The following is a 64,434-nucleotide window of genomic DNA, read 5'->3' as shown; positions in this document are numbered from 1 at the left end:
TACAATAAGGAATACATAGGGTGTAACCACACTTTACCCCCCCCCCCCCCCACTTTTTTTCACCCCGGAAGTGGCACCAGAAAAAAAATAGAATGTAGTTATCTTATGCTTTTTTTTTCTTGTCAGCTGAAGAAACCCGGAAGTGGAATAAGAAAATTGCACTGCATTGTTTGTTTGTTTGTTTGTTTGTTTGTTTGCTCGTTAGCTGATAAAACCTGGAAGTATAACAGCAGAAGCTGAGGGCCAAGGTGGAAGGCTGAAATGGCACCAGAAATATAAAGTGTGCCCCCCCCCCCCACCCCCACAATGTTGAACATATTCTTACCCGTTTTAAAGAGAAGTATATTCCTGCCATTTGTCCTGCATACGACCATGTGTGTCTCTTATGATGTATTATATATATTGTATGTGTATGAGTGCGTGTGTGTGTGTGTTTGAACAGGTAGGGAGGGTTTGTGGCAGCTACGTGTAAGTCTATGTGTTGAATGTGTTTTGGGTCACACACCGATTGATTGATTTTTTTTTTTTTTTTTGTCAAACATTGCTGATTGTACATTGTGTTTGAACATTCAAGATGAATATTTTTGTCATGTGAAATTATAGAAATTAAATAAAGATTACTGAAAAAAGAAGAAGAACAACAACAAAAAGAACATATTACATTATGAAAATTGTCATCGCCTCTATATAGTTCTTAGTCGCAAATCATACCCCATAGTTCTGAGGACCTGTTTACGCCACTGGTAAGGATACATGTGGCCATGGCCTATTCAGAAGCTTGAATGGAGCTGTCTATTATTGATGATCTAGTTTACAAGGATATTCACATTCTATAGATTAGAGATGACAGAGCCATACATGCAGTACATACAGTATAGGCCACCCTTGAATGTAATGTCAATCACCATTTGGGATAAAAGGGAAACGTGCGCGTGTGTGACGTATATCATCGGTATGTTTATTGGATACTATATAATGGAGAACGTGAAAGGTTAAGTGCCAGTGTTTGGTATGGGATCCGAACATACTCGGGGTACTGGCTCGTAGTGAAGAAATGTCTACATGTGCATAATTCAGTGACCGTAAGATTACATGATCTTAGAAGCCGCCGCAATACACTTTAAAGTCTTCTTAGACTAGTGACGAAGTTGCAGCTATAGTCAAGCACATAATCATATTACGCCTTTGAATGTTGGTGTTATGTAACTCTTCTTCTAGTCTCACTCTTCTTCTCTTCTTTTTCTCTTTCTTCTTTTTCTTCTCCTTCTTCTTCATCTCCTTCATCATCATCATCATCATCACCTTCATCATCATCACCATCATCCACTGTTTGTTTATACTTTATCAAAATTGGTCTTTAAAGAATTTAATGAATTTCAAAGGTTTCAATTACTTTCAAGAAAAGTATACGATGGTAACAACAACTATACTCCAAGACGCAAATTTAAATGAGTCTGAGTTAATTTTGTTTCGACATGGTCACTCGCGTCAGCCAAAGGCTGCTCTTATAGTGAATCCGTGAAGGGGTAAAAACAAAACAAATAACATAATACAACGTTTTAGATATAATTTACTTGACACGAGAAAAACACAGGATGTATAGAATCAGCTTTATGTTCAATGATAAGTAACAACTCTGGTACACATTATTGATTTCATTTCTATACGATGAAATCGAACAAACATACTATCATTCATACTGAAATAATTCCAGGCACAATTACGGGTAAAAAAAAAAAAAACTCATAGAAAACTTATATGTGAAACAAAATAAGATGAAAACTAGAACCATTCAAACATAAAACTAACGGCACGAAAGCAAACAACATAAGATTATAATTATGATCATGATTATGATTATAATTATGATTATCTTAAAATATTAGCTTTGTATAAACTATTGCAACTTAAAGGGGATGGCTAGTAACCGATCAGTGGGAATCAGTGGGAATGCTGAGGGATGATTGTTCCAATCCTTGTGGGATTCATTCAAGAGTACATTATATATCTACTGTTGTGTGAAAATTATTTGCTTCAGAACGGTCTCATATTCAAGTAATGTGCAGATTAATGCCCCGTCACTGACCAGGGACGCTTACCTGGAAACATTAAACTGCACATTACTTGAATAGGAGATAGTAGGGGCTACTATGTAATCCCGTGAGATTTTTGTGCCAAAATTAATTTTTTTGGCCAACTTTGTCAATTTGGGGGTGCTGAATCCAAAAAACTTTGGTTCCATTTTTTCTGACCACGTCTTCAGCCGCCATTTTGAATTTCAAAATGGCCGCCATAGCAAACTGTATTTTTATCCATATCTCATTAAGTGAGCATTGTAGAAGCTTCAAATTTGGTGCAAGATGCATGGTTGTGATGTCAGACACTCTGGTATATCTTTTTCTGATATTGTGGATTGTTTTGATACAATTTGTAGGCTGCCATCTTGAATTTCAAAATGGCCGCTATAGCAAACAGTATTTTGAACCACATCTCATACACGAGCATTGTAGAAGCTTCATATTTGGTGCAAAATGCATGGTTGGGATGTCAGACACTCCGATATATCATTTTCTAATATTGTGGATTGTTTTGATACAATGTCTAGGCTGCCATCTTGAATTTCAAAATGGCCGCCGTAGCGTTTTTATGCATATCTCATGTTGCAATTACTGTAGGAGCATCAAATTTTCAGTAATGCACATGATTGTGGTGTCTAACGTTCCAGTACAGCTGTTTGCTATTGTAGATCATTAGATAGGTCACCATCTTGAGATTCAAGATGGTGGCCAAAGAAAAACATAATACATGTAATACTGTAACTGTGGTAAGAGCCATAGATGAATTTGCCAAAATTGTCCTAGTTAGACCGAATTAATTTTCAGGTCACGCAGAACGACAGCCATTTCTTAATTCAAAATGGCCGCCATAAATTCAGACTGTAAGGACGAGGTTCCAATGACGTCATCAAATCATCCTGAGGGGCAAAGACTGCGTAAGGAGGGGGGGGGGGGGGGGGGAGGGGAAGGGTCCCATACCACTTCCCATAAGTGTGGGCAAGTGTGTAAGCGTTACATCCCACGTCCCATAATAGCCAAGCGGGTATGTGGTTCGCGTACACGTGATTTGTTTTGCCTCTCAGGCAAGACATTATTTGTTGTCATGGAACCTCGTTGATATTTATTTTTAATCCCAGTTATTAAATAGTTGAACAAAAGCAAGCATTGATACGATTAGAGGTGATCTTCAAAAACTTGATACCGCCTCGAGAGAATAAAGACAAACAAGGAAAAGTCTCGCAATGGCAAAAAATGCCATAGTCACCCTACCAGGCATCCCACTCACAAGCGTGTTTGTTGACCACAAAATGAAACAACTCATCAGGGAGCTCATAATTGCTGGATGTATTTCTGGAATAACACAGAATGAATAAGGAATGCCAATGAGTAGATTTTACCTGATTGCCCTTGTGTGGGTCATCCTCAATTATCAAGACTTCCAAGATGATTACTGATGTACCGCCAATGATTCGAAAACTAAAAAGGAGCAATAATAGCTCAGTTCTGTGGCACTTTGGATGCATCAGAATTCCTCAACAATTTAGAACATCATCGCACGAGGGCAATCTCAAAAATTTGCACTGCATTGAAACTTATGAATATGGTGCTTGGCAATCAGATATCGGAAACATTCAAGGAGGATATTCTAGAAAGCGATGAAAAGGGAAGTTTTCATGTTCTGTACTAAGAATTTGTATCTGAAAGAATTAAACAAAAACCAAAAAAAAAAAACAAACAAACCCTGTCTGGGATAATATGAGAAAAGATCTGTCTGGGATAATATGAGAAAGGCCAGACATTCAGCTCTTGCAATTGAAATACATTGTGTAAGATTGGATCAAAAAGTCATTAAGCTTAAGAGGACCACTATCTTCTTATAACGCTTCTACTGGTACAGCAATCTGATAGACCTGTCATTATCCAGTCATTACTGGACGATACAATTATCGGAAGTTATATGAGTTCTACTGTTCTAAGTAATTCCACAGTGACTCTTCATCTAACAATTTCATGGCCTTCTCTTCCATCTGACACAGAACGGGGAAAAAAAGAAACAAAATATATTGGTTCATCAAAGATACCATGGGAGTTGTCACCCGTCACAACGAGGAAGCTGATATCCTCATTCCATTGCATATATTAGATGCTACTTCAAGAGCAAAACATAGAATTTCAGAGATATTGATGATCATTACGTATTAGACACTGACATTTTCATTCTCCTAATGGATCTTTGCTTTACTTTTAAAACTGCATCGTACGTTGTCTGCTCCATCACTGGAAAAGGAGATGATATAGTACAATTGACACTGTTGAGAGATTATGTTCTGCAAATTGTTGCGAAAAACAAATGTCTGCTTGGTCATGCCTTTCATGGCACAGGCTGAAGTTGAAAATTTGAGGATGTCTCAAAGAGCAGATGGATCAAGAATTCTCTAAGCCTTGAATCATGCAGAATGTGCAATGAAACAGCCCATGCCTTCCAGAAGTTGGGCGTGGATGACTTCAACCTGGACAATTTGCTCTCGTAGAATCTTGATACAACACATCCAGAGAACAAAACTCGTAAACCTTCACACCCTAATTTGTGCCTCTACTTCAGGGGATTATTATATGGTACATTGTCGTTATTTCCAGCAGATATACATTTATAAACTGTGCAAGTAAATGCTTTGAGCTCCCGGTCGACACACCAACGGTATAGCCACAGAATTCATTATCATGTTCATATGGCAAGAAATGCAAAAGTCATTATTTCTGGAAGAATTTAGAACCAATCCTCCACTGTGTACAGCCCTATACAAGTGTTGTGACTTCAAAAACACATGCAGGGAACGAGCCTAGAAGATATTAACTAAGTAAATTTCCGATACACGGCTAATATTGTTTATTTAATCTCCACAACCAAATCGTCTAAATGGGGCATCTAGTTCACTCAGACACAGTTATTGATTCACCTTTGAAAGTCATTTGCTTTGACACTATAATCACATGATTTCCCATTCACAAGTTTTACCCAAATGCAATGCTCTTGAAGGATTGTTTCCCATGGCAGCCATTTTGCATTTCAACGTGGCAGTGTACCTGCAGAAAACAGTCCTGCCTATGCAATGATAATACTATTTATTGAAGTGATTGACTTCCACATATTTGTAGGTCCTATACATGAAAGTGCTCCAGCATGCTTGAATTTGCAGGATAAAGATCTTACAGCACCAAATATGGGTAGAAATCCATCTTGAATTTCAAAAGTGGCAGCCAATGCGAATAATCCATTATTACAGAATGTATAATTATGTATGTGTATGTTTGTAAAAGAATGTACAATGTACACCTCCATAAACTTGATATGCCTAAAAGTTGCTTGAACCACAGATATTAGCTGAAAAGCAGCCATTTTGAAAGATAAAATGGCAGCCGCAAAAATGATCTGCAATTTTAGGGAGGGGATCAAAGTGCATCTGAATGTTCAACATCATGAGCCCGGTTTATGCCCGGAATGTGAACTTTCTGTATTGTTTACAACATGAAATATGGGTCAAAATATGCATTCTGGTATGGCGGCCGTTTTGAATTTCAAGATGGCCACCTACTAGTATAATATCAGAATGGACAGAAAAAGATGTTTCAGAAAGTCTGATAGCATACGCATGCTCTTTGCCCCTACTTAGAACCTTACACACTGCATATAATATGAGATATAGGCCCAATTACATATACTATGGTGGCCATTTTGAATTTCAGGATGGCCGCTAACCAAAATGATCCATCTTAAAACAAAAATGTATATGTTGGCATGTCTGACATGCTTTTTGCCTCAAATTAATACTTTCCATATTGCTTACAACCTGAGATACAGGTAAAAACACAGTTAGCTATGGCGGCCATTTTGAATTTCAAGATGGCAGCCCTCAAATTGTATTAAACACTCTACAATATCAGGAAATGGTGTATCAGAATGTCTGATATCATAAACATGCTTTTTGCATCAAATTTGAACCTTCATTGATGCTCACATTATGAGAACTGGGTCAAAATACAGTTTGCTATGGCGGCCATTTTGAAATTCAAAATGGCGGCTGAAGACGTGGTCGAAAAAAATGGAACCAAAGTTTTTTGGATTTAGCACCCCAAAATTGACAAAGTTAGCTAAAAAAATCAATTTTGGCACGAAAATCTCACGGGATCCAATATTTCGACATAGCAGACCGTAATAAGACCATTCTGAAGCAAATAATTTTCACACAACAGTAGATATATAATGTACTCTTAAGTGAATCCCACAAGGATTGGAACAATCATCCCTCAGCATTCCCACTGATTCCCACTGATCAGTTACCAGCCATCCCCTTTAAAGAATGCATCCAAAGAAGCACTTTATTTGACATCACTTACTGTACTAGACTTTATCACAAATATTATAATGCAAATGAGATATGTCAATGATTTAAAATCGCCCAATAATTCCCATTGGCCTTCGTTTTAACTAAAAGATTGTGGTTGGGTTTTACAGTAAAATGCGTGGATGCCTTATAGTAGTCCAGCAAATTTCATTTCCTCCCTTGATACAAAAAAAATATCATATCTAACTTATTGCAACTGTATAAAATATTTCAGTTTATAGAAGTTTTACCCTAACACAGAGAACTAAAACAGTAACAGTTATGGAGTGGCCTTTCACGCGGAAGTGTATAGTGTGGCAGCTGTGTCCTGAAATGGAGTGCATCTTGTGGTTCACGTTTCTGAAACCGTATACACTCGCCACATTAAGGTATTATAGTGTCTATCTGATCCTTTCTTTGTTCAACCTCCAGCTATAACCTTGGTGAAAAATGAATGTATACGCATTGTGTGTGTTTGTTTGTAGTTGTGTGATGACATGACAATGTGATGGTGTTTGTCTATTATATTTGTCTGTTTGTGTAGGGGTGTAAACGAGCGGTATACAGTTTCGAACATTTTCTCGAGACAGCGGTGTCAATCACAATCACAATCACGTTTTTGTTTTTTGTTTTCAAATGAGACGGGCACTGAAATGATGACGTGTATCTAGAGGCATATATCGTCTCATATAGTTAACTTCTCATTAACTTCATCAATATCATTGACATCCTTATAACATTATGTATATAATCATATATATGATATGGGAAACATGTCTTGGATTTTTGTGTGTATTTGAGGCTCTAGTGCTACGTGCAGTAATTGTGATGGCACCTCCAACTTCGTCTCCGTCATGTCTTAAAGGGGAAGGCTAGTAACTGATCAGTGGGAATCAGTGCGTATGCTGGGGGATGATTGTTCCAATTCTTGTGGGATATATTTAAGAGTACATTATATATCTATTGTTGTGTGAAAATTATTTGCTTCAGAACGGTCTCACATTCAAGTAATGTGCAGCTTAATGCCCTGTCACTGACCAGGCATGCTAACCTGGAAACATTTAACTGCACATTACTTGAATATGAGACCATTCTGAAGCAAATAATTTTCACACAACAATAGATATGTAATGTACTCTTGAATGAATCCCATAAGGATTGAAACAATCATCTCCCAGCATTTCCACTGATTCCCACTGATCAGTTACTAGCCTCCCCCTTTAATGCATTGCTTTTATAGATTGGTCAAAATTTGAAATTTAGCGATTCTCTGTCACCAGGTCAGGAAGGAGACTTGTTCGTGAGCTGATGTCATGATTACGTCACGTAATTTGCATAACTGTGAACTGGTATGTGACTACAAGTGGTCGTTAAAACTTGTGAAAGTTCAAGACACTATTTTTATTTCTCTGATTCGTAGAAAACAAATCACTGCTTTAATTGTTCGTTCGTTTGTTTGTTTGTTTTCTTTATATGTGTTGTTACTCTTAGAATGACTGGGGGGGGGGATTCAGAGGGACTTTCCATGTGAATTACCACGTGAAAGGTAGCGTGAGAGTTGTGCCCTTGAGCACATCGTTCGTGTTTAACCTCATTCCGCCGTATTATCACGACAGTTACTTATAATTATATCTCTTCTAAATGCCTAGCACGTGAAGAATGAAAACTAATCCTCTTTTGCTGGGCATTTTGTATTCGATTTCGGGTGACATTCCATCCCGGACTTGACCGCAATTTGTCCATCCCGGACTTGACCGCAATTTGTTGGAATCATTTATGAAAATCTCCATCCTCAATTTCGCTGGGTTTTGTTTTTTGTTCGAGTTTTCTTATTTTAGTTTACCGTTTAAGCTTTCTTTGTTTGCTTTTTCGTTTGTTTGTTTATTTGTTTGTTTGTTTGTTTGTTTGTTTGTTTGTTTGTTTGTTTGTTTGTTTGTTTGTTTTTAAATGGAAAAGGATTCAGTGGGGGGAATCACTCTCGAGATTTCTTGGAAACAAGAAATGTGCATACATTTTTCTGTTCACTCTTCGTAAAGCTATAAAGCTATGGCGTATCTTGTCTGACCCCGAGTTTGCTCGCTTCGATTCGCCTGATACATCGAACCCATTCATCTTCTTGCCCCCTCATCTCCTAATACAAAACAGGGGCTGACAAGTATAAATGCAGTGACGGTATTGCATAATCAAGTGAGTGGCGACTTGAATGTGCCGTGATTATTTTTAAAGAAAAGAAGTGCCCTATGGTGGCCTCTGATCCGCTAAAATCTTAATGGAGGTAAAATAAAGAGGAAAAACGGGGAAAAATATATTCTTAGCCTCCGATTCTGAGTTTCAATCGGAAACGTAAATTACAGACTCCTTCGTGACGTCAGTTATTCTCTTTATCTGCTGGCGCGCCGTGATTATATACGAATCCCGTTCTCGCTGCTTAGATTTCGGATCCAATCTTAACTAATTCCCCGGACAAATTGGATATTTTCTCCGTATATACTACCACTGCATGAGAAGTTCGTAATCATTAATGACTTTCGACAACCACAGGATCAATACTAGAGCAGCAGAGTGGAAGATGGTGACTCGCTGATACATACAGGCGATTATAGATATATGTCATTTGCTTGTAGCGATTGCCATTCTACTATATGTCTGAAGGACGAGAAGTATGATTATAAAGAGGATTTAAAGGGATGGTACAGTATTGGTGGAGATGAAAATTGGGCTTTTAAATTTTTTGTGAGATACCAAGAAAACACTTATGATATAGTACAGAGCATACCATTTTAAGAGGAATTCAAAGTTTATTTGATGAAAATCGGGTTTGGAATGACTGAAACATCCAAAATAAAGTAAAACAAAGCAATCGTAATAAAGTGTGGGTCCCACACTTTATTAGAATTGCTCTTTTTGGATATCTCAGCCATTTCAAAACCAATTTTCATCAAATAAACGTTGAATTCCTCATAGAATTACATGCTCTTTTATATTTCATAAGAGGTTTCTCATTATCTCAACCCCCCCCCCAAAAAAAAAGAAATGTTAGAAACCTGAAATCAGGTCTCAACCAAAACTATACCATCCCTTTAAGGAGAAGGAGGAAGGGAAGATGGAGATCGAGAAGAGGAGCAAAACAAAATTGTTTATGTGTTTTCTTTTCTTCTTCTTCTAACTTTTTTTCTGTAAAATTTTAGGTAGGTTAGTACCCTTGCTGTATGCAAAATGTACATGTATTTTTCTTTCTGTTTTTTTTTTCTGTACTCAAGGTTTAGTAATATATGGTAATTTGCTACCATATTGTTAAAATTGTATTAATTGTATATACAGTATGTTCGAATGTGATGTTTTCTTTATACCTATCATGGTTATGATATGATATTGCTTCTAGTTAATGTATAATTTTTGGTATATCTGTGTAATTCGACTTTTAGTCGCCCACTCAAGATTTTTTTTGAATAAAGACCTTTTAATCAATCAATCAATCAATCAAAAAGAAGAAGGAAAACAAGAAGAAGAAGGAGGAGGAGGTGGAGAAGGAGAAGAATGAGGGGAAGGAGGAGAAGAAGAAGAAAACGAAGAAGAAGAAGAAGAAGAAGAAGAAGAAGAAGAATGAAAAAAGTGGGGAGGAGGAGAAGAAGAAGAAGAAAAGGGGAGAGAAAAGAAGAGAAGAAAAATCCTTAGAGGAAATGTAGAAGAAGAATTAGAAGAGGAGAAGGAGAAGGAAGAAGAAAAAAGGGAGAAAAAAAGAAAAGAAGAAGAAGTCATGGAAGAAGAAGAAGAAGAAGACGAAGAGATAACAATATATTCATGTTGGAGCAGTCACATGTTAAATAGAAGTCCGGAAAAGAACTGATCATGTGAAAAACTATAGTTGAAGATGACTGTATTCCTTATACTTCTTACCGTGATTTTTCTATCGCTGTAATGCATGTGACGTCCCGAGCCTTTTCAGACTTCAGTATTTATTGTTTAACCTTTATACTCGGGAATAGGGCCTATACATGTTGACTTCTACTTTAATTTTCCTCTTTTTTCTCCTTGTGAAAAAAAGTGACTAAGTTTCTTCCCGTCGTGGAAAATACTTGAGACCATATATCTTCAATAAAGACTGATATCTAACGAAGCCACATCGTGCAGTTTTAGTGTAGTGACGTATACCTGTTGTCCTGAGCAACATGCACACGCGTTTATTAGGAGGTCTGATTACCATTATGTCTCCGCATTATTACTCCTGCTATTTACCAATATGGTTTGGTGTTTAGTTGTCGTTTAAGTGACGTTCGTCCCCGTCATTGTAGTTTTTTTTTTTCTTAACAAGAGTGTCCTCGGTGATGTATCAAATCAACACGAGGACCTCTATAATATGAAAACATAATAATGATATAAACAGGAGAGATGTGTAGTGTAATAACATAAAAGTATTCGCGAGGACTATGCGTATTTAGGCGTACTACAAAATTTAATGTTTCGAGTATATAGACCTAAACAACTTCCCACAAACGGATTGGGGTCCACTATTGTTTCGCCCATCTTCATTTACTCAATATAACTGTTTTTATCTTCGGTAAAACCCCCCTTTAGGAAAATGCCGTGAAACGTGACAACTCAATCCTATCCATTTCTGCATGGAAATGAGAGCTACAGTTGGTAATAGGAAACGGTTCTCGACTTCTGCTGGTAAAGTTATGGCATTGATTTATGACAACATGTACAAACACAATACTGGACAACAATGCACAATCGCTAAAGCTGTTAGTTTTATACTAACTATAATTCCATTATAGTACCTTCACTTGATATTGTAGCCCTAATATCCAGGAGTAATTATTTTAGTAGAATCCCTATTTGTTGATCCTGAAAAGAAAAAAAAAATGAAAAGATATCGGAGCCGGGGAATTTCGACCTCTTGAAACCCAACCCAGGCCCGTAACTAGGATTTTTATGAAAGGTTGCAGAATTAGAAGAAGTGGACCTTTTCTATTCAAGTTTATGCTTAGTTCCGTTATAATACACATTGGGGCGAAAAAAAAAAATCTGGTGCCACTTCCGCGTTTAATCAGCTGACAAAAAAAAAAAAAAACACACAAAAAAAAAACACACACACACACAAAAAAAAAAGGCTCCCCAATTTTTTTCCCCCCGTTTCTCATGCCATCTCCGGGTTTCATCAGCTGACATTTTTTTTTCTTCCCTTTGCCCCTTGCAACTTCCACGTCCACCACGGTCGTAAATTATCATTGCACTTTCTGACTTGGAAAAGGTGAGGGTAATGTTATCTGAACTATAAAGAGACTTCACGATTTGTACGGGTCAATCTATGCATCATGAATCGCTTGAACGGATTTACATTGTTTTAATAAAAGGAAATAACACAAGGTAACGGGAAAAGAAAGTTGGCTCTTTTGGTTCTCAATGATTGGCACATCGGACAATGATAATTCAAACCATAATTATATAGGTCTGATTTTGACTGAGTTTCATTAGACAGAATCACTGACACACCAATAAACAAATAATAAACACATTACAGAAACACACACATACACACATATACAAACATTCCCTATAAAAATATTTATCTTTCGACTATTGCCTAAAGCTGGAGTTCAAGCCGTGTTTGAGGCATCATACGCTATAAGTACTTTGGGGCAGTCATCAAGGTCTGATATTTTTTTTAGGTGATCAGAGAGATCCTCTCGGACCACCGTCTGTATCTGTACTGATTCTTTTTTCTTCTTTATTCTTCATTATTCTTTATTTCTCCCCAAATCTTGTGTAGCCGTTAACTCAAAAAGTCCTTCAGCTATCAACTGCAAACTTATATAAACTATGTATCATGCAATCAAGACAACAAATCTAATGTATCAACGTGATCAATCAGCCGTGACGTCAGTATGACGTCATTATCTGAAATCACTTTATCAATCATATCTCCATAACGGGACAGAATTTTTCACTGAAATTCATAAGACATATAGTTCAAGTCAAAATCTATTCCTTCATGTCATTAGAATTGATCTTGACACCGTTAAAGCACGCGTACGCGCGCGTTGAAATTTTAACATGCTCCAATCGAGCTCAAAATAGTTTAACATACGTTTCATCTTTTTTCTCGTGTTTTTAAACTTTTCTTGTCTTATTACAATGTTTGGTATTGTGAGCCACCATTGACGGCAGTCAACCATGTCATTTATGCGCTTTGCGCGGGGAGACTGCATGAATATATGGCGCTTTGTTGCTTCCTGCGGTAGATGGTGGCATACTCATCATCAATCCTCATGGTCAAACTACAGATAAATGCTGTTCGGATGAAGGAATATGGCCGAGTGAAATATTAAACAAACTGTCAGAGTGCAGAGGAAAAGGTTAATTGCTTTTTGAAACCGTCATGCCATTCGACATGGACAATTGGGTAGACAGGACATTATACTGTCAGTCGAGTTTTATGCATGATGGACTGACACTTCGTCACCACGGCAACGATCATGTCCAATAAGATAGAAAACGCAACACTCCTGCCGACTGGCGGTCTGAAGGTGAAGAGGGTACTCATCTCTTTTTTCATCCAAATCTTAATCTAGAGATTTTTCTAGACAACTCTGTTAATTCAGACCCACTCGATCCATTGTCAAGTTATTTTGTTAAAAAGATAATATCAACGAAACGGCCGGGACAGTGAAAAAGCTTACCCACAGTCGAGCAAAAAGAAAATTGTGATTTTACAAAGTAAAGATTGATGTGTAGGCCCCTCATATTATCTTCTCCTAAGTCTTTCATTATTTTTTTTCACGCAAAACTATTTATTATGATATATAACATTATTTGTTTTAGCAAATATTTCTTTTTTGAATGATAAATTCAGTATACCCCACGTTGTTAGAAAAACAGTCCGACCTCTGTTATCCGGTCATGTCGGAACAAAGGCCCATCCGGGTTAGCGATTTGGCCGGATATGGGAGACTCAATAATAATTCATTATGTACACGTCAGCAACCGCCGACCCAGTGGTAGCTGTAGGTATAGCGCACCTGGTAACAATGGTGTAATCTATATCCCAGCCTTATTGAAATTATGATCCGTTTTTTTTTAACGGAAATTAAAATATTTTAATTCAAAATTCATAGCATACTTGTGTTGGAAGTATAATACGTAAATGAATGTGTGAGTTTCTGAGGAGTTTCAATTGAGTTTGAAATCACTTTTTCTTCATCATCACTGCGTGAACATGTCCGGATAAAAGGAAGAGTCCGGATGACAGATGTCCGGAAATTCGATGGCAGTTGGATTGTACTTAACATGGATGTGTGACCGCGTCTCATATCCCTGACCTTGGGGAAAAAAATCATGTAAAGGTAAATTTTAATCACCTTCATACCGTCATCCCATTTTTGATGAATTCTCATTGTTACGATCATTGTCTGATTATATACACTGTTAATGAAAGTCGCATTGAATATGCAGTTAGTTGCACTTAGGCGGACAAGTCACGCAAAGTCTATTATACAGGCTCAAAATGAAAAGGGCTCGATTGCCTGTATCAAACCCCGCGATAAAAGAACCCGCATGATTTGCTTACAATTTTTCATAAACTTCGTTGGATAGTCATTATACCATGACACTGCGTGCCATCCAACATCGGCGCCAGCTAGAGGAGTTTGGAGTTGGTGTATTCATTGAATTTTGATTCTGTTTTCGTGTTATAAACGTATAATGCCTTTAGACGAATAATGGTTTCAAAGTGACTCGATTAGACAGAGTGAAAACAAATGAAAAACAAAGTAAAGTAATGATAAACTCGGGCAGAAGAGAGACGGTAGAAGTTTGACGTTAAACCTTGCACTTCCGTCAAAAAACAAAAAACAAAAACGAACAAACTTATATGATAGTCCTCATAATACTTATCAATCGCAGTCACACATATAAAATTATGGGAAATGCTCTTTTTCCCTCCCAACATGCGTCTCATTCGAGAGACTTTCAAATACATAAATACATAATCTTATAAACAAAAACAGTTTTATATTCAATGATTTACCGTCTGAATTAATCCCCGTTCAAATACTATGATTGCTACATCAATCCAATCTCAGACTGCTTTGATGCAAAAGTTATAGCATCTATATTACGTTTGTTGTTGTTGACTCATTGAAAATGTAAACCCGTTGTAAATCCGCATACTACATGTTATGACTGTGTCCTGAATACATTAGAACTCTAACAGTTGAACATTTAACATTAATGTTCTCTCTTTACCCAAGTTAATCGATATTCTCTGTATTGTTTTGATGTTTATTTTGTTTATTGAAAGTAATCTAGAACAAGGGGTGGAGTTCACGTTTCTGCGAAATGAATGCAGTGTATAAGCTTCAGCTGATAGTCTCGAACGTATATGATGTGGCATGTTAACCATGCATTGCATTTATCACTTAAAGCTACATTTGTCCATGATTTCCAGCAAACTTTTCCATGTCATCAAAACGAGTGATGGTCCCTTTAATGCGGAACCACTTAACATGTTTACAACGCAGACTTTAAGGGCATGTAGAATTATGATGAGGGAGATCAATATTGTATTAAGGTCGTCCAACTATTCTTTATTATCATAGAGATAAGAGAAACATCGCAACGGAATACTCAATTGCTCCCAAAGAGAAGTCCAAACAACAGATAACGTTTCCAGAAAAAATAATATAGCAATGAAATTTCATTATTCGAAACGCATTATCCGCCACAGAACCAATTAGGTAGTGATGCGGTTGAGTGACAAATTGCCTGCATTAGGGCTGGTCCGAGCAACTATACCGAGAGCAGAGGAGCATTCAAATGGAAACACTGGGCTTTTTTTTTTAACTGTAGATTATTGCAGGCAAGACTCGTTTTCTGAGCATGGCAAGGTGGCGCGATGAAAATAAAAAATGGCAACACTCTGCACCCCTTTCCCTCTCCTTCTTCCTCTTCTCCTCCTACCACCTCACTTCTCTAGCTTCCTCTATCATCATCCTCGTCCTCCTAAGTCTCTTCTCCTCTTCCTCTTCCTCCATCCCCTTTCCCTTTTCTCCCTTTCCTATTTTCATCCTTCTTCTCGATCCATCTGTTACGACCAAAATCACTCTGAGATCGATCGCACAAAAGAAACAATCAACTGATGTTCAGGCGGTTTATTAACAGTGATATTGTGGGTACAGACTGGTAATCGGTTTCACATCAGTACAATAATGATCAATAAAAACAAATAGGGTACATGCAGGTAATATGAGACTGCAGGTAATATGGCACGCGTGACTTAAAAACCCTTATTACTCCACCTGAACCACTCCCAAAATGCATATAACGCCATCTATAGTTTTATATCATCACTGTGCTTAGTTCTTGATGATTTTCCTGCTCGCTGACTGAAAGTTTGGTGAGAATATCACCAAATACTGAAAAGATATGTAAAAATTACAGTATTTTTTAGCCTTGATATAAGATTTGACATTTCACCAATTACACTGGTGTAAGTAAAGTTATTGTGTGTGAAATCAATTCTTTGCATTTTACGTAAGCTCATTGATTGGTTTAACCAAAGAAAGTGTGTTTTGGTCTATGTACTGCACTAAATATGTGTTATATGGCTTCAAAGGGGACCAACAAGACCCAACAAGCTGCAGGTAATATGAGACGTCAATATGGCGGACAGGTTTTATTGACATCTCTGATTTCAAGTGACTTGCCTAATTAGATAGAAGCCAACATCAAAATACATGTACCTCATTTTCTTCTCTTACAGTTTTTTATATTCAAAGTATATAAAAAATGTATCACAAAGTACAACACACAGCTATATGAACATGTATGTAAATTAATATTTGTGTACTTTAGATAAGGTGCTTCCAAATTAATGCCACAATTAATTTGGTGTGGTATAATCTTCAGTTTTAGTGTTATTTTATATGTGTTAGATACTGTACACGATTACTTCAAACATTTGAATTCACAATTTTCATAGTTTTAACCATAAAAGACTGGGGTCTCAACGTTTTGTGTGATATTTCCTCGGTTTTTATTATTTTTTATCATTTTTTTTTTTTTTGCAACTGAGCTAGGCCAGGCCTAGCTCAGTTGCAAAAAAAAAAAAGAAAAAAGAGAATAATATAATATAATAAAATGCCCATCAGGATTATCTTTTTTTCTTTGAACTTTTGTGCAACATTTGATACATATTTTGTAAAAATAAAAGTAAAAGACCTTTACGGTAATGAAATCTCATGTCGGCGTCAAATTTGAGAATTTCTGAGATTTGTGTACAAACACACGGAAAGTGGCGTTTCATGCTTAAAATCAATTTGTGGCTTAAAATTGTGTTATTTGTCTCAGTTTCAGATAATATTCATATGATATCTATTAAAATTAAATAGTAAAACAACACCAATAAAAAAAACTCATGAATTTAAGACATAAGATTGTCATTTTAACATTGACACAATGTCTACCATGCACAGTCTCATATTACCTGCACATGCAGGTAATATGAGACTTCTGCGATTATGTCATAATTTGCATATTAACTGTCAAGAAATATATTTGATTGGTGCAAATGCTATATAAAAGGAAGGATGAATAGTTGCTAATTCCCAAAAACAAGGTTTGATGGGTTTCTCTGTATGCATCTTCATGCCAATTATGCAAATGAGCTTAATAGTCTCATATTACCTGCATGTACCCTATATTCAGTAATGGAATCACTTACGTACGCATTACACGCAATATCCCTGGAAATGTCCAAATACGATGCTCGATGCACAAACGAATGATCCGCGATGCACCGATGAGTGATTCCTCTGACGTAACTCCAGAGGTACAGGTTACGATAGTCCACGGTATAGATCCGGGGTAAAATCCACGATATACGTCCACGGCGAAACGTGCAGAGTCCAAATGTTGTGACGACCACGTCCAGTTGATGCGTTGAATGATGATTCACTTAATATTGTCCAGCTATGAATCCAGCCCGTAACAGCTTTGCCGTAGCAATGTCCGTTGACATTAAAATATGGAGTCCAATGAAGGCACATTAATTCTCTGCAGGCAAAATGTCTCCCAGGCCAAGTATCTCCACAAACATAACAGGTCAGCAGGTAACACAGGACTGACTATAACAAGTCGCTTCAGAGCCAGAAGTGACGTAACTCTCAGAGCAGAGGTGTTGGGTACTCTGCCTACTGCAGAATTTCTCTGGCTTATATACTATCCATTCACCCCCTTCTAGCACATTCTATAACTCTCTCCAACCTACTAGCCAGTCCAAGTTCCAGGAATCCTGGATGATTCACTGCCTATCTATGTACAAAACATCATTGCCAAGAATAACTACCAATCACATTGGGCTACAGGGACAGTGCCTCACTCAGCCAAACATGTAAGCACTTCCCAGAACATTCTGGAATGGGTGAAATCATTCTAGATTGAGTGAGCTATAATGTATTTCCTGTTACATGCATTTACTGTATAGCCACATTGTATTTCACCTAGAAAATTCTCCACTGATCTGGTCAACCTGTGTACATACACATTAAAACAGCCATGCATACAGTACATCATACATGTGTACATAACTACTAGTGTGTACATTTGTGACACCATCCCCCATGGGAAAAAGAAAGCCTTGCCGTAGCAAGGGTTTCTTTTACCTTCACAATTTCTCATTATTATTTACAATGAATGTGAGGTAAAATCCAAGTCAAGCTACAATAATCACATACTATCACATGCCTTTTGGATAGCTGTATTAATTCCATGTTCTCTTTTCATGGATACCATTTACAATGATTTTGCTTGGATTTTCGGAGCTTATACAATCATATCAAACTGTTTTGCACACATTAATGAATATGCTAAACACATACACTGGAAATGATATGCGGTGGAACCTTTTCACCTTTGAATTCTACTGTGCTATCCACTACTATGTCACACCAACTGACTTTCTGTCATAGCACTCTTTCAGCATGTTGACATGACACATTTTCTGTGCTTCGCCTCTGTCTGGTGTACTGACTACGTAATTCACATAATTGAATTTCTTTTTCACACAGTATGGGCCACTGAACTTGGCTTTCAGTGGTTCACCTTGTATGGGCAGCAGTACAAGAACTTTGTCACCTGGGTTGAAAGTTCGGGCTTTGGCATTTTTGTCTGCCTTTCTCTTCATAGAGTCTTGTGACACTTTCACGTGTTCCCTAGCTACCTCACAAGCCTTTGAAAGCCTTTCACGAAACTTTGACACATAGTCAAGTAGGTGGACCTCATCATCCTCAGTCATGAATTTCTCTTTGATGAGCTTCAGTGGGCCCCTAACTTCATGACCGTACACCAACTCAACTGGGCTGAAACCCGTCGATTCATGTGGGGAGTCCCTTGTTGCAAATAGCAGGAAAGGGATGCCCTTATCCCAATCCTCGGGATACTCCTCACAGAACGCCCTAATCATTGTCTTTAGGGTCTGGTGGTAGCGCTCCAACGCACCTTGGGATTGGGGATGATAAGCTGACGACTTCAGCTGCTTCACACCCAAACGATACATCACCTCTTGAAATATGCCTGACATGAAATTTGACCCTTGGTCAGACTGCACTTCCTTGGGCAACCCATACCTAGTGAAAAACTGCACTAGAGCATCTACCACAGTCTTAGCAGTAATGTTTCTCAATGGGATAGCCTCTGGAAACCATGTAGACATATCCATGATTGTCAAGAGGTACTTGTGACCTGACCTTGTCCTAGGCAATGGTCCAACACAGTCAACTAGAACTCGACTGAATGGTTCTTCAAACGCAGGTATCGGAATCAATGGCACCGGTTTCACTGAATGCTGTGGTTTACCAGCCACCTGACATGTGTGACAAGTCTTGCAAAACTCAGCCACATCCACATTCAACCCCGGCCAATAGAAATGCCTCATGATCCGATCCTTTGTCTTTCTGACGCCTAAATGGCCGCCAACAGGTAACTCGTGAGCAATCCTCAAGATCTCACCGCGGTAACTAGGAGGGACAACAACTTGACGGACCACCGTCCAATCCTCATCAGCTGGCCTATGGGGAGGTCTCCACTTCCTCATCAAAATGCCATCTTTGACATAATAGCACTCAGGGACCTTTTCAGCCTCAGCCTCAGAACACGCCGTCTGAGACAAGCCTTTCAACTCAGAGTCTGCCTGCTGTGCTTCAACCAAGGAAGACTTGCTAAACAGCCCATCACTGTTAGCCTCGGAGCCTAATACAGCAACCCCATCATTCAAATCCTTGAAAAAGGTTTCTGCCAACCAAACACCGGAATTCTCCTCCACATCAACAGAATCCGCATCATCTTGAACAGCTCTACGAGCCTGAGACCTAGTCACAACACAATCTGGGAAATCCCAGGAAACTCCTCCTGCAACTGCTCAGTTTCAGCAACCACCACTGGTTTCTCCGAAACAACTGGAGACGCAACCACCTTGTCCCCAGCCAAGTCATTCCCCAACAAAAAGTCAATGCCTGCCATGGGCAACTCAGGAACAACTCCAACAGTAACAGGACCAGAAACTAGGTCACACTTCAAATCCACTCTATACAGTGGCACTGACATATAACTGCCATCAACAGTCTGAATCAAGACTTTTGCATTCACTGCACTATCTGGTGGAAAAGTCATACCACTATCCACCATCAACGACTGAGAGGCCCCCGTATCCCGCAGGATGACTACTGGCTTACCTGCCTCACCAGAAGTACATGGGGTCACCTCACCATCAAACAAAAAGCTACGATAGCTCTCATCCACCTGCTTCAGCCTATCTTTGAATTTGGGAGATTGACTTTCAATGGCCTGTGTTTCACTGAACGGGACACTGTTTTCAGGTAGGACACTTTTTGACATGACAAATCCCACCTCCTTCGTTGCACCATTTTGCAACTTCCAACACTGTGACTTTACGTGCCCTTTCTTGTGACAATGAAAACATTTGATGACATTTGCGCTTGTACTGGACCCTTTTTCAGATTGAGGCTTTGGTGCCGATGACATTCCTGAACCAGGATTCCGTTGGTTGCTCGACTGATTTTTGTCTCTCTTATTTCCAGAGAAATTCCTGAAAGGTGGTCTGTTCTCATTTCTATGGATGAGCTCATACTCATCAGCCATAAAGGCTGCTTTATGCAAACTTGTCACTTTGTGATCTTCCAGATGCAACCTCACACTGAAAGCAACACTCTTTTTGAATTCTTCCAAGAGAACAACCTCACGTAGGTTTTCAAAATCCTGATCCACCTTCAGGGATCTGTACCACCTATCAAACGTCATTTCTTTTTCACGAGCAAACTCAACATGTGTCTGGCCTGGTCTGCGGTACGAATTTCTGAACTTGTGTCTGTACGCCTCTGGCACCAACTCATAAGCATTCAACACTGCTTTCTTGACTGTAGCATAGTCACGTGATTGCCCTTCAGAGAGAGATGAGTACACATCGGCTGCTTTGCCGACAAACACACTTTGAAGGAGCAAGGGCCAAAATTCCTGTGGCCAGTTCAAACTGTTAGCCACCTTCTCAAATGACACAAAATATGCATCAACTCTGCTTTCTTCAAATTTTGGCACCAATCGAATGTTCTTGGCCAAATCAAATTCAGAGGGAGCCCTTTCACGATTTCCAACAGTCTGTGCATGAGTCAATTCCATCTCACGCAATTTCATTTGCTGCTCCATTTCGAATTTCTTCATTTCCATTTCTCTTTGTTCTCTTTCCCTCTCTCTTTCCATTTCTCTAGCCCTTTGCTCTCTTTCTATTTCTAATCTCATCTTCTCTTTCTCCAGTTCTAATTTCGCAAGCTCAAGCCGTGTTTGATCTGAAATTTGAGCTTGATTTGGAGTGTCAATTTCTTCTTTGAGCTCCATGTGACCAGCCACTAAGTCAAGAATCTCTGCCTTTCTTGCACCTTGTGGAACATCAACATTCAAATGCTGTGCAATAGCAGTCAAATCACATTTGCGTAACCTTTGCAAATCTTTGAGGGACAAATCTGTCCTCTGAACAAATGCCTGAACATCCATTGTACTGATTGACATTGTCACACTGTAATACACACAATATACAATTGAACAATCAACTCAACTGATATTTTGTCTGTACCAATATTCTGGCTTCCGGAACGTTCCAAATTCTAAGTTTTGGCTTTAAATTCAATTCCCGGACAAGCCCCCAATTTTGTTACGACCAAAATCACTCTGAGATCGATCGCACAAAAGAAACAATCAACTGATGTTCAGGCGGTTTATTAACAGTGATATTGTGGGTACAGACTGGTAATCGGTTTCACATCAGTACAATAATGATCAATAAAAACAAATATATTCAGTAATGGAATCACTTACGTACGCATTACACGCAATATCCCTGGAAATGTCCAAATACGATGCTCGATGCACAAACGAATGATCCGCGATGCACCGATGAGTGATTCCTCTGACGTAACTCCAGAGGTACAGGTTACGATAGTCCACGGTATAGATCCGGGGTAAAATCCACGATATACGTCCACGGCGAAACGTGCAGAGTCCAAATGTTGTGACGACCACGTCCAGTTGATGCGTTGAATGATGATTCACTTAATATTGTCCAGCTATGAATCCAGCCCGTAACAGCTTTGCCGTAGCAATGTCCGTTGACATTAAAATATGGAGTCCAATGAAGGCACATTAATTCTCTGCAGGCAAAATGTCTCCCAGGCCAAGTATCTCCACAAACATAACAGGTCAGCAGGTAACACAGGACTGACTATAACAAGTCGCTTCAGAGCCAGAAGTGACGTAACTCTCAGAGCAGAGGTGTTGGGTACTCTGCCTACTGCAGAATTTCTCTGGCTTATATACTATCCATTCACCCCCTTCTAGCACATTCTATAACTCTCTCCAACCTACTAGCCAGTCCAAGTTCCAGGAATCCTGGATGATTCACTGCCTATCTATGTACAAAACATCATTGCCAAGAATAACTACCAATCACATTGGGCTACAGGGACAGTGCCTCACTCAGCCAAACATGTAAGCACTTCCCAGAACATTCTGGAATGGGTGAAATCATTCTAGATTGAGTGAGCTATAATGTATTTCCTGTTACATGCATTTACTGTATAGCCACATTGTATTTCACCTAGAAAATTCTCCACTGATCTGGTCAACCTGTGTACATACACATTAAAACAGCCATGCATACAGTACATCATACATGTGTACATAACTACTAGTGTGTACATTTGTGACACATCTCATCCTCCTTTTCACTCCTTCCATCCTCCGTTTTCCCCTCCCTTTTCCTTCTCCCTCTCCCTCCTTCTCGTTCTCCTCCCCTTCCCATCTTTCATTTTCCTCCTCATCCTTCTACTCCTTCCCTTCATTTTCTCCCACTCGATCTCCTTTTCCTCCTGCTCATTCTTCTCTTCGTCTACCTCCACCTTTATCTCTCCTTCTCCTCGTCCTCCTCCTCGTCCTTCCCTTAGTTTTCTCCTCCCTTCCCATCCTTCATCTCCCCTCCTCCTCTTCCTCCTCCTCCTCCTCCTCCACCTCCTCCTCCTTCCTATTCCTCCTAATCCTCCCACACATTTATACTACACAAAGTATAGGGATGCCAACCAGAAGATTGCCCTGAACAACCTGTTATCCATACAGCATGTCTCCCACTCTATGAAGTTAAAAAATTCATTGGAACAGCTGCAGAACAATAATGAAAATAATAGTAATGACATCAACTCCGTCACAGGTATACTGCGAAAGTAATGGACTGCTCTTTATAGGAAGCCCAAAGCCAAAGAGAAATGTGGATTGAGTGAAAGCAGCAACATTAGTAGAACACATCAGTGAAAGTTTGAGGAAAATCGGAAAATCAATGCAAAAGCTATGAATGTTTAATGTTATGGTGTTGGAACTGCTGGATGAGGAGACTACTGGAGATTATGACGTATGTGTGGACAACAATATAAAGACAATATGAAGGCAATTCCACAAAGGTTCTTTTTTTTACATGAAAATTACACATTTCATCAACTTGATACAGACATAATGGCCCGAATTCACGAAGGTGGTACAAATGAAACCATGGTTTAAACGATGGACAAAAACCATGGAGCGCCATGTGTCGCATGGAATATTTCGTTACGAAATCAGTCATTTCGTCGATGAAATGATTATTTTGTAACGTAATGACAAAATTTTGTAACTAAATGAACATTTCGTTAACGAAATGGTCACTTTGTCGACGAAATGACCAATTTCATAACGAAATATTCCGTGCGACACTTGGCGCTCCATAGTTTTTGTCCATGGTTTAAACCCAAAGAGATTTTCCGCAGTGGGAGGAGAAAAATATCTTTGTTTAAACCATGGTTTCATTATTGTACCACGTTCGTGAATTCGGGCCAAAATGTTAAGGGTAGCAATTATTCCCCCTGCTTTCTGAAAGCGGTTAGTCAAGTGCTCTTTCATTATGCTAGAAAAATAAGTTTTTGTGGAATTTTCTTTATATTTTAATTCTTTATATTGCTGTCCACACATACGTCATAACCTCTAGTAGTCTCCCCATCCAGCGGTTCCAACACCAAAACTTTAAAAATGTTAAAAAGTCAGAACTTTTTGCATCAATTGTCCGATTTTCCTCAGCCTTTTACTGATGTGTTCTACTAATGTTGCTACTTTTACTCAATCCACAATGCTCTTTTGATTTGGGTTCCCTTTAAAGGCCCCGAATCCAGATTTTTTCTTTCCCCGAGTCATGTTCCTGTAAACCAAGGAGGTATTGGGGCGAGTCCTTGCTAACGCGAAGCGAAGAGGCTATAGGAACTCGTAGAAGTTTGTTTGAGCCCCTTGCATGCATAGTTTAGGACCGCAAGGCGAGAAGGCTACTTCCCAAAAATCTTTTCTCTATTTCGTTATGCGAATTATCAAAGTTCAAACGTACCTGTGAGCCTTGAATAAAGGCTAGTAGGTCCATTCTTGCAATTCGTCCTCTCCGTGGCGCTTTAAAAAAAAAAAAGGGGGGGGGGGGGACAAAGAGTAAAACTTCAAGTAACTTTTTAAAGACCTGAAAGTGTGGGGATCCATCAGGCAGTGTTTGCAGCTTCTCGATACCATTGAGATTGCGCCTCACCTTCTCCTCCTATAAAACTAAGCACCCAAGCGAGTTTTGTCAAAGTCCCCTTCATGCCTTAATTGTTCTGAAACAACCAACCGACAAACCAACCGACCATCCAACCAACCATCGAAACGACCGACCGACCGACCGACCGACCGACCGACCTACCAACCAACCAACCAACCAACCAACCAAACGACCAACCGACCGACCGACCGACCGACCGACCGACCAACCAACCAACCAACCAACCAGCCAGCCAACCGACCGACCAACCAACCAACCAATCAACCAAACAAACTAACAAATAAAACAAACAAACAAACAAAACAAACAAACAACAAGCAATGCATTTTGGAGTTTCGAGAACTACGCCTTCGGTCATTCCTACGTAGAGATACTAGAAGCACAGAATCATTATTAGAACACATCTGCCTACTGAAACTTCTACAATCATTACTACCTTTACTATCACATTTGTAAATACAAATTGTAGTTTGTAAACTTTTGTTTACAACTACTAGAGTTACAACTACTTTATAGCCAATCCCGGGTGCCAAATCTAGCACTCCATATCTCTAGTACTGTTTTAATGCCCACACTTTTACCCATTATACTATTATTACTATCATTGCTAGTTCGATCATTGAATTGAACCTCTACCATACATAATCTCTTCCTACCATAGCTCTTCCTCTCTCTTCCAACTATTTGCACCCCTCCCATCCCCCTCCCCTCCAGGCACCCAAATCTCATCTCTTTTGTGCTTGTAAAGGTACAACAATAAAAAAGAAAATCTATAGCGTGTAATTTCTATTCTGTCGTCTCTTCGTGTCTCTCCCTCTCCCCGTGAAACCTAGCTGCATGCTCTCCCAGCGGTCGTCCCCCCTTGTTGAAGTCCGCATCCGATCGATCTGCGGTTCCCGTGCCGCGAATTTCTGATAGATTACCCGCGGCTTTCTGCTTGGTTTCCTTCTTTCTGTCTCTCAGTCTGTGTTAACTCCTCGCGTCTATGATGAGAAAACGACGTGTTTTTCATCTCTACGTTGGCACGATTGTCGCCCTTCTCCCCCCTTTTGTGTCGTAGTCAGTCATTAGGCTGGCAGATGTACCTCTGTCAGAGACAATTACCCACTCCTGCTCCAACCACGGCTTACTGCGTGCATGCATGCTCTTTTCATCTGTTCGCTGAAAATAGCTCGGCAAAACACACCACCACATCTGCGTCTTCCCGAAGCACTTGTCATCACAACATTATGGACATGGAGAGAGAAGTGGTGGTGTGAAAATGTCCCAGTTTCTGTATTTTCTTCGCTATCATTAATCCGTTTTCCACATTTGATTTCATTCGTTCTTCATCGTTATCCCACAAATGGATAGCTTCCTTTCAGATGTCATAAACCTATCTTTCCCTATTAACAAAGCCAGGCATTCTTATCAATTATTCCTTAGATTCACAGTTTTTCCCTCATTCATAGTCAATTAGAAACGATTGAAGAATATCGCATATAATATAGTGACTGAAACAAGAAGAGTAAGGAACTCAAGTTTTTCGTGACGTGGTAGAGTTAGACAACTGCATTAAATCTTTATTTTTTCCATTAGATTGATAATACAGTTAATATCAATTACCCACTTCCAATCAATCAATTAGCACATTATAAGAACACCCTCTAAAAACGGATATCATATAGCACTGTCAATCCATTACCTATACACATTACTTACTCAGAACAACACTTTGGCAGATGTGTCTACCTAGTACCTCCTCGCGATGAGTTGTTGTGCGACAGAAAAATTCTACTAGCATTCACCATTGATAAATGTGTTGATATTCAAGCATTATTCGCGTTTTAAACCTTTGATTATATTCATTTATTTTCTTTTGAATCATTTATCTATACGATTTTCTCAATTTGTCATCGTGGTTATCAAAGAAAGAGGGTAAGTTGATAAAGAAAACGGAACACCACATTTTCCTTGAAATGTTTGCCTTACATTTCTCATTATTTCATTAAACCTTCGTTGTTGGTCATCTTGAAAAAAAGTAATGCATACTACTTTGCTACATAACAACAAACGCAGTGAATTTCGTTTATATTTCATGGACTTATCTTTGGTTTTTCTTGTATTTATAATCAGAATCACCGTGGGATATAATTTAAAGATGTAAGAGATTCAGAGTGACTTGTCCCTTAAAATGATAGGCCCTACACCACACTAACCAACCATTCACAACAGGAAACGTTTTGTTTTTATGCCTCCGCCACGAAGTGGTGCCGGAGGCATTATGTTTTCGGGTTGTCCGTCCGTCCGTCCGTCCGTCCGTCCGTCCTTCCGTCCGTCCGTCCGTCTTTCCGTCCGTCCGTAATGAATTTTGTGGACAAGGTAACTATCAAAACCTGTTGAGGTATCCTAATGAAACTTGGCATGTATGTGTATTAGGGGGTGAAGTTGTGCCTATCAACTTTTGGGTGCACGTGCTCAAGGTCAAAGGTCAAAAGGTCAAGGTCAAATACATAAAATTTCACTATTTCCACCATATCTATGCAATGCCAGAAGATATTTTCTTGAAACTTAGTGTATACATGTATTACCCAATTTAGATTCTCTGGTGAAAGTTTGGGTCATGAGGTCAAAGGTCAAAGGTCAAAAGGTCGAGTAAACGTATTAAAACTTCTTTTTTTTCTCTGTAAATTGGAAAATTGTTCAAGGTATCTTCATGGAACATAGTATATACATGTACTGACTGGCAGTGATTATCTAGAGAATGTAGGGTTCATGGGGTCAAAGGTCAGGGGTCAAAGGTCAAGTGCAACACTTCAAAATTTTACTATTTCCCTCATGTTCATGCAATGCCAGCAGGATTATTTTTTTTTTTTTTACACTTGGTGTATGCATGTGTAACCTAATTGAAATTCTCTGGAGAGTTTTTTTTTTTTTTTTTGCCTCAAAGGTCAAAAGGTCAAAGATCAAGTGAAAGTGCTGAACTAACTTTTCCTCCATATCTCAGAAGTGGCTCAATTTATTGTGAAACTTACTGCATGTTTATGCATATTCTACCTGAAAGTGATTACTAGTATCTTATGAATTTTAGGGTCAAAGGCCAGATGAACATGGTAACAATTTACTATTCAGTACAGAAATTGCACTCTCTCTCCATACCGGTACCATGAAAATTACTCAATGCATAAATGTATGAATGGGTCAAAGTCAAGTTAAAGTCCTTAAATCCCCAAATACATGCTCTCCTTTTCATCCAATTAAACCAAGGTCAAGGGAGGTGAACATTCAACACATTTGTGACAAACTTGTCATTTCAATATTTTGCCAGTTTTGTGAAAATGTAATCACACACTGTCCACATGTACTATCTAGACCTATAAGGAAAATCATGCATTATGGCGGAGGCATACCAGTCGCCATAGCGACATTTCTAGTTCTCTTCTGTTTTACAAACAGGCTGGAAAACGCACGCATTTAGTCATCGATTTAAAGCATTCAAGGACGACGAAAGAAAGTGTAATATCCGCTTGTATGTTTGACCTTGTTTTTCTTTTCTGTGCCGTAAAAAATGTAAGCAAAAAGGAAATAATTACTCCCAAAACGAACCTTCACCTGTTCATTAGATGTGAATATGTTGTTGTTTTTCCCATCGAATTAACAATTCTTGCAGAGTGTGTCATACTCAATGTACCAAGGGAGGTGCAACCAACTCCCTAATGTACCATAATAATTTATAATGTATTCGAAGCAACGTCCAATACAGCAACATGCGGGTGAAGTTGGGAATGGCGGCTGTCAGGAAGGTGAAATTTTTGCGGTAAAGTCTCTTCTTACCAACAAGGATGCAGTACACCGCAAACCCCAGCGGACGATAACTGTGGATAACACGGAGTTAGTCGTACAATGTATAACCTTAGCTTTTGTAAAGTTTGTGTCACTTTTCGTTTCACCTTTCGTTTCACGTCTACATGATTATAGGAAATGAATATTTTTCACTGCGATAAAGTCTCCTGCATGCCATGACAATATTTCTCTGCTATGTTTTATTGGTTCCCTCTTCCAGCTTCATATCTTACTCTCATCCTTCTCACACGTCTTATTCTCCTACCTATCTTTACTCCTCTTCCGTTTCAATGTTCCTTCCTCTCCTCCTCTTCTTCTTCTTTTTCTTCCTCCTCCTCCTCCTCCTCCTCCTCCTCCCCTCCTCCACGACCTCCTCTCCCTGTCATCTCATAATTTGTTTTATTTCAGCACGGCACAAGCTTCCGCTATGGCTGGTCTTCAGCATGTCCGTGCACAGATCAAAAAACAAACAAACAAACAAAACAAAACAAAAAACCAACCAACCAACCAACAAAAACAAACAGACAAAAACAAACCCCCCCCCCCCCCAAAAAAAAAAAATAAATAAAATGAATGATTAACTAAAGAGCAAAATCACAAGATCATCTAACATAAATACGAGTGGGTTAAAAATTAACTCCCCAATTCATAATTATAGATATTATCATAATCCTTCTTTGGTTTCACGAATGTTCCTTCTCCTCCTCCTTCTCCTCTTTCTTCTCATCCGTTTCACCTTCTTCATCTTCTCAGTCTTCCCCATCCCTTTCTTCTCCTTTTTTTCATTCGTCCATCCTCTCCTTTCTGTGCATTTCGCCCATTTTCCTTTCCGTTTTTGCTTCCATGTGTTTTTCCCCTCGCTTCCCAACTCTTCTTGTCATTATCTCTATCTTTTCTTTCTTTCTTTTTTCTTCTGGTCCCCATGGAAGACCAGTGACTGCGTTAGTGTCGCTGAATATTGGTTTTTCCCGCCATTTTACTCTATCTCATTTATTACTACGTCTTTGGTATTATTGTTTAGGTTCTCTGTCTGTAAACTCATACCTTTCAATGATATTAATTTTTTCCCCTCACTGGGATATTTATTATTCTCTTTCATCTATACACATATTACAACATATTTCAAATAACATCATACTTTTTTCCGAATTCAATACAATATACATCAAGAGAAAAGGTGTCTAAAGAGACACCATTTTTTCTGAAACACTTGCAACTTATGATTATTTCTTGCAATGAATTTCTCTTTATCATGATATTCCCTTATACTATATTTACATAAATCAAAACGAGGTATTATTTTAATGTTGTTTTATTTGTATATGTTTGTAATATATATAATTGTATTCTGTAAACTCTGTATATTTGTAAAGTCATTTCATTTGTATGCTTTTTATGACGGGAAATAAAAACAAACAAACTTTCATCGGTGTTCTCATTCTTGTCATCAAATATCTATTCCTCTTTGCTCCTGCTTCCTCCTCACCAATCCTTTGTAGGGTTGCTTCAGCTATAGGTCTTTTTATTTCCTCAACGTCCAATTCCTGTTTGGAGACGTCACAGATCTGTAACCTTTGGAGTGACATCAAAATTAATGTATTCCTCAAAAAGCATATCTGTTTCTTTTTATTCTTTCTTATTTTCTGCTTTTCTCCTTCTCATCATTATACCATCATAACATTGTTCTTGTATCATAATGATCAAAACAACGACAATGATTTTGTTACTGTTTTAGTTCCTGAAACATTATCATCAGCATCAGCACAATCATCGTCGCTTGCAGTACTAAGTTTTGTATCTCCTTTTTATAATCTTTCCAATTAGAGGCTTTTACTGGGAAACGATTGTAAACTCTCCCTCGAAAAAGTTAATTGGCGTCTCTGTTCAAGAGCCCAAGAACGCGAAAGAAACACAACAACAACAGTTGCCACGGCGATATCGATGCATGCTCGGCTCTTGTTCGTAAAAATAATGACGTCAATCGGGAAATACCCAGACCCCCCTTCAGCGAAGCGAGCAAACCCAATCCGCCACTCCAAAACTTATGCTGTGACGTCACAGTAGTCCGTGCGCCAGTGAGAGGTACGTGAATTAGCGCAATCAACTTCCGCATACTACGCAAACTGTAGTAGCAGTTCGTCGTCGAAGGTGCTCGGGAAAACAGCCTGTCATAAAACGTTGCTGCTGTGCTGCTGAACGCCGGTCAGTTGTCCCTGAAAGTTGGTAGCTGACTCTCCTCTTCGCGATCTGGTATTCAGTGGTAATGATGTAATGGTAAGTATTGCATATTGACTCTTTGGTATATTTGTGTAATCGAGTTGTTCTGAACATCGATGTTTACCAGTGTTTATGAAGCACACTCACACGGAAAATAGAAGGTGGAAAAAGTTTTGCGCTGGTGTGGTGTCGGAACGTACCCCGTAGCTACGATGGGGTGTAGCACGGTGCCCGCCGCTGGCCCGGTGGAGTCTAACGAACAGTGGTGCCGTCTAACGAACAGTGCCTGTTGCGATTGGCAGGGGAAAGAAACTACCGGTATTCAGTTTAAACCATAAAACGCTTCGCTTTTATCAAGTCGTCAACATATAGCGCATAATCAATAAACGTCCGCCTTCCTCTTTTCTATTCCTTTCTATTTTTCATATGCCTGTTGGTGATGGGCTTATGTTGTTACAAGCTGCATAGTGCATCGATCCCATGCCCTGCATTGAATTTGTTCAAACTTTATTTCCTTCATTTGTTCATTAAAAAATGACATGCATTGCACTTGCAGTTTACTAGTATTCTTTTTGTTTGGTAGAAACCTGGCTGAAGCCTACACAGGTCTTTCTGTATAACTTTGCTTGTTTTATTCTGTTGCTCAGTACTTCAACAATGTGTGTGTGTGTGTGTGTGTTTGTTTTCATTTTTTTTTCTCTCAATTTGATCCTTTTGTAATTGAATGCACATGGAGGAAAATGTGTACAAGCTAGGTTAGTATGTGCATACAGTTCTGTCTAATTCATTCCGGCAATGAATCATAGCCATGTCTTATTTTACTCTGCAGGAAATAATGACCAGGATATAAATTGGTACATTTCAATTAAAGAAAAAAACAATGAAGATGAAAAACACAAAAGGAAGCAAAAAAAGGCTGTTATAAACCAGGTTGATATAGCAAAACAAGTCCCTTGGTTTTTAATGAGGAGCATTGTTTAATGCAAGCAGAAGTGCAATGATGCAGATTCACTTTTTTTTCATCAGTATGTCTTCTAAATCTTTTTCTAGCTAGTGTAATCTAGGAGTGGATCCAGGAATTCTGTAAAGGGGAGGAGCCTTTACAAAATTAAAAGGGGGCGCACATAACCCCCATTTTTCCTTTTTATTTCTCTTGTTTAACAAAAAATAGAGAGGGGGCGCGTGTCCGGTGCGCTCCCTCTGGATCCGCCAAGAGCTGTAATCAAACAAAGGCCAGGTTTTGAAATTAGCACCTAAAAAGCAGTGTTGCTCCTCACTTACTTCCCTTTCTGATATGGTTTCCCTTTAAAAACCTCTGTGCAATTAAAAAAAAAAAGTATGTGTGTGGGTGTAATGAAAGGTCGACTGCCCTTATTTAACACCAGACACTATGAGTGATTTATCAGATAAAAATGGTTATTGTCTTTTGTCAAATTCTAGAAATGTTTGTTATACTTGGATTTTGGAGAAAGAGCATTAAAAGTAAGGAGCAAACTTAAGAATGACTGGTATGTTGAGACTATTCTATCAATAATGTTATGTGAGACAAAATTTGAAGTAGACAACCACCATGTAGGCCTACAGTGGTATATTCTATTCAAATGACATTAGATACATGGTATAGCAAAAGCTTAGATTGCATAAGCAAAATCTTAGATTGCATATTATCAGCTTTTGACATATAAGCATAATTAGTTTCACTTTAAAAAAAAAAAATCTTTTTAGCCATTGCAATAGATATCATATTGAATATTACTCCCGCCACATATATAATCACAGATTTAGTGTGTCATTCATGTCTAATGACTGGCCAGAGTTTTGTTGGACATTGTTACTTTACAGACATAACTCAATTTTGACTTTGGTATTTTACAAGTTATATGGTAACTGGAAATCATTTTAGAAGAGAAATATGCGGGGTATATTTCTCTCTTAAAGAAAAAAAAATGAAACTCATCGAGTAGATATAACCACAGGTAATACAGAGAAAGAAAGATAAAAACATATTACTTCAGTGTAACATGCGCTATATAAGCAGAATGTATTATTATCATTATTATTATATGCTTGTATTTTTGGAAGTAAATTAGACTCTGGTGTGGTACATTGTATATCCAGCATGTATACTGCCTTCTTTGGTTGTACAGAGAGATAATCATTTGTCATAAGGCTTGGTTAAAATTTTCTGTCTTACTTTTTTAAAATCTATATATATTGTAATGTAATCTGAAAGGGGAAAAAAGATTTCAAAGGAGTTGTGGATGTATTTTTTTTAATAAACTAAATGTATGCTTTGAATGATTGATAAACTTAGCAGGTTTCCTGTAAGAAGATACTTTGCACCGCAGGTTTCCTGTAAACAGATACTTCAAGCAATTAAAAATGAATGCACATGTGCAGATACATACATTGTTGGCATACGCACACTACAAATGCACGTACATACAATCATATCAGGTTGGGTTCACATAAAACTCAATCATTTTGAAATATAAAAGACACTATACTATTATAATTATATACCTAATTAGATAATCATTTGAAGCGTTTGTTCACAAAAACCGATAAGTCCATATTTGCCAAATGGAGATATTTGCGATTAAGGGTCAAGAAAAATAAAGAGAATAATAAGAAAATGTTTGCTTCTTTTGACCATAACTTCAAAAATGTACCTTTATATGCAGTGATCAATATATCATTTAAAAGGTATTATTTTGTACTTTATGACAGAGACCGTACTTCAAAATCTTAAAAAATGGACTCATTGGTTCATGCGAACAAACTCTTCATTTGTACTTAGGTGTATCAGTACACATTTTGAAATGGAATCATATTGCACAAGAGGGTAAACATGAAATTGAAACTAGTCATGCTGTATCATAATGATACTAACAACAGGTACTGCTTTAAACGATTAGTTTAAAAATCAGCAAAATCACAAAATCAATTGGCTGTAGTGGAGTATAAACTGTTCAAATTGAAATTTATAAGTGAGTGTGCAAAGTATTCAGGGGTTTGATAATTGCACAGGGCAAATGGAATGCGAGATTACATGCTACATAATATAATTTATAGTGCTTCCAATCTGTGCTTATGTTTGATCAGAACTTTAAAAAAAAATCACCTTTCTTACCTTTCTTGGTTTCAATCAGAATTTGCACAACTTTTCTTTCTTATTCCTCGTATTCTAATTCTCACAAACTGATTTTATGGTGGACCTCCCCTTTAATCCTCTGCCTTCAAGCTACAATACTTTTCCATCTATAGATCTAATATACAGTACACCCACCTCCCCATATTGACAATCCTTGTATAACACCTCGTAAACCCCCATGTGCCAAATTATTCTGAGACTGCAATGCATGAGGGCTTTTGGAAAACATCCCTTGCTTTTCCAAGTCATGTAACTTTGTTTTTTTCTTATAGAAGTATTAACATGCCAGAAATACAGTCAGTAAAATTGTGGTGAACATTACAAGCTTTCCTGTGATGTATATTTTGTGACAAAGGTGTGACATTTTTCAGTTGCAAATGGCCAGCATTCAAAACATAACCTAAACAGACTGCACAATGAATTTTTAATTATGTTGTGCCACATAGCCATTCACTGCAGAACAGACCTGTCTCTGTAAAACAGGTATAACTTATTGAACTTTAAGTCACAACTTTGACAGAAACTCAAAATTTACTATCAAGAGAGAGAAAAAAATCTAGCTAAATGTTTCCAAAGTTTTGAATAAATGTGTGTCTTGTCAGTGCTGGATATTGGGATGGCTATATCAGTTTGTGATATCACAGTAGTCTAAGCAGGGAGGTCTCCCTGGTCTAAGTGATTTAAAAAAAAATATATCAAGAGATTTCTACAAAGCTGTATTTAAATGAAAGTACATACTTCCTTGACTCGTTGCTGGTATTGTCCCTTCTAAGGGTATTATCATTCCTCCTACTTTCTGACATAGAGGTTTAGTAATGTGCTCTTTCATTATTCTATAGAAAAATAAAGATATGTGGAATTCTCTGTGTATAATCTCAATACTAATGCCCTACTTTGACATCACAAGTTCGTAGTCTTTTCAGCCAACAGTAGCAACAGATTTATCTAAAACCCCAAAATTGCAAAATGCAAAACTTTTGAGCGGATTGTCCTGTTTCCCCCAAACTTCACTGATTACAAATATTGCTGCATTGTGTAAATCCATGCATACATTAGGGAGTAAACATGGTTACAATGCTGTTACCATAGTTTAAAGGGATGATATAGTGTTGACTCAGTTTTTCTAACTTTTTTGTGAGATACTTACAGAAATCACTTTTTATAATGTTAGAGAGCATACAATTCTAAGAGGAATTCAAAGTTTATTTGATGAAGATCGGTTTTGAAATGGCTGAGACATATCTAGAAACAGAGTAAAACAAAGCGATCCTAATAAAAGGTGGATCTCATCTTTTATTAGGATCGTTTTGCTTTGGATATCTCAGCCAGTTCAAAGCCAATTTTCATCAAATAAATGTTGCATTTCTCTCGGCATTTTAATGCTCTTTCATATTTCATAAGAGGTTTTTCATTACCACCAAAAATAGTAATTAAAAAATGTTGGAAACCCCAAGCCCCATCTAAACCAAAACTGACCTTCCTCCAGTCTCAGTGTCATTTCACAATTATGGAGTGTGAGGAAGTAGAAAACCAACATATTTCTAAACTGGTATGTATTAAAGGGATGGTACAGTTTTGGTTGAGATGGGGCTTCAGGTTTCCACCATTTTTTCATTGATGACTTTTTGAGATAATGAGAAACCTCTTATGAAGTATGAAATATTATATAATTCTTAGAGGAATTCAAAGTTCATTTGATAAAACTTGGTTTTGAAATGGCTGAGATATCGAAAACAAAGTGATCCTTATAAATGGTGGGACCCACTTTTTATTAGGATCACTTGGTTTTACTTTGTTTTTGGATATCTTGGCCATTTCAAATCGATTTTCCTCAATAAACTTTGAATTCCTCTTAGAATTGTGTGTTCTTGAACGTTTAATAAAGTGGTTTTTAAGCATCTCGCTAAAAGTTAAAAGCTGAATCCTCACCTCAACCAATATGTACCATCCTTTTAACCCTTTTTGGACCATCATTGTATCATGTTATTGTGAGTATAATTGTAATCATGTGGCCCTTGAGACTGAAGGGATTATTAAGGAATTTGAATGTTGCACTGAGCTTGAAGTTCATAAAGAAGTTTACTTGCCCCACCACTCCTTTTTCACACCTGTATAGCACATATCAAATGGAATGCTGAAGTTTATAACATCAATGTACAGGTTGTGGAGGAATGAATCGTGGAATAATTGAAGGTTAATGTGTACCGGATTAAAGGCACTGTTTACCATTTGGAGTAGTGATCTAAAACATTTCCGAGTTATCACATTTGATGCATCATGCGCAGGTCAGCTGTATTACAAGAAATAGCCTAAGAAATAAATACACCATTAAAAAACTTGAAATAAAGCCTAGAATATAATGATACATCACTGTTTTTCTCAATGAATTATAATTGTTGACAGTTTATTCAAGAAACACTTTTATTATCACTGTTGTTCACGTTTTGTATATTTAACAATATACTTAACATTGATTATACTTATTAGCATTTTTACACTTAGTGTTTCTATCCCTAACCAACAGTTTAGAACTACTTTTGAAGCACTAATTCAAAGCTGGGTTTTTGTTTTATCTGCAAATGGTAAATAGTGTCTTGAAAGGTTTGGAAGGATGCTTATCAGTGCCCTCTCAAGGTATGCCATTTCTATTCAAATTTGTCCTTGTTACATTGGCAGAGATTAACAAGTAAGTTTTGTTCTGATAACTAATCAAGCCATTAAGCCTGGGTACATAACAGGATCGTTATTCCCTAGTGTTGCCCCTGTAAGTGTAACTACTATCTATTGACATTGTTTTGGCAATACTGATTAAGATAACATTAGAAAGAAGGAGATTACATGGAACCATGACATAGATATATCCCTATGTTATAACATGAAGGCAAAAGGAAGAGGCATTGATCCATACAGTGAGTTTCAAAATGACCGTGTAATAAAAGCAAACATGAAATCAAATCACCAGGGCTGTACATGTAATACATCTTAAAGGGATGATACAGTATTGGTGGAGATGAGAATTGGGCTTTTAACTTTTTGCAAGATACCAAGAAAACACTTATGATATACTACAGAGCATACCATTTTAAGATGAATTGAAAGTTTATTTGATGAAAATCGGGTTTGGAATGACTGAAACATCCAAAAACAAAGAAAAGCAAAGCAATCGTTATAAGGTGTGGGTCCCACACTTTATTGGAATCGCTCTTTCTTGGATATCTCAGCCATTTCAAAACCAATTTTCATCAAATAAACATTGAATTTTTCATAGAATTACATGCTCTTTCATATTTCATAAGAGGTTTCTCATTATCTCGCCAAAAAATGTTAGAAACCTGAATTTAGGTCTCAACGAAAACTGTACGACCCCTTTAAGTTAGCTATGGTGAATATTACAACTACAGCAGATCAGGAGAGTTTATTGAGAGATAAAACAAATGATAAAATGCAGTGTGGATTGTTTTTGCAATATTATTTCCTGCAGCTGCAACCACTAAGGAAAATGCCAAGTAGGGCGCATGAAACATTGGGAAGCTCATTGTGTGCTTACCTATATTCCAATATACCTTCATGCACAAAGAGTGCTGGAGGCGTAACATCCAAGTGTTTTATATGAATGTTTATCTGTCCCGTCTGTCTGTCTCTATGTATCTCTTTCTCTCTCTCTCTCTCTTCATAATAATCATTTGATCAGATGTTATGTTACTGTACACATATTTTTTCGTATTTTATATAGATGAACTGCACATGGATTAATTATTAATTATTTTTTGTTGATTTTCTCAGTGATCCTGGTATCATTATTGAAACAAGGGGAGTAGTTACCAGCTGTATTTGGTTTTGATTTTCAGCCAATTTTCAGCTTTTTGTGCACTTCCTCTGCACAGGTCAGAGGTGAAACAAAAATCACCTCCCTGCTCTGTACAAGTGACTTTTTGTGATTTTAGCTTTTCCATACATCCTATTTTTTCTCTGTGGTTGCTCAAACCTCTACATCAACGCAGGTGAACTGCAGGTCCACAGCTGCAGTTGTTTTTAAAGAGATGCATGTTCCATTACTATAATATCAAACAAAGAAATGAAGAGTTTGTTTGCAAAAACCGATAAGTCCATATTTGCCAAATGGAGATATTTGCGATTAAAGGTCAAGAAAAATAAAGAGAATAATGAGACAAATTTTGTTTCTTTTGACTGGTGATACATAACTTCAAAAATATACCTTTATATGTAGTGACCAATATATCATCTAAAAGGTATTATTTTGTACCTTATGATAGGGACCATACTTCAAAATCTTCAAAATGGACTTGTCGGTTTTTGCAAACAAACTCTTAAAATATACAATGGGAAATTCCACAAGAATGCAGATGTGAAGAAGTAGGAAAATCATTACTTTTTTTGGGGGGGTGGGGGTGGGTGGGGGGGGGGAGTAGGTAAGATGGGGGTTGTTTTGAGTTGGAGCAGGGAGGTGGAAGAAAACTCTTCCACCTCCCTGGTTGGAGAGTGCTAATTGGTCACCAGCAGTGATTCTTAGCAGCATGCTTTGATTTCAAGGAATGAGGGAAAGTCGAGGATGATGAATCGCTGGTGAAATCACCATGAATGAATGTCAAGATTCCTATTTGAGATTCCTGTCAGTCATTTCCCTGCCGGATATTATAGAGCCGGAAAAAGCAACATCTTTTTAAAACAACTGCTGTAGACATAGACCTGTATACGCTGTTTTTTGAAATATTTTGATTGAGTCGGGTTACATTAGTTATAGCACACCAACAACTGTGTAATGTCAAATGATAAGATCAAGACTTGGTGTGCAGTCCCTCTTTATCTTTTTGTTAAAACAAAAGAAATGAAAAGAAAAAAATGCGTCTTTACAAGCCCCTTTACAAAACTAAAGGGGGTCACACGTGCCCCCCTTTAGTTTTGTAAAGGCGCTTTCCCCTTTAATTTTGTGAAAGTGCCCCCTTTAATTTTGTAAAGGCGCCCCCCCCCCCCCCCCCCCCCCCCCCTTACGGAATTCCTGGATCTGTCCCAAGTGTGTATGCTACATTTCTTGATGCCTGAGTCGGGTTACATATGTTCTGGTATTGACATAACAAGATGTCCCATGGAAAATAATATCTGGGACTTTGAGTGCAGTGTTACCAACCTTAATCAAGTTTCAATCAATAAGCAACCTCCACTGAGTAACATCAGACAAACATATTGAAAGAAATAAAAAAAAAAATCAGGCATGAATGGCGGAAGATATGGAATATTAACATGCCATATTTTTTCAGAGAATTATGATATTGATCACAGATAAAATAGAAGAAAATTAGAAGAACTGAGTGATGAAGTCATCAGCCAAAGCTTCCACCACCAGTCTTTGCAAGAATGTTATGTTTGGGTTGATGATTTAGGTTGATGATTTAGCAACAAAAATCCCCTTTACCACCTAATTAAAAGTCATCAGCACTGGCTTCTTTTCATTGCAATATTTTGATCAGGAAGTGCCAGCAATGTTTATTCCTGTTGGTGGATCATGTGAAAGATGTTTGCAGAATTTAGTGATAATTCACATAAACTCTTAGAAATGATGTCACCACCTCCTCCACTTTGTTTGTCCTCGCTCCTAACATCAAGCTTTCTTTGAAACATACAAAATTACAATTTTCTGTGTGTAAGGTCCAATCTTGATAAAACTATGTAGGCCCTCCTATTTTGTCCATGTAATCTTACACTACTGAAGCCAAATTGAATATTTCTTGGAATTGCACATTAAGTATGTCATATTGTGTGATGTAATCCTACATGTACTCCATTTCCTTATGTGCTGACTAATATTTGAAGAGTTTGTTTGCAAAAACCGATAAGTCCATTTTTGAAGATTTTGAAGTACGGTCTCTGTCATAAAGTACAAAATAATACCTTTCAAATGATATATTGGTCATTACAAAAAAGGTATATTTTTGAAGTTATGGTCAAAAGAAGCAAAAATTTTCTAATTATTCTCTTTATTTTTCTTGACCTTTAATCGCAAATATCTCCATTTGACAAATATGGACTTATCGGTTTTTGCAAACAAACTCTTCATATGTAGAAATTTCACAAATTCTGCCAGAGTCTGACAGTCATATCAATGAAGCATTGTGTGTAAAACAGACCATTATTTTCTCATGCTCTAAACCCTGTATGGCATACTGTATCATATTTACACAAGCATTGTCAAAGAGATGACTGATGAATATGCGTTTCTTTTTTCATTTTATTTTGTTTTTCATGTTGTATTTTTTATGCCTCCGCCATGAAGTGTTGCCGGAGGCATTATGTTTTCGGGTTGTCTGTCCGTCCCGGCTGTCCGTCCTCCCGTCCGTCCTTCTGTCCGTAATCAATTTTTGTGGACAGCGTAAATACGGTGTGAGGTATCCTAATGAAACTTGGCGTGTGTATGTATTAGCGGGCTAAGTTGTGCCTATCAACTTTTGGGTGCACATAATTAAGGTCAAAGGTCAAAAGGTCAAGGTCAAATGCTCAAAATCTCACTCTTTCCTCCACATCTATGGAATGCCTGAAGGTATTTTCTTGAAACTTTAGTGTATGCATGTATTACCCAATTAAGATTCTCTTGGAAGTTTCTTGCCAAAAGGTCAAGTGAAGTGCTAAATTTGAGTTCTTCCTTAAACTTACAAAAGGATCAAAAGTCAGGTAAAAATCCTCAAATCCCCAAATACCTGCACTCTTAGACAGTATAGCCATTCATCCAATTAAACCTAGCTCAAGGAAAGTGAACATTCAACACATTTGTGACAAACCTGTCATTTTAATATTTTGCCAATCATGTCAAACTGTCATCACACATTGTCAAGACATTGTACTATAGACCTATCAAGAGAACCATGCATGATGGCGGAGGCATACCAGTAGCCATAGCGACATTTCTAGTTTTGACTGACTCCTGCTCTGTTTCCATGGTGCAATAATGTTTAGACTTGTTGCAAAGTTTGAGACTTGTGAAAATACGGTGTAAGGATGATTTTCATAATGAGTTGATATATCCTGTTGTTGAAAGACTATTTTTGTTGTGATTCTGGTGCCAATTATTCAATGAAGTAAAGAAGAAAAAAAATGAAAGGGACATAATTCACCAGGGGTTGAGAGTAAATGAATGTTGCTTTGAAAAAAAGAAAAAGAAATCAAAATTTTCTTTTTTTCTGGTTGGAGGGCATGTTTTAATCTTAGATAGTGGATCTTGATTAATCTGTGATAATTTAGCTTCATAATTCATGTAGCTTAGTTCAGGGTAATTCGGTCATAGTAGCACATGAAGGTTAAAAAGAGAGCTCAGTCAACAACAAGGCAATTTGAAGCTGCTTGAGTAGGAGGTCTTTATGACAGCAATTTGTCTAGTTCCTGGAGATAGTGGCTGACATGTCCCTTTCGGGGAACACTTGTCAAAAGCTCTAATCTATCACAACTTGTGACTCATCACTTTGCATTCATACTAATTTGAATGATTTAATTATCTTTTGGTGTCTGTTTTGTTTTGTTTTGTTTTGTTTTGTTTTGTTTTGTTTTTTTTTGGGGGGAGGGTGTATTGCAACTTTCAGAAGATCTCAAAATTTAAGTACCAATACAAATTTTATGTCATTCACAGGAACCGGCAAGCCTTTTTCATGTCTGCGTTTTTTGTATCCTCGAGGGGATAAGCTTTGCTCCAAATAATCACTTGAAATTAAAGGAATAGTACAGTATTGGTGGAGATGAGAATTGGGCTTTAAGCTTTTTTCGAGATACCAAGAAAACACTTATGATATAGTACAGAGCACACCATTTTAAGTGGAATTCAAAGTTTATTTGATGAAAATCGGGTTTGGAATGACTGAAACATCCAGAAACAAAGTAAAATAAAGCGATTGTAATAAAGTATGGGTCCCACACTTTATTAGAATCGCTCTTTTTTGGATATCTCAACCATTTCAAAACCAATTTTCATCAAAGAAGCGTTGAATTCCTCATAGCATTACATGCTCTTTCATATTTCATAAGAGGTTCCTCATTATCTCACCAAAAAATGTTAGAAACCTGAAATTAGGTCTCAACCAAAACTATACGTTCCCTTTAAAGTGTATTGTTATGTTATATGTTACGGATACCTGTAGTTCAAATATTAGCTTATCTCCCACTCGTCAACCTACTTGTACATTGTTTGCATTTCGTGACAAATATGAATCCATAACAGAGGCAACATTCAGTCTTGGGAGTGCCTTCACAGGGCTGTTAAAGGGATGATATGGTTTTAGCTGAGATTGGGTTTCAGATTGTTCATTTTGTGAGATAATGAGAAACTGCTTATATGAAATTTGAAAGAACATTCAATGCTCAAAGGAAATCAAAGTTGACTTGATGAAAATTGGTTTTGAAATGGCTGAGATATCCAAAAACAAAGTGGTTGGGGCCCAACTTTTATTAGGACTAATTTGTTTTTGGATATCTCAGCCATTTCAAAACCAATTTTCATCAAGTACATTCTGATTTCCTCTTAGAATTGTACATGTTCTTTCATATTTCATCATTGGTGGTTTATCATCACCTTACAAAAAGTTGAAAACCTAAAGCCCCAATCTTGACCAAAACTATGCCCATCCCTTTTAACTCTTAATGGTTTATCTTTGGTAAACATGAAAAGGGGAAATCTGCCTGGCAGGGTATCCTTCTTAATAGGAGATTGATTGATTTACAGCTTTGCTCAGCAGGTGCTTAGCTGGGTCAAATTGATGGCAGGCATTATTTTAGAAGAGGTAACTGTATGGTTGATCTGTCCTAAGTGCTCTCTGTGATAGCCAAAAGTGGTCCTTAGAGAGCTATCCTCAATACCATGATTGATCACTCGCAATTCAAAACATGATATTGCTTATAGTCAAGGGGGGCAAGTTTATGAAGTTTGTCAACTGATATGAGGATTGAGGAAATTAGAGTTTTAGGGAAGTTTATTAGAGAGACAGGTACAGTCAAGAGGCGTTCTAAGACAAGCACTCTGTGGGGCTGACAAGTAAGACTACCATGTCATTGTAATCTCCGCTGCATGCTGAAGAGTCCAAAGTTGAAGAGGGTGTTGATTAACCCCCCTTATGATCCTTGGCAGAGGCAATCTTTTCCTCCGGAAAACAGGTGTCATCTCGTATGGCAAAACCTGGGACATTTTCTTGCAGGTAATGATCATCTGTGAAAGTTGCCACTCTGAATTTATCTGTGTTCGTATATTGTATAATCAATGGAGAAGTACATATTGTATTACATTACAAGGACTTGATGGGATTCCTGAAACCTGCACAAAATAAGAAAGAAATTTTGAACCAAAAACACATATTTTATTGTAGTTTTTGTTGTATATGAGAGCTAGACATTGAAACTTTCAGATTACTTGTTGAAGGTGTTAGTTAAGTGATGAAGTTCGAAGGGTTTTTTTTTCTTTGAACAGAAAATGAGGCAGAATTAAATGAAGCATTTCACACTTACCATTGGTATATATGGCAGGCATGCTTTACTTCCAAATGAAAGTTTGTTTGTTTGTTTGTTTGTTTATTTTAATACATGAATGGAAATAGTGAAGAGGTTTGAGAAATGGTAACCCTCACCCTCTTTAGATAATTACCCTACAACTGTAGAAACATACACTAGTCCTCATTTCACTTTAAGTATAATCATCCCATCACATTTTCCTTATTGCTCTCAATGCTTTCTGGATTAAAAATGCTTTATTTGATAAATGTTTAGACTTTTTCAGAACATTTTCTCTAATCTTTCTGCATTTGTCGATCTTTTGCAATCTCTAAATCCAAGTTGAGGGTACTCCTGCAATTGCAGCAGGGAATAATCATTTGTTCTCTATATATACACACACATTTTGGTTTAGAGGTTAAAGGCATAATTTACCATTTGTAGATAAAACAAAAACCCAGCATTAGTGCTTTAGAATAGTTCTAAAATGAGAGTTAGGAATAGAAACAACCACTGTAAAAATTTGAATCCGTATAATCGATGTTAAGTATTGTTAAATGCACAAAATGTGAAAAATAGGGACATAATTCAAATGTTTCCAGACTAAACCCTCAACAGTTATGGTTTATTGAGAAAAACACTGACATCTCTTATATTTTAAGCTTTATTGCAGACATTTTATATGGTAGGATGTTTTGTGATACAACAGGCCTACACATATGCATCAAATGTGATATCTTGAAAATTTTTTAAATCACTGCTCCCAAAGGTAAACAAGAGCTTTAATATGTGGTCCCTCAAATAACCAGCTCAAATTGTCTGTTGAGAATGAGAAGGGCTTTAAGTCTTCTCGAACACTATGGGTTTTGTGGTCACTTAACGCCCTTATCATTCTCAACCGACGAAATGTAGAGTCTCCTTGATTTATGTGTGAGTCCGAGTGTCATTAGTGAAACACCTACAGGATAAATCTTCACTGTAGCTGCATTCACACACAGGAGTTATTGGGTTTGGCATCATGATGCGAAAAGCAAATTATTTATCTACTTTGCACATCGCGCTTGATTACAGTCAAAATTAACCCTGGTTGATTCTGACTGGCATCAGAATAGCAAATGTTAAATGCATAGGAAAAGCAAACTTGTAGATCAAATGTTTAATGCTGAACATACACCTGTGTTCACAATGCCAAAAAAAAAGGAAGAAGAAGAAGAAGAGGAATGAAATCACTGAGCTGCAAATGATGTACGGTATTTGAATCTCTAGACTTTGCATTCATACTTGAATGCCAATAGCAATCACTGGGGTGTGACCCAGGGCCGCGCCCAGCTTTGTGGACATGAGTTGCATTATGGGATTCCAAACTTGATGGTTTCTTCCTGTGCCGTTCAAACACACTGCACACTCGACTGATTTTTGCAATGCAATGAGAGGGCATGTGTTTGTGTGTGTGTCCGCACACAAAAATTGACAATTTTCACATCATATTGCAAAAATTGAATCATTGATTTTCAAAAGTTGTTAATTTCACAAATGTGTGTTAACAGTGGCATATGGGGGGGGGGGGGCACCCCCTTTTATTTATTTTTTTGTTGAAATGAATAAAAGAAAAAGAAAAAATGAAAGAATGCCCCCTTTATTTTTTCCTATTACGTGCCCCCCCCCCCCCTTTCCAGAATTCCTGGATCTGTCCCTGGTAAGCTGGTCTTCTTTGTGGAGAGTATGGATGAAAATGAAGCGAAGGGGTTGAAGGACCATTCCAGATAATTTTCAGAATTTCACATCATGTAGTACTAATTGACAGCTCCATATATAGATTTGTGGAATTTATTGTGGTCTTTGAGTAGAGAAACCTATACTCTGAAAAATCTTAAACAGATTACGCTGAACAGTGTTGATGACATAGGAGCCTCACATATTTCAGAAATGTAGTGGTGTAATTCCGTTACAATACCCCTTGCTTAAAGGGAAGGTACAGTATTGGTGAAGATGAGAATTGGGCTTTTAACTTTTTGCGAGATACCAAGAAAACACTTATGATATAGTACAGAGCATACCATTCTAACAGGAATTCAAAGTTTATTTGATGAAAATCGGGTTTGGAATGACTGAAACATGCAAAAACAAAGTAAAACAAAACGATCGTAATAAAGTGTGGGTCCCACACTTTATTAGAATTGCTCTTTTTGGATATCTCAGCCATTTCAAAACCAATTTTCATCAAATAAACGTTGAATTCCTCATAGAATTACTTGCTCTTTCATATTTCATAGGAGGTTTCTCATTATCTCACCAAAAAATGTTAGAAACCTGAAATTAGGTCTCAACCAAAACTATTATATACATCCCTTTAACAAGTTCACCTGTGTGAAATCTATGCATGCCTTCTTCTTTTGTTCAACTTCCTTTTGCCCCAGCTCATGCATCCTTATGGTGAGGCTGCCATGTCATCATCCTTGTTCATTGCCATATGTTATAAATTTTGAAAACATTCTTATTCCTCACTCCAATCACTATAAAGTCTGAAACCCGTACTCAGTTTAACTGATTTATAGTTGTTCAAATGTTAAAGGGACTGTACAGTGCTGGTTGAGGTAGGGATTCACGTTTTGAACATTCCTAAGTGAGATAATGAAAAGCCTCTTATGAAATATGAAAGAGCATGTAATTTTAAGAAGGATTCAATGTTTATTTGATGAAAATTGGTTTTCAAATGGCTGAAATATCAAAAAAAGTGCTAATAATAAAAGGCGACATGCCACAACTTTATTAGGATCTCTTTGTTTCATCTTGTTTTTGGATATCTCCGCCATTTCAAAACCGATTTTCATCGACTAAACTTTTGATACCCCTTAGAACTGCATGCTCTTTGACATCTCATAGAGTGGTTTCTGAATATCTCGCAAAACGTTAAAAGCTAAATCCTCACCTCGACCAGAACTGCACACACCCTTTAAAGGGACTGTACAGTACTGGTTGAGGTAGGGATTCATGTTTTGAACATTCCTAAGTGAGATAATGAAAAGCCTCTTATGAAATATGAAAGAGCATGTAATTTTAAGAAGGATTCAACGTTTATTTGATGAAAATTGGTTTTCAAATGGCTGAGATATCCAAAAAAGTGCTAATAATAAAAGGCGACATGCCCCAACTTTATTAGTATCTCTTTGTTTCACTTTGTTTTTGGATATCTCAGCCATTTCAAAACCGATTTTCATCGAATAAACTTTTAATACCCCTTGGAACTGCATGCTCTTTGACATATCATAGAGTGGTTTCTGAATATCTCGCAAAACGTTAAAAGCTAAATCCTCACCTCGACCAGAACTGCACACACCTGAAAATCATCAGGAGGTCTCCTTTAATTAACTACCCACACACTCCTGGTAGCTTTCCACTGGCAGGAACTTTCATCAGCTGACCTCACGTAGGACAATCTTATCTCCTTTTCTCTGACATCAAACAACCAGAAACGGTTGTCGGTCACTATTGTACCTACTTGCCTAGAAACTGTAGGTGGAATCATTTCCTTGCTTTCCTGTTGTACACTACTGTATCATCACTGACACATTTTTGGGTTTATCTTTGAAATCAAAGCCCCACGGGAAAAAAAAATATCCCTCCAAAATGTAATGCGTCACTGCAATTCTAAATGAAAGTCACAGAGCAGGATCTAATCAACATCAATTAAAGGTAACCCAAACCCAAAGATGAAAATTACACATTCCATCAACTTGAATTGATACTGACACTGCTTTCTAAAAGTGGTTAGTCAAGTGTTCTTTCATCATGCTAGAAAGGGAATTTTTGAGGAATTCCCTGTATATTTTCTTTTTTATTATTGTTGTCCACACATACATCATAATCTCCAGTAGTCTACTCATCCAGTGGTTCCAACACCCAAACTTTAACAATTTGTAACATCTGCATCGATTGCCCGATTTGAATTTCCTCAAACTTTCACTGATATGTTCTACTAATGGTTGCTGCTTTCACTCAGCCCACATTGCTCTTTAGGTTTGGATTCCCTTTAATTTTAACTGATTACCAGGAAGAGTCAGCTAGGATGTGCGGGACATATCCCTGAGATTACGGTAATGGTCACTGCAATTCTAAATGATGGTCAAGGAGCAGGATCTAATCGAAATCAATTAATCTCCCCCTTCATGTCACTACTGGAATTCTATTTGGCATTCTGCATACTGTCATCTCATGAGTCAAATCAGTTTTTTGTCACTTTATTCGTCCTGCCCTGAGACTCCAGTCGCAAGCATCTTTTAAAGGAATGGTATAGTATCGGTTGAGGCGAGGAGTAATTGTGCTTTTAATGTTTTATGAGATATCTAGAAAAAAAAAACCCTACTTTATAAAATGTTAAAGATTGTACAATTCTAAGGGGAATTGAAAATTTATTTGATATTTGATAAAAATCAGTTTTGAAATGGCTGAAATATCCAAAAACAATGTAACACAAAGAGTTAACCTATCAAAAGTTATGGCCTGTCACATTTTATTAGGATCACTTTTTGGATATCTCAGCCATTTCATGACCAGTTTTCATCAAATAAACTGTGAATTCCTCTACGAATTACACATGTTCTTTCATATTTCATCTCATAAACACACTCACCAAAACTGTTGGAAACCTGCAGGCCATCTAAACCAAAACTGTACCATCCCTTTAAATGGGAGATCCTCCTGCCCTGGACCCCCTTAAAGCAAACTGGAGACTCTATGATGGCATGCCAATATTCAAGCAGTCCGTAATCTCTTGAAGCCAGGGTCAAGGATCTTTTGCAACAATGAAAATTAGATTCATTTGATTAGCTGGTACATTGTAGAGGCAGTTATTAATAAGACTTTTCCTCAGAATGATAAAACTGGAAACATCATCATAGTGAAGAGGGAATAGATTTAGGCCTATTGCTTTTCAGTGAATCTATTTAGACCCCGAAAAATGTTTACCATTCTCTGTACAAAAAGAGAGTGTAGTCTGAAACGACACAGGGTTAGTTTTCTATTTCTTAACCCATTGAGGACGGGCTGATTTTGCTGCAACACACATTTCCCGTAGACACTTGCCCAAGTATACTCAGGAATCGTCCTGCACAAGTCACAAACAAGACCAAACAAAACGAAACAAAACAAAACAAAACAAAACAAAACAAAACAAAAATACTCTGAGATGTATTACATTTAGATTTCACACACAATCTTTGGCGATATTATTCTTCAAAAATGAAACATTTATATAAAGTTTGCAAAAGGGATGTGACCGTGGAGGCTCCTGCAAGATGTAGGATTATAAATGCCGATGCTGTCAGGGAGATGGTTTCGTCTCACCTCCCTGACGCTATCTCCGTTAGTTTTGAACTTACATGACAAATCTTAAGCTCAGCAGGAGGAAGATATGTTGTAAGTGGGAGAATTGGACACCAACTAGAGCATGAGAAGTTTAAATTTGAATGGGAGCTTTTGCAAAAGTGGAAAAGTGACCTCAAAGGAAGACAGTTGGAGTATCTTAATGTCCATCTCCTTATGTCTGAAGGCCAATCAATTTGTTTTCTAAGTTTCTCCGGAATGCTGTTAAGTAATGCGCTACTAGAGCACTGGGGTTTGGATGAAACAAAGAAAATCGGACTTCCTTTATGAGGTACAAACATGATGCAATGATGGAAAACATTTCTCAAGGTCCATGTAATCATAGGGCTTCCAGAGCAAGAGGAACTGGAATTCTTACGTAACTGTTTCCTGAAAAGGTGCCAGGCTTTAAGGAAATTAACAGTCAGCACTCTTTATGAATTGCCATCTCTGTAATGAGGTTTCCAGTTCAGCGAATCCAATTCCGGGGTCTCATGCAATGAATTGTCGTAATTAGACCTACGGGTATTCGGTTTTAAAACACTGCAACTAATTTTAGCTGAAAATAAGTACAAAAGATGATTTGATGAGTTACATGTATTCAGTGATACAAGTGCATATTGCTACAATGTATGTCAGTGCATAAATCAACTACTGTTAGACATGGCTTTAGTAGACATAATATTTATATTACAAAAAAAAAAAAAACAAAACAAAACAGTGCCCCAACCAAACAGTTCACAGCTCCACGCAGCACATCCTATTGGTATGCTTGTTTTGTGGAAAGTCACATTTCTGAACATACATTGTACGATATAAGCCACGCTCACTGACACACGTTTCTCTGACATTTCAGCACACTCATACTAAATCCACAGATATGTTTTGGATAAGTTCCACATTAATGATAGCCTCTTTTGTGCTGAAGGCGTTTATTCTCATGTTCTTAAATTTCTTTTTTTTTTCAGTGACAGAAGTGCAGGCTTAAAGGACAAGTTCACCTTCATAAACATAAGGATTGAGAGAATGTAGCAATATTAGTAGAACACATCATTGAAAGTTTGAGGAAAATCAGACAATCCGTTCAAAAGTTATGAATTTTTGAAGTTTTTGTGCAGTACCCGCTGGATGAGAAGACTACTGCAGTGTATGAATAACTTAGATGTCACATGCGTACAACAATATAAGGAAAATATAAAGAGAATTTCACAAAATTCCATCTTTTGAAAAAAGTACACATTCCCCTGACTCGTTACCGATAAATGTTATGGGTAATATTATCCCCCCTGCCTTTAGAAAGAGGCAAGTCAGTTGCTCTTTTATTATGCGAAAAAAGTGAAAATATGTTGAATTTTCTTTTATATTTTCTTTATGCTGTTGTACGCATATGACTCACAAGCTGTAGTAGTCTCCTCATCCAGAGGTTCCAACACAAAAATTTAAAAAATTCATAACTTTTGCATCGATTGTCCAATTTTCCTCAAACTTTCACTGATGTGTTCTACTAGTATTGTTGCATTTTCTCAATCCTTATGTTTATGAAGGTGAACTTGTCCTTTAACAGGAATGGGTATGATGCTTTTCAAATTCTTTTAAAAAATCTGCCAAAGGCCGTAGGGCAGGTGTACCAAAGTTCAAACCATGCACTTTTTGCCATGCAGGGAAATAGTGCACTGCGACTCAAAGTCAAAGTACTCTATTCAACATCAATGTTTATAATCACATGCTTTTATATAACCTCGTAAGTTAATAGAAAATGTCAGCAATTTCTGCATTATTGATATACATCACTATACCACTTAAATCATTGTTGGATACCACTGCCATTAGCTTACAATATTGACTAAACTGCATGGATAGCATGCCCTGTATGATATCAAAGTATCAATGCCCTGAGTATTATTACCACTAAAAAGAGAATGATATTTACAGGCTGAGAAGGAGATAAAAGAGGGGGGGGGGGGGGGGCATGTTAGATGCAAGTATGAGAGAGGTAATGGCAGTTAGCAAGCAAAGAAAAAAAAAAGGGCAAAGTCAGTTCAAATGACAAGAGCAATGAATTCAAGATATATATTAGGGTAAGATTTGGACCACAGTCTGAATCGCAGTCTGAATCGCAGTCTGTGAAGTCATGATTTTTTATTTTTTTTGCTTGCCGGGAATTCACACGGCAAATTTGCGAAATTATGGAACCTGATCTAAATCTCATTCCCAAACTGCAACCCCCCCCCCCCCGAATTTTTCCAGGAAAGGGTGGGGGGGGGGGGCTTTCATGTGGTCAATATGTCTTGTCTGTTCACCTTATTAAATGGACAGTCCTGGAGCATACCTGGTACAGTGTATGTAAGCAGTACGGTGTGTTGTCATGGGAATGGCACAGTGATGGAAGGACACTTGTCTGACTGACCGATCTGATTCTGCACACGATAATTACCTCCTTCAAGGAAAGAGGAGATAATTACTTTTTTTGTTATCGGTGTTAGTTTGTTGGTTTGCAAATTAACTCAAAAAGTCAAGGACGGATTTGGATGAAACTTACAGGAGAAGTTGGAAGTGATCTTGATTCTTTTAAAGGTTTTTTTTTTAAAGTTTTGGCATAAACGAGTGATGTGGAGTCAATGAACCTACGAGTTCAAGCTGCACATATTTGTGGATTGCATATATGTGTACTAAAGCACATATGCTCTGCTCAAGGAGCTGTGCAGTAGGAAGTTGATGAGGTCAATTAAAACGCTTACTTTTTTTTGTGACTATCATTGAGAAATGATTGGGTAATTTTCAGCATGCATGCAATGTAAAAACATCGGTGATAGATTTAACACCACGGGTGTTAAATCTAACACCGATCAAACTTCAATAGAGGACCACACCCACAGGTGTAGAAAATGCACTGCGATGGTGTTGAAAAATGTTCACCTGACACTTCGTGGTGTTAATTTGACACTGTACCTGGTGTTATTTTGACACTGTACTGGTGTTAATTCAAAAATGACACCACATGGTGTTGATTTGATATTTGATGGTGTTAATATCAATGGTTTAACACCCGTCCAGCTTCAATAAAGGACCACACCAGCTGGTGTTACTGTGGTGTAAATTTATTTTCAAATTTTTTCAAAAATCTAGTATTTTAATGTAAAATTCTTGATCGTCTTGTTTAAATTAAAAATCAACAAGAAGTGCAGTTACTAAGAAACTCTTCAAAAACAGTTTTATATTTGGAAATGACACCCGGAGGTGTTAATTAAACACCATAAATGAGCTCCGAAAATTTAACACCAGCTCGGTGTTCACTATTTAACACCGGACTTTTTGCAGTGTGTAAGGGTAGAAATGAGCTGCTTTAGGGGGGGGGGGGGGTCTGCGCTCTCCAGATGCTTTTCTAGTTTGATCTGTGGTGACCTGTTCTTAGACTGATCAGGAAATGACCTGATCTTTTCTGCAAAGGTTGTGATAACAGTCCCTTGGTTCATGTTAACTGCTTCCATGTTTGTTTGTTTTAACCTATTAACTCTCTATGTGCCACATTCGCACGTCCGACTCAGTCGACGTCGTGCCAACTTCGCATATTCTGCTCAACACACAAAGCCGCCAAAACCGATCTATAAATCGCTAATCCGGCGGAACAATGAAAGTGTTTCTCGCGCTTTTGTTCCTCTCACATACGGCTTGCATTCTAAGTGGTGATTGACTGTCAAGCGGTGTTCCCGACTAGATTTGCGTGTACATTGTAAGTTTCTTTCACGGTTTTATGTGCAAAAGTCATGCCTTTAAAGTAATGTAGTAACTGGTCATTCAAAAAACAAATTGAAAATAGACTTGTCATTCAATTTATATCGAAGCGAAGTTTAGCATTCCTCTTTAACTTTGCTTACTATTATGTCAACCTTAACAGAAATTTGTAGAAGTTATACAAATTGGAAAAGCAGAATTCTTTCTCAAAGCATGACTACCTTCGTGTCTCAGAATAACGTGGCACACAGGGGTTTCCCACCATGGCACATAAAGAGTTAAGGATGAGTCCAGAGTAAACTCGGGAAAGTGTGTATGGAAAATGCATGTTGTAGCAAAATCAGCCCATCCTCAGAAGGCTTGTTGTGGTACCTACACAGTACAGAGAGTGCATCAAATAATATCACAGCAGGAAATAATCTTTATCATCTCCTAGGCAATGGGACACGCTTGATCTTGCAGTTAGCTTGTCAGAGAAGAAGAAAAAGAACAATCCACATTTGCATGTCTGCTCTTTTGAAGTGCATGCATTTAGGCATCAGTCCACCCACAGGTTAAAATTCTCATTTCCTTGTAATTGTCACTTCAAAGTGCAGATTGTACAGCTATAGTACTCTCATCAAACATTAAAGGGGTGGTACAGTATTGGTGGAGATGAGAATTGGGCTTTTAACTTTTTGCGAGATACCAAGAAAACACTTATGAAATAGTACAGAGCATACTACTTTAAGAGGAATTCAAAATTTCTGTGATGAAAATCGGGGTTTGGAATGACTGAAACATCCAAAGACAAAGTAATACATTAGTGATCGTAATAAAGTGTGGGTCCCACACTTTATTAGAATTGCTCTGTTTTTGATATCTCAGCCATTTCAAAACCAATTTTCATCAAATAAACATTAAATTCCTTATGGAATTACATGCTCTTTCCTATTTCATGAAATATTTCTCATTATCTCACCCAAAAATGTTAGAAACCTGAAATAAGGTCTCAACCAAAACTATACGATCCCTTTAAGCATATAATTTGTTTATGAGTACTGGTATTTATTGTGAATGATATTAGCTAATTCAATTAATTTCGTTTGTGTTCGAGAATATTGCGGCGGTTGAGAACTTATAAGCGCATTAAGTTGCCACTAAGTCCATAATGTTCAAGACCACTTAACGCCCTTCTCGTTCTCATCAGACGATTGGATGCGCCCCTCTCCCAAGTCATCCTCACCCCTCCTCTCCCTTTCACTCTCTTTCGTGATCCACCCCATCATACCCCCCCCCCCCCACCACTACCAATAACCATCTTGATGCTGAGCAAATTAGGTCCAAGTTGTTTTGAAAGATGACCCTCGGCTCATTTATTGTTGGCCATTAAACCAGCTAAGTTTCACTTATTACCGTGTTTACTTGAAAACAGAGACAAGCTCGACATCTGCAGATATTAATGGGTTGATGGAGAGACCCTCTCAGGGGTTTTACAACATCGTCATCACCTCTTGAAGGCCATGCTCGGTCAGCATGCTCCGGAAACACCCCCTCTGCGTTCTGCTGCTCGTGGTCTTGGTGTTTGTCTCTGGGGACGCCATCATCTCTTCTGGTAAGCATCCTTAACCCGTTGAAGGCGAGTCCCAAGTTCACTCGGGCAGGTGTCCATGGAGAATGGTGTTGTAGCGAAATTGGTCCATCCTCAGTGGGCTAATATAACAGGCTCCTCATGATGCTGCAGTGAAACTATCCTGTGAGAGTGTGATTATGATGATTATGCTGCTGCTGCTGATACTGATGGTGATGGTGGTGGTGATGGTGAATAACTGGTGATGATGTTGACGGTCATGATTGTAATGATGAAAAAAAGATGTTGAAAAGAGGTTGTCTTAGAGATGGTCAATGTAAACTCGAGAAACAATGTGACTGATATAATAATGATAATTGACAGTGCTTATATAGCGCATAACACATGGTGATAATATCCATTTACGCTCAAAAAATGGAAAAATTATCCAAAAACATACAATTCCAATTACAGTATATAGTGGAATATAGTGAATAAAGTGAATATAGTGAATGTGACAATTTTCCACATATATGCCAATTGCACAAAATGTATAGATAGAATTTACAACATACTAAGTATGTACAATAACCAGTAAGAAAATGCTTCAAACACTTTGAATTTACCAGTCACAAAATCACATACAAGATGCTGTTTAAGAACCTCCTCCCTCCCTTCCAACATCACCCCCCCCACACACACACACACATACACTTACCCTTGAGATTTACGTTGTAAGTGGTGTGTGTGTTTTTTTTTTTTGTTTTTTTTTTTGATGTTTCTGATATGTAATTCATTGTGAATTAGGTGGTTGCCTTGTGTGTTTAGCGAATACAGAATGGGTTCTGATTTCAAGATAAACTTTGGTCAAGAGTTAGATTATACTAAAATAAGCTGGAATATGTGACTAAGTCATTTTTCATGAATCTTTGACATACTGTATGCATTGGTTTGCCATCTCATGTTCGAGATTTTGACAATAAATTACTTTTCTTAGCGTCCTCCCAATTAAACAAACTAAAGAAAGAAAATTGCTCTTATTGCAACAAAAATGCTTTTTGACTCAGTGAGTCACAAGATGATTTGCATCTGCACAGGCCCGGTGCCAGACTTATTCACCCATACATTGCAGCTGCAAGATGTGAGCCGGACGCTGTCGATCACAGTTTACAGACTCATGAACCAATTCAGTCCTGCAGGTGCATTCAAGCAGCTGCTTGGAAGCATATGTCAGATCCTATACACCGCCTTTTGGAGTCAGTTGTCTCTTCCCCCCAATAAAACTTTATTCCTGAAAGAATCAAATGGATCTATGCACTCTTTTTTTTTATTATGCAGTTTCATTTGTTATCTCCTTGATTTCTCCATAAAATTTTATTTCCTCCTCCTCCTCCCCCAGCTGCATGTTAGGACAGTTGGGCAAAGCAAATTGTTCCAAGGCACATTCAGCTTACCCATTAGGGACCCCTAAAACACAAAGCCATAAGTTTAGCCCTCTGTGCCCACCTCCCCCCCCCCCCCAACTCCGCCCCTGCTTTGCCTCTTTGGGTTACTTATTGTACAATGAACACCCTCTGCCCAATCCCAACCACTTTTTGAGTAGATCTTTGAAATGAGCATAGAGACGTCCTGCATGGAGAACAACATCAGTGAAGGATGAAAAGTTGGGGCATATGTATTCACAGTGTGTGTAGAAATTTTAAAAGTGAAGAGTTTGTTTGCAAAAACCGATAAGTCCACATTTGCCAAATGGAGATATTTGCGATTAAAGGTCAAGAAAAATAAAGAGAATGATAAGAAATTTTTTGCTTCTTTTGACCATAACTTCAAAAATGTACCTTTATTTGTAGTGACCAATATATCATTTAAAAGGTATTATTTTGTACTTTATGACAGAGACAGTACTTCAAAATCTTCAAAAATGGACTTTGTTATCGGTTTTTGCCAACAGTCTTCAAGTACAGTATGTCTGTAAGAGCTGTTTTCACATCTTCTGAATGCGATTTAAAAAAAATAAACAAGAGTAGCATAGAGGGATATCAGCAAGTCCTTCTTTTCTTTTTTACGTTGTTAGAAAGCAAGACACAGCAGGCCTATTAGTATGAAAGAAGTGGATTTTAAGAAAAGGATATTTTAGTGAGTCTTTAAGTTAACCTTACCAACACAGATTACCTGACAGTTACTAGCCCATAAACTTTATCAAAGGCATAATTTACCTTTTGCAGATGAAACAAAAACCCAGCTTTTGTGCTTTAAAATACAATAGGGTGTAGAAGTAAAATATGAGTTAGGGATAGAAACAGCAATGTAAAAATTTGAATCATTATTAATGCTAAGTATTGTTATATGCAAAATGTGAACAATAGTTTTAATGATAAAAAGTGTTCCCAGACTAAACCTTCTACACTTATGGTTTATTGAGAAAAATAGTGATATCCCCTTATATTTCAGGCTTTATTGCAAAATTTTTACATGGTATGTTTTGTGATACACCTGACCTACACAATTATAATCAAATGTGGTATCATATCTCACATTTTTCTAAATTGCTGCTCCCAATGGTAAACAGTACCTTTAATAGCAATGATTGTACTTTTGTCATGTATATATTAAAGCCCTACACAACACACCCTGTGATACAAATAAATCACAATAGTATTCAATAATCATACCAGAATTACATTGAAGACAGCCCTCAGACAATGGATGAAAAGGATGGTACAGATTTGGTTGAGATGGGGGTACAGGTTTCCAACTTGTTTTTTGATGATTTTTTTAGATAATGAGAAACCTCTTATGAAATGATTATGAAAGAGCATATATCATTCTAAGTGGAATTCAAAGTTTATTTGATGAAAATTGGTCTTGAAATGGCTGAGATATGATAAACAATGCAGTCCTAATAAAAGGTTGGACCCACCTTTTTATAGGATACCTTTGGTTTTCTTTGTTTTTGGATATCTCAGCCATTTCAAAACCGATTTTCATCAAATAAACTTTGAATTCCTCTGGAATCGGGTGCCCATTAACATTTCATAAAGTGGTTTCCAAGTATTTCGCAAACTGATAAAAGCTGAATCCTCACCTCAACCAATAGGCCTACTTTACCATCCAAAACCCAATGTGCTTACATGCCAGCATTTAGCCAATTGTGCAAGAGTTATCTTAAAAGCCATTAATTCATATGCATGGCAAGGCACTAGTAAAGCTTCGGATTTTGCTGTTGTCATCATCAGTATAATACGTGTTACATTTAAATTAATTTTTAATGAAAAAGATCTATTGATTGCTTGCTCATATCTTTGATGTTTCCGTCTTGACACAAATATTGTGATAGTTGCTTTCAAACGCACTGAACATAGGTGTACTGGTATATCATTAAAATGGACTATAGATAAAAGTTGTGCATGAATCTGCAGACAGTGTTATAGATGCCATTAATCATTCATTGTTGGTTCTCTTCACAGAAACCATAGCCAGGCTATGATGCTATTGGCAAGTGTTTTTGAAAAGGAAAAAAAAAACCCTGATAAACAACATTGTATAGCCTAGCTCAAAGGTCTCCTTTTGAAAGGGCTTGTATAGTTTTGGTTGAGACCTAACTTCAGGTTTTTAACATTTTAGGGTGAGATAATGAGAAACCTCTTATGAAACATGAAAGAGCATGTAATTCCAAGAGGAATTAAATGTTTATTTGATGAAAATTGGTTATGAAATGGCTGAGATACCCAAAACAGAGCAATACTATAACACATTTTATTACGATTGCTTTGTTTTAATTACTCTTTTTTTTTTTTGATGTCTCAGCCATTCCAAAACCAATTTTCATCTAATAAACTTTGAATTCCTCTTCGAATGGCATGCTCTGTGCCATTTCATGAGTGGTTTCTTGGTATCTCGCAAAAAGTTAAAAGCCAAATCCTCAGCTCCACCAATACTGTACGTACCATCCCTTTAACCATTCAAAATGTTCTTCTTTACTTTTCACCTGGCTGATTGCACCCTTTGTGCAAGAGTCAGTTATGTATTCCAGGAACTAGAAGAACCAGGCAAGAACTATAAAACATGTTGTGCTCAGTCAACAATGTCGATGCGGGGGTTAATTCTTACATGGTTAGGAGGGATTGAACAATACAGTGTTACCGTGTAAACAGTAAAACAATCATGATTTTCCAACTTCGGAGTCTGCTGAAAAATTTTGCAAGCTTTGGAGTCTTCTTGATTGCTCAAAGGACCACTATTTCATTTCAAAGATGGGAGTTTATCATATTTGTTTTGTTTCTTTTTATAGAAATGATGTGTTTACTTTGAAACCAAGCATAACGAAGAATTTGTATTGAGCTGTGGAATATCAAAATGTCCTCCAGCTTTCTTAGCAATTTTTTCTTAAAAAAACAAAAAAACAAAAAATTAAGACATATCTTACGCCTAGCATGCTTAGTTTGTTTTAACAGTTTGCATTATTTGAGTGCCAACCGACGCAGAAACCCCATAGCATTGTACAAACTGTCCAAAGTCCTTTTCACAGAAAGTTTTAAATAGTTTCATGAAGTTATATAAGTGTGAATGTGTATATGAAAATAATGGAGTTTTTGCATTGTATAGTAGTAGTAGTAGTACTTTAAGAATAGTAGTAGTAGTGGTAGTAGTAGTAGTAGTAGTAGTAGTAGTAGTAGTAGTAGTAGTAGTCAGCCTAGTAGTAGTTTAGTTCAGTTTATTTTATTTTAGCACTGAACCTGCTTCAGCCTATGACTGTTCTTCAGCTGGTCTGTACCCGATAAAAACACATACATCACTAAACATTGTACAGTAACAAAAATAACAATACAGTAACAATAGTAGTAGTAGTAGACTAGTAGTAGTAGTACATGTGCAGTAGTAGTAGTAGTAGTAGTAGTAGTAGTAGTTGTATAGTAGTAGTAGCATTAGTGTATAGTGGTAGGTGTATATTGTTGTGAGGATATCAATGATAATAATGATAGAACTACAGTGATAATGATTCCTCTAATAATTTACTCTAGCTAGAAAGACAAACTCAGCTACTGGACAATTATATTTGGATCATGACGAGTTACACAGTGTACACATATCATCTGATTTTCTTTTTTTTAATTTGTTTATTATTTATGTTTAAACAGACAGTCTGTTTGTTATTTGCCCGGAAGCAATAATTCTTTCCCATATCTGTTTTATATCAAATTAGCCAGTCATATACAGTAGTTACTCAGTTCCCTGTCGTTTAGCATAATTGGAAATTAACTTCACTGTCCATTATATTCCCCTCGGCAGTATAACAGACCTATAAAGTAATTGATTTAGGGAAACATCTCCCCGACCCCAGTTGTAGCAGGTAAATTTAATTCCTTCCAGTTAAACCTCTGATGAGTAATATGATGGTAAACTGAGAGGCCAAGGAACCGTGATGGATCACAAAAATCCATCGGCTTCCACATAACGCCATCACTAATTGACTGCGCAGCAGGTATCTAATTCTTGTTGCGGAGGTGCACGACACAGTTACTGAACTGAGCCCAAAGGTGGATCCAGGAATTTGTAAGGGGGGGGGGGGGGGTGGGGAGAGGTGGTTGCCTTTACAAAATGAAAGGGGGTGCCTGTACTAAATTAAAGGGGGATGCATGCACCCCCTCCCCATTTTTTCTTTTTCTTTCTTTTGTTTTAACAAGAAAATAAATGGGTGCATGCTCACGGTGTGGCCTCGCCTGGATCCGCCACTGGAGCCCAACACCCAGAATACCACAAAACAGACAGAAAAACAAGTGGACATGTCACAGCAAATTAATCCATATGACAGTTTGATGTACCAAGCTCAGTACTTAAAATCACTGTGATATTATCAGCATTTCACAAGTATCTTCTTTGATACTCGCTGCAGGGGTAAGGGCATAATGATGCCAACATGATCCCCCTTTTGATCCCTCCCTTCGCTTATTAGTAACTCTCAGTGGACCTAAGTATTGCTTTCTCACGCGACTGGCTTTCCATACTCCCCACACCCACCCCGGTGCCCAATATTTCTGATATGAAATTCACTGGAGTGATGAATGAGAAATAATATGAACTAATCTCTCTCAGGAGATAAGTTATTAGTGATTTTGTCATCTGAAAGATGATTTATATGCATCACATATTGCCTAGCTGTGGAAGGCAATATATTTTCTCAAGTCGTTACTCTCGCAGGTACAACTGGTTGGCAAAATTTGCTGCAAAAATCATTGCAAAATATACCGCATGTACAGTAATGTACGTCGTACTAGTATACAGATATTATATAATGATATATGCATAATGCGAAGAGCCTGCCTATAACGGAGCTCCCTCTTTGTTACGTGATAAAAGGAGAAAAAAGCGGAATTCCAAAGAAATGTCCAACAACCCCTTTTCTAGCTTTTAGAGATTTCAAATCCACAGGTATCTAGAGGGATTGGTTCCGTGACATTTGGTCAACTGTGACAATTGCTCCCATGAAATATCTGCATGTTAATCCAAACATATTAAGTTCTATACCCACAAACCTTACCCTTACCCTAATCCTAATCCTCATATTAAACTATAAGCCTTGAACCCTAGCTATCACAACCCTTACCGTAATCCTATCCCTATATTAAGTTCTTGGAGAAATTAAGATTGGAGTAATTAATGTCATGTGCTGCCAGTTTGACTGGCAGAGAAGGGTGCCTAGGACCAGACAAGGAAACACACATCTAGGCCTATACTTCCAAGCCAGACTCATCTTCTCCCTTGCATTCACCGACACCATGGAGCTATAGATATAATAGTAGCTTATATATGCTTACACCCACACACACACATACACATGTACATTCACATGTACATAATAATGGTCAGCAGTGGTTGGTGAGTTTGACAATTTGCGGGAAGCCGGATAATCACTATACTATTCATGGACTTAAAAAAGGGTTGCTCAATGTGTTATTGTACACAGCGCATTCCACAGGTGCCATTTTCCATGTTGACATAGTGCATGTTTACTTGTGCGTGTAGGAGGGGAATATCCCCTTTAATTGTCCTTTCTGCCATATGTGAAGCCAAAAAGTTTCTACCCTATTCAAGGTGGGATTCATTCATACCAGTGGACAAGTGAGAACCTGATAGGTTTCTGTTGGTGATTGATGATTGTGTGAGAGAGATTGATGATTGCGTGAGAGAGATACCAGTATATCTATTACTTCCTTAATCTCAAAATACAGAAATGTGGAAAAACTAGGGCTAGTGTGAATTTACTACTTCAGGTGTTGAATGTCAAAACATCGATCAGAACAATCCCAAACTGACTTCTTGGCTGAGTGCCAGAGAGATTGAACGGGGTAACCTGCATGGATGAACATTTTGTGCTCCCTGGTGGATGAAGTAATTGCATATTTCTTCTTTCTGAGCTGCTTGTGTGAAGTGAAATGCTACAATACTCTCTGGTGTCACATCTGCACTTTCCTTTGGTGTTAATGAACCCACCTGTAACAGCTGTCAACGTAGTATTAATGGTACTTTGGGAATTTCTTTTTCTCAGTTGGTATCAAACCTTTGGTAGCCATAAAATTCACTTCCGAGAAATCATCTTCATTCTAAACAGCTACCCCATCCCCATGTCCCTCCTGTACCTACAACACTCTTTACAAATTCTTTTACAAAATTCATATCAAATTGTATCATTTTTTTCGTTATTTCATACATAGTAAGACATGTTAAGCCAGTACAATTTGCATTCATGAGTTCTGCATCTTTTATGCTGTGTGTTGTACAGTATAGGAGGTCCTTTAAAGTGAACACAAGGGTATAGATGTGTTTGTATTATATGCACAAATAAAGGGATGGAAATCATTGTTTTTGACATTGATCATTAGTCATAGTAATAATAAAATGTTGACTGCTTTTGGTGTTCTTGTTGTTGTTGTTACTGAACATCAACGTTATGCATGATTATGGAACTGTTTTTTGGGGGGGAAGAAAAGTTGTGTGTCAGAGCAATTCCTCAGTGTGAACTTCAATGCGCCAGATACATGTGAACTTGTCACATCATGGAATATGGAGTTCACGACCTGCATGCTCTCGATTAATGGTGATATTACCACACTCCTGTCGGGCATACACTCATTTTTTTTTTCAGCCTTTAAAGTCCCTGTGTGATTAGCATGAGTGAGTAGATTGCTTTGCGGCCCTCTGCAATGTGATGGCAATATCTCGTTCACAAGTAATGAATACGTTACGGTTCACTCACTATTGCCATCGTGAATTTGCTCCTGACAAATTATTGATACACTACAATATTCATACAAGAATTTTGGTTGGAAAGAAAAAAAGAACAGAAGAAAACAAAACGTGATATATGACATTGGAAGGGAGATGTTATCGGCTCTGTGGGTCCTCTATTTGATACATGTAGTTGATGCCAAATGTTAAAGTTTACTCTTTAAATGAAGAATATATGCGTGCATTTTAACTTCATGAATTTTGCAAATTTCATGAGAGCCACGGCAAGATTCACAAAATTAACCTGTTGAGGACAGTTTGATTTTGCTAAAACATGCATTTCCCATAGACACCTGCCCGAGTTTATACTCAGAACTCTTCCTAATGGGTTAGCAAGTTGTTTTACTCCTCTGCATTTCAATAGTTTGCACCCATCAATTGCATGAATTAACTTTTGCTATATATGTCACAAAAAGTAAAAACTGACCTTTAAGTTGGTTTTGACAGCTTGTTAATGGTTGAGAGGTTGCAAAATAGGTTGTCCTTTGTAGAACATGACAAAAATACTTATATTAAAGAGAAGCATAGGCTATAGACTGTAATTTTATCTGTGAATGACGTCAATGAATGAAGCAGTGTCATATTTTATTGGACTTTCTGTCAGAAAATTAATTCTAGATTATTCATGAACAAATCAGTGGAAATAGTAGCAAAAGCATTTTTGATAAGTGATCAAAAACTGAAGGCTTTGCAGAATAGAGCAATCCATGAATTGTCACAAAAAAACACGTTTTTGATTGCTAAAATGATGGAATATGGAAGGATTTGCAGAATAACTCTATCCATGATATTTTGATAAATGATAAATGAAGACTTAACAGAATAATTAAGTCTACTTATCAATTATATAGTACATATAGACATTTTTGATAAATGATAGGAAATGGAAGGCTTTGTGGAATAAATCAATCTATCAATTGTAGCAACAGCAGTCAGTCTCATTGTTTTTTCATTTGGATTCGAAGATTTTTATTTCAAAATGGTCTAAGCGCCATTTTTAATCATTTCAAAGTAAGTCCATCATCACATAGAACAAAATCAAACCTTTCCAGTAATACCTCACTCATAACATAGCAAGGAATATTCTAGTAGTTATGATTAGAAATATCCTGTATGTTCTTATTATTTTCTTTGTTTTTTTAGCAGCTTTATAGGGTGTGTACAGTTCTGGTTGAGGTGAGGATTTAGCTTTTAACGTTTTGCGAGATATTCAGAAACCGCTCTATAAGATGTCAAAGAGCATGCAATTCTAAGTGGTATCAAAAGTTCATCTGATGAAAATTGGTTTTGAAATGGCTGAGATATCCCAAAACAAGGTGAAACAAGGAGATCCTAATAAAAGGCGTGGCCTGTCGCCTTTCATTATTATCACTTTTTTTGATATCTCAGTCATTTGAAAACCAATTTTCATCACATAAATGTTGAATTCTTCTTAAAATTACAATGCTCTTTCATATTTCATGAGGTTTCTCATCATCTCACTTAGGAATGTACAAAATATGAATCCCTACCTCAACCAGTACTGTACAGTCTCTTTAATGACAAATATCTCAACTTAACAAGAATACAAGAATGGATTTCACTCGTTTTGCGATAAAACTCTTCATGTCTATATTTGTTTGTTGTTTTGCAATGTACAGAGGTTGCTGTTGAGATAGGAGACGATGCGACCCTGGACTGTACGACTGCCAATATTGTAGAAGCCGACGTGAACTGGTACCACAACGGCAAACCAGTGCCCAGTGATGGTAGTCTGCTTCATGATCGACGGTCTGCCATCTTGTTCCTGCAGAATGCCACCTTGGCAGACGGCGGAAGCTATTCTTGCATGACGGGAACGAACGTGACACTTCAGTCTTATTCTGTATTGATCGGATGTAAGCAAAAAGAAACGAGAGAAAACAAAAATAAAGACAGGCAGCTATAAAGCATTATATGTCATGATAATTATGTGAACTCCATATCGTTGATTCTCGATAACTTTGAATTAATTTTAGAGCTATGAGATTTTCTTGATAATTTGGAAATTCCCACTCCAACTCTAGAATACACGAGTAAGGATGATAACAACCATTTGTGACCGTGCACCTCAAAACGAACATAAAGTCGCACACACTGATTTTGCGCGAGGACTGAAAATAAGTGAAATGGGTCAACCTAGCCGAACTTGACTTTTTCTTATTTTCTGAAAGAGCGGGTCTTCTTTTACATTATGCTAAAATTTGGTATCACAA

At 37.6% G+C, this 64,434-nt stretch overlaps 1 long non-coding RNA gene across 1 annotated transcript; it reads left to right on the top strand.

Annotated features, from left to right (window-relative positions):
• Window positions 1-30,575: 30,575 nt before the first annotated feature.
• Window positions 30,576-64,071, top strand: LOC139745363 (uncharacterized). The gene is made up of 3 exons (XR_011711888.1): window positions 30,576-30,698; window positions 53,780-53,959; window positions 63,841-64,071. It is a non-coding gene; the product is annotated as an uncharacterized lncRNA (long non-coding RNA).
• Window positions 64,072-64,434: the final 363 nt, after the last annotated feature.

Source organism: Diadema antillarum, unplaced genomic scaffold (genome assembly GCF_040938485.1).
Source record: "Diadema antillarum isolate AM-2024a unplaced genomic scaffold, OU_Dant_1.0 seq00001259_RagTag, whole genome shotgun sequence".
NCBI lineage: Eukaryota > Metazoa > Echinodermata > Echinoidea > Diadematoida > Diadematidae > Diadema > Diadema antillarum.
This window is presented reverse-complemented; position numbering and strand designations above follow the sequence as displayed.